Here is a 71,109-nt window from a genome sequence, read left to right on the forward strand (position 1 = left end):
TAATTTGATGTTTCCAAAAATGCCCTTGTTTAATGTTAAATTAGGAGATAAATTGCTTTTAGGTGGTGGTGTCGCCACAGAAGTCCTTAATTGGATCCGAAAATTAAGTTTATGTATTAAATTGGCCAGAAATAAAAGTTAGGGACTAAATCGACTATAGAAAAAAGCTTAGGGACGAAAATGGTCATTTTTCCTTTTAGTATTTAGTAATAATATATTTGGATATATAATTATACATAATATCAAAATATAAATATTATATATATAAGTAATTAAAGGGTCGGACCTATATCGAACTTAAACCTAATGCAGCCTAAACTTGGCTCATATTTAATTCAAATCTAATTTTTAAATTCAAACTCAGTTTGACTTATTAAAATATCGGACTTATCGAGCTTTTTATCGGGTCGAACGAGCCGAGCTCTGGCTGGCTCAATCCATTGACAGTCCTAAACGCAACCCCAACGGACCCTAAGCCATCTTCCCAATATCCAGTCCCGCGTGTCACAGTTTTACTGGCTGCTTCTCCATATGTTCGGTTCGACTCGTCTTTGTTATGTTCTCTAGATTGACTTGCGTGCTCAGCTTGACTTTACCAAGTAATTTTGCTAAAGGGATTTATCTGCCTGCAAATCGGCGATCCACAAGAACTTCTTCTGGACTCCGTGGCATTGTTAAGATCAAGATGGCAGATTCTTTTCTTTTCGATATTGCACATACAATTCTTGGGAAACTGGGCTCCCTTGCTCTGCAGCAATTTTCCATGGTTTTTTGTGTAAAAAATGATCTGGATAAGCTTCAAAAGACTCTACTTACCATCAAGGATGTTCTTCTTGATGCCGAAGAGCAACAAGCCAAAAACGATGAACTAGCCAATTGGGTTGAAGAGCTCAAGGAAGTACTATATGATGCAGATGACTTTCTTGACGAAATTGAGGTAAATGGTCTAAGGAGACAGCTACTTTTCAGAAACATTAAAGGGAAGGTCAGTGGCTTCTTTTCATCTTTCAATCCAGTTATTTCAAGGTTGAAAATGGCTTACAAGATCAAAGATATAAGAGCAAGATTAGACAGCATTGCAGCTGATAAGGCAAAGTTTCCCCTATCTGTCAAGGTTGTTAATGGCTCTGACTGGCAAAGAACTAGGGATCCCACTTGTTCTTGGATCCAACCTTCTGATGTTATAGGAAGAAATCATGAAAAAGATGTGATGGTCCGTCATCTTATGCAGAATAATAGTAACGAGGAGAATCTCTCTGTCATTTCAGTTGTTGGTATTGGCGGTTTGGGGAAAACTACACTTGCTAAATTGGTGTACAATGATGAGATGATAATTAAACATTTCCAATTGAGAATTTGGCTCTCTGTTTCCCAAGCTTTTGATCGTAGCAAATTAGCTGCTAGTATTGTCAGTTGTGCAACTAATAAACCTTGTAACGAGTCACTTACTTTTAACGAAGTGATAACTTGCCTTCAAGATTCTTTGAGGGGAAAACGGTTTCTACTCATCTTGGATGATGTGTGGAATGAAGATAGGCCTAAGTGGCTCGAATTCAGAAGCTGGTTATGTGGTGGTGGAGGGGGAAGTAAGGTCATTGTGACTACTCGGAATGAATATGTTGCTTTTGTCATGGAGTCTACCTACACTCACAAATTAAACAGTCTTCCAGATAATGATTGTCTGTCATTGTTTGTGAAATGGGCATTTAGAGATGGGCAAGAAAAACATCACCCTAACCTTGTAAAAATTGGGGAAGATATTGTAAAGAAATGCAAAGGAGTTCCCCTAGCGATAAGGACTTTAGGGTGCATGCTATTCATGAAAACAAATGAACGTGATTGGCTGTCAGTGAGAGATAATGAAATATGGCTATTAGAACAAAAGGAAGATGATATCTTGCCTGCATTAAGACTGAGTTACAACCAGCTGCCTTGTTACTTGAAACAGTGTTTTGCCTACTGCTCCATGTTCCCAAAAGGGCAAGACATTGCAAGCATCATGTTGATTCAGCTGTGGATGGCCCAAGGGCTAATACAGTCATGCAGTGAAAATGAAGAGCTGGAAGATATGGGCACTCGATATGTCAAAGAATTGTGCTCGAGATCATTGCTGGAAGAGGTTGAAGCATATGGATCATTCATAACGTTTAAAATGCATGACTTAGTGCATGATCTTGCAGTGTCAGTTGCTCAAAATGAGCGCTCAGTCCCAAACAAGAAGTTTGGAAATTCAACAGAAAAGATGCGTCACATATCACTCCATAATTATAGTTCAATAAAAAATAAACTTCCTGTGCTCAAACTGAAGAAAATACGAACTTTATTCCTTCCGCATGCAGGGTCAGAAAAGGAGAGTACAGTTGCAATTGGTGGTGTCATTTCAAGATTCAAGTACTTGAGGGTATTCGATTTGAGCCATTCACGTCTTGAGGAGGTACCATTGTCAATTGGTGACCTGAAACACTTAAGGTACCTTGATCTTAGTGGCAACGACAACATCAAATCACTGCCCACAACCATCTGTAGGCTGCAGAATTTGCAGACTCTACGCCTTGTTCTGTGCACGCAGCTTCTGAATATACCAAGGGGTATAAAGTATCTAATAAGCCTGAGACACCTCTACATAACTACTAGAGAAACAAGCTTTCTCCAGAAAGGCATCGGATGCTTGACCACTCTTCAGTCTCTATCGATTCTTAGATGCGAAAATCTCACATCACTGTTTGAAGGAGCTGAAAAGCTGATTAACCTCAGGACCTTGGTGATTGGAGATTGTCCAAGGTTGACCTCTTTACCAGGGGGTATGAAATTTTTGACAGCTTTGGAGAACCTCATGATCATCAACTGTGAAGAGCTTAACTTCTCAGATTGGCAAGATTTTCAAGGATTTACAAGTCTTCGATCATTGATGATTGGAGGATTGCCACGTTTGAGTGATCTACCCCAATTTGCTTGCACTAACAGTAACAAACTAGAATTTGTACGTATCTCAACCTGCCCTGGCATTGTGGATCTTCGTACTTGGCTGGAAAATGCCAGCTCGCTTAGGAAGCTTGAGATTATAGGATGCCCTAAATTGACATCTTTGCCAGATATCTTGAGTTGCCTCAGTGGATTGATGGTGTTGAAAATTGACAAATGCCCTGAATTGAGCAGAAGGTGTGAGAAAGAATTAGGAGAGGACTGGTCTAAGATATCTCATGTCCAAGAAATATATCTAAATGGTGTCAAACTGTGAAATGAGGTATTCTTTCCCCAAATATAAAAACCTGCAGATATTATTTTAATGCGGAAAAATAGTTAGCTAATGTGACTATGAATTGACATGTAATGCTACTAGTTAGTAGTTCTTGTAGTGCTCTAAATTATGTCATCTGCTGCTTTTGTAGGTGTATGAAGCTATTTAGCTCAAGTTGACCTGCCTGAAGGGGAGATCATTAGCACTGCACAAGTCGAATCAAATTCTTCATGGGTCTATGTGGAGCATAGATCCAACAACATTTGTGATTGATTTCCATTTGGATAGGATATTTATCTCCTAATTTACTTTGATTGTGTTAACTTCCATGCAAACCCTCTTTATGTTCATTGTTTTCTAGAATGTCTTATGGACAAATAACAGCATATGCCATAAAAGAAGCGAGATGCTTGAAACTGTGTAGGCTACATTTCCTCAAATTTGATGTCATAGATGATTATTGTCTGTCTAGAAGAACAAGTGCAAGTGGAAGTGCCAGCGATAGTTTACCGAATGGATATTCTTTTCTATCGCATGCATCTTGGAAGGCTACTGAGAAAAATGGCGCAAGAAGAGCTTATGATTTTGTGCTAGGTAACAGAAGTTTCAGTTGTCAGCGTTTTCAACTTTTTGAGTCCTAATTTTTGCTTGAGGGGTTGATGGTATTTAAGGGAATATAAGTGCCTGATCTTGTGGTAGTAAATTAAACAGAGCTACAATAAAGAAAAATGCAAGTATTTTTTGCAGTTTTTGCTCATCCTTCTGTGACTTTTTTGGCATTTCAGTGAAGATTATGGCTAAATTTTTTTTTTTTTCCTGACGGAGGGGGTATCCGGGCCATCGGGTAAACCGGACCCGACTAATTCCATACCGGTCCGAGAGGAGAGGTCCCATCCCCCCGAACACGTTAATCATGGGACTCGAACCCTTGCGGGAGACTGGACAACGGCTCTTAAGGAAAATGCCGTGACCAAACGAGCTGCCCACGAGGGGCGCCTAAAACTTTGTTTTGATCCTTGATATCCTGGTGGTAATGTACAAGGGATTATAATGCTTATAAAATGATAAGAGCATGTTTGTGTTTCTTAGGTTATTCTAGCTCTGATCCATCTCGTGTAGGTGGACCATTTCATACTTTAATTTGGCCTGATGGTGGTGGAGGAAAGAGGAAAGAGTTTGGCATTTGCTGCCCTTTCTAGAGAGTAAGAATGGCCCGGAGTAGCGAGATAATAATTTCCGTGTCAATATAGAGTTAGGAGCCGTTTGGTAAAAAGTCATCAATCACAATTATTATTACTATGATTAATCAGTTAATGGTAATGAATTTTCGTTGAAACCTATAGAGTATTCGGCAATTAAAATTTAGGTATGAATTTTATATATTTCTTTTTTTCCTCCTCCTTTTTCTTCTAATTTTTTCACCACTATCTCTATTTCTTCTAGTATTGTTTTAGTTTTTTTCTGTTTTTAATTAAAAATATGAGACACATGAGTAAGTAAATATTGATTCTCTACTAAAAAGTAATTAATTACAAAACTCATATAATGAACCTATCGTATCCACTAAGTCATCAACGTTAACCAATTTCTAAGGCAAATGTTATTAGCACTCCCAGAAAAACCTCTAACACTCCCTCCTTTGTTTCAAAAACATAAAAAGGGATGGAATGCTGGAGGATTTTTTTTTGGAGTGCTAATTATCCATTTTATAAGCATCTCTATGATTAGCTTTAAAAACCACCTACCAAACACCCCTACTAGTGTTTAACTTGTACATCAACATTTTCTTTTCTTTCTTCAGTTAATTGGTGCAATACAGTTTAGTAATTAGCCTATATCAAAAAAGAAAAAAAAAAGGTACAAAGGAGGAAGAGGGGTAAAAGATAAGAGATGAAGGGCTGTATGGACAAATTATGCATCCAAACATAGCCAGTATCATTCTCCTAAATTTGGACTTATTTACATGAGAAAATAGAGTTAAAAGGCGAACCAAGTGATTCGATATTCAAATCAAACTTGATTAGCTAATAGTTTGTTCTATTTTGATTTGTCCACTAATCAAGTCAAACTTAAATAATATTTTGTATTCAGTAAATTTTTAAAAGGATAATTTCAGGAACCTCCGTCAAGATTTCTGACAATTACACTTAAATAACCTTTAATATTAAAAATTATACTCCTCGCCCTTTTCAGATGGATGTGACCAAATGTCACCAACAATAGCTTCCAAATGACTAAATGCCTTGAAAAAATTGTACATTTTTTGCTATTTTTTTTATTGATATGATAGATTCTATACTACAGCTACTTCTACTCTATACTAGAGGGAGAGGGATCTAGAGAGATCAAGGGGAATTGGTGAACTACTACCGATTCAGACGGGTGCATAGACACCCGCTGACAAAATATTTCTAGAAAAATTTGAATATTAAAATGCAGGCCAAGAGATTTAATTCTTTGACCGACACCCAAGTAGAACTTTTAAAATTCTCTTTGTGGCTTACTACTCTTAGAAAAATGAGAAAATGAAATTGCATTAGTTAAAAATTTTTTTAATGCTTCTTGGCGTCATTTGCTGGTGGCATAAGAACTTGAGATGCCAATTGGTTATACAGTACCAAGAGAAACCAAACAACTTTTGAAAGGAGTGGACTCAAGAAACCAAAGTTTCCTCTAGTTGGTGATCCTTCATCCGATGAAGAATCTGGACAAAAAAGTGCATGATATATAGCTATTTCAGCTCCATCAACATCACTACAGGTAAAAGATCAAATTGTTTTAATTTAGTGAACTTATTTAGAAGTTTTTTTAGGTACCGTATCTTGTTGATCATCTTAATACTTGTCATATTATCATTGAAGCTCCTCTCAGTAGCATGTGGCCAAGATATAGGTGTTAGATTGCTTGTAAAAGTAGGCCAAAGGAATAATCCTCATTTGTGGGTGTTCATTGTCTAATGAAGATGAATCAGAGGTTATATCTATTGTGATTGATTTTGACATGCATGTGATGTGCTTGATGTTTTTGTGAGCAAGTGTTCTAGACATAGACTAATTATGAAGTTTACTCCTATGCTATTCTGTATTGATAGTTCATTGTTGATGATCTGAATGATTGTGCTGAGATTTTAGTAGAAATAAAGATGTTTGATCATTGATTAGGGCCTTAGTCAACTGGATCTTGCATGTTTAATTGAGCAGCTTTATTTTCTGTAAATGCACGAAAACTTCTCATTCTATGACTTTGTAATGGACAATGAGCATCATTAAGCTGGAATTAATTATTATATGCAATTCTAATGTTTGAAAGTGTGCAAAACAAGATGCCGCATGTAGGTGTCCATGACATTATTCTTCACTACAAAGGGAAGAAAATTAGGATTTTCAATGTGGATCCTGATGAGTATTCTTATATAGTGCTTCTTAATGATGTTCATGAAAGAGCATTTCATGAAGTTCTTGGGAATCTTAAGTATCTGTTACATTTGAGATGTGTTATTCCAAGAAGTGGTGAAACTATGGATGTGAACACTAAAGAAGCTGTTTTTGAAATGTTCAAGAGGCATGAAAATGAGCTGATTATCAATGTGTATGTAGATCAAATATATATAATTCCTCCTAATGATAATCTAGTGAACAACTCTACTGGTATTAAAGAAAATCTAGGAATTCAGGATAATGCTAGGCATGTTCAAACTAAAACTAGAGATGAGGATGGTACTTTCATTTTAAGTGATGATGAGTCATGGTTGTATGCTGAAAATAGTGACCAAGAGGATAGCCCAAGTGTTGACAATGAAACTGATAAGGAAGTTGACAGCAGTGACAATGCCTATTTAGATTATGATGAGAATGATGAAGGTGAGATTATTCCAGATTCAGAGTCTAATGAAATTGGCAATGAAGCAAGGATAGCTTTAAGAACAAAAATGTTCACTTGCAATTCTTGAGAGGATGTTGAATTTGAGAAGGGTATGTTATTCACCAATGTAGATGCTTTTAGAGCTGCTTTGAAAGACTATATCATCCAAAAAGATTTCTCACTAGAAAGATTGAAAAATAAGAAGACAAGGTGCACTGCAAAGTATGGTGTTGAAGGCTGTCCATAGAGAATCTATACAAATCCTATTAGGGAAACAACAACATACCAAATCAAGACATACAACCCTCAACACACTTGTGTCACGGACAACAAGAGTAAGGAAGCGACGTCTGATTGGATGGCTGCAAAACTAGTCCCACTTCTTAGGCTACATCCTCAAATGAGTAGTAAATGCGTGGAGACTGAGATGGTGACAAAATATGGTGTTCACCCCAGTAGCATGCAGATTTGGAGGGCCAAGAAAAAAGGCTAAGGAGGAGATTCAAGGAACACACTATGACTCCAATGCAAAGTTACCCAAATATGCTAAGCTTATAAGAAAAACTAATCCTCAAAGCATTTGTAAAATTCATTATGACAGACCAAATCTCTTGGTAGAGCAAAGATTTTTAAAAATTTTCATCATTTTCAAATCACAAAAGGATGGATTTTTAAGTGGATGCAAGCCATTTATTGGCTTTGACAATTGCTTTCTTAATGGACCCTATGGATGAACCTTACTCACTGCGGTTGCTTTGGATAGGAATAATAGTATATTCCCACTTGCTTTTGCTGCGTCTGAATGTGAAAATAAAGAGACTTGGACCTGGTTCTTTCATTTTTTTGAGGAATATTTTGGGCCATTTGATAACCAGTTGCCTCTGCCATTCATAAGCGACAGATAAAAGGTAAGATTTCAGTTTCTGCTGACTGTTGCAATTCTGTATTTTAATACTTTAGTACTCAGATTCTGTGATTGGTAATTAAACTATGAACATCCAGGGTTTGAATATGGCTCATGAAGAAGTGATACCAAATGCTGATGTCAGGTATTGCTGTAGGCATATCTACAATAATTTCAAGCAATTATTCCCAGGATTGCTCTTGAAAAGTTACTTTTGACAAGCAGCTAAGAGCTATCATGAATCTAGTCACAAAGAGGCAATGGAACGAATTAAGGATATAAATATTGAGGCTTGGAGATACTTGACAAAGATACCAATCACAGTTTGGGCAAGACATTCATTTTCTGTGACTGTTAAGAATGATCATGTGACAAATAACTTCAGCTGAATCATTTAATGCTTGGGTTGGTGGTCTCAAGCAGATGCCTACACTTACTATGCTTGAAGGGTTGAGAAGGAAAATCATGAAGAAATTGTACAAAAGATTTCAAAAGACTTGCACATCCACTACTAATGTGCTGCCTAATATTGTACAAAAATTGAAAGACATAGATGAAAAATCAAGAGAGTGTGAACTGTCGATGGCAAGTAAGACATTGTTTGAGGTTACAGATTTTGACAAGATATATATAGCCAACCTATCAGAAAGGAAGTGTGAAAGTGGGGCATTTTAAATTTCAGAATTACCATGTAAGCATGCTGCCTTGGGTATTGTATATAGAAGGGAGAAGCTTGAGCATTACTGTGATCTTGCCTTCACAATTGACGTGTGCCACAAGACTTACTCTGGAATAATAATGCCAATTCCAAATGAGAAAAACTAGCCTGATATGCCAGAGGTGATCCTACTTAGAGGTGGCAATTTGGATTGAAATCCATTTATCCATCCATATAAACCATAATTAAATGGATTTGGATTATCCATTTATAATATTGGTTTTAAATGGTTTATCAAAGTAAAACCATTAAATTAAATGGATTTATATGGATTATCCACAAAAACCACATATATCCATTTACTTGAAAACCAAATAAAAGAAACGGACAGCAAATGACTAAAAAATGAGCTATTCTAAAATAGAACGTTGGGGTGTGAAAATGCCGTCCCCGTGCTCCCTCGTTTTCACCGGTTTCGTTCCCTCCTTCACGGCCATCGCCTCCCATTCCCCTCTGTTCTAATCACTACTTAACTAAATCCATCCTCTCTGTCTGAATCCTCCTAAAATTTTACCCAACCCAGGATCCCAGATCGAGTGAGGATGAATTTTGCGGGCAAGTGATCGGAGGTAAATCTTCATCCTTTTCTTGCTGATATCTTCGTCTTTGTTTTCCGTTTGCGCTTAAATTGTTTGATAATTAGGAGGGAACGGGTCTGTCTCTGTTTCTGGTTCTAGGTTGTTGAGTTTCCAATCAATATTTGTTAAATCAAAGCTTTTGGGCTGGCTAATTAACTTGAATTATTGGGGTTATCGCATTTCATTTGCATGTGGCTAGCTGCTGTGACGACTAGGAGTTGTAAGTCTTTTGGTTGTAATGCTGAAACAAGTGAGATTCGGTTGGCTTTGAAGCAAACCCATTACTTTTTCCCAACGATTCCTTGTGGAGGATTAGAGTGCAAGCCTGGCACCACAGAATTTGTGGTTCAGAAATCCCAACTAAGTTGGGAAGGGACTTGTCAATTGGCACTACAAGATAAAATGGATACTTCAACGAGAGCTTCCCTGGAGTCACTGATACCTGGAATGAGATTCTGTACAATATTTTTCTCTAGAATGATTCATGTTATAGCAGACAACTAATTCCCAGGTCCTTATTCCTAGTTGAATTCATTACTGTGATGAGGACATTAGGAAATTTAGTTAGAGTTGTTATGTCTAACATTAATTAGAAGACATGACATATGATTGCATGCATCGAAATCTGGCAAACTGATCAAAATTTAGTTTTTAGAGTAAGTAATGCATGATAAATTGCAAGCTTGGGATTTCTGGACTTCTAAATGTTTAATGTTATCTTAATCCTTTCCTCTAACTAGTATTTTTTTGCTGTCATTTTGCACTTAATAAGATCTGAATTTTTTTTCTATTCTTTGGTGCAATGAATATTAGGTACTTGTTCAAATGGAAGGAGAAGAAGAGCACAATGTTGAGCGAGTTTCATCAACAGATTCTATACCTGAAAGTGGAGAGGCTACCGGAGAAAGTTCAGCCAAGCGAATTAGGAGGCAAACATCAATTGCTTGGGATGGTTTTGATACTGTAGCAGTGACTGCTGATGGAAGGAAAAAAATTAAGTGTAAATGGTGTGCACAAACATATTTATTAAAAGGTAATTCTGGAACATCTAATATGCTCAAGCATTTTGAATCTTGCAAGTGGAGAGAGTTGAAGAATACAAGCTTTGGGGCTCCTTTGGATCAACATATGTATCGTGAAAAAATTGCAGTTGCTATTATAAAACATAATTACCCTTTTGAATTTGTGGAACATGAGGGCATTCAAGATCTGCATAACTTCTTATGTGAAGAGGCAAAACCTGTATCAAGAAACACAATCAAAGCAGATGTTGTGAGAATGTACTCGAGAGAAAAAGAAACTCTTAAACATGCCTTAGAGAATGTGAAGAGTAGAATATGTTTGACATTCGATCTATGGAGTTCATCCACTACAGATGGTTACTTGGCACTTACGGCTCATTATATTGATGAAAATTGGGTGCTCCAAAAACGGATATTGAATTTCCGTCATATTCCTCCACCACATAATGGTGTCTCTTTGGCAACAGGGGTAATGGATTTACTTAGAGAATGGGGAATTGAAAAGAAAATTTTCTCATTGACTATGGATAATGCAGCCTACAATGATGTTTTGGTGAATGTTTTGAAGCGTCATTTGAAGATTGCTGGTCCGTTGGTGTGTGATGGAGAATTCTTTCATGTACGTTGTGGAGCACACATTCTAAACTTGATAGTAAAAGCAGGTTTAGAAATAGTTGAGCAACCTCTTTCAAAAATACGGGAATCTGTCAAGTATGTTCGGTCAAGTGAAGCAAGAAAAGTCAAATTTGCTGAATGCATTGCTAGAGTCTCTATCAATTGCAAAAAGAAAGTTCGACAAGATATTTCAATAAGATGGAATTCAACATATCTTATGTGTGAATCTGCTTTGGAGCATCGAGGAACATTTCAAGAATTGCAGTTAGTTGATCCAAATTATAAATGGTTTCCAACAGATGAAGAGTGGAAAAAGGTTCATCGCATATCTCTGTTTTTAAAACCGTTTTATGATATCACCACATTGTTTTCTGGATCTCATTATCCTACTGCTAATTTATATTTTCATGGGGTTTGGAAAATTCAGCAGTTGATTTGTGAAGAAATGCATAGTCAAGATGATGATTTTGTGCAAATGGCTATGAAAATGCATGATAAATTTAACAAATATTGGGAGTGTTACAGTTTTGTTTTGAGTTTTGCTGTGATATTGGATCCACGTTTTAAGTTGCAATGGGTAGAGTTTTGTTTGACAAAGATATACCCGAGAACTTTTTCTACACGTGTGAGGGAGATTCGTGAGAAACTGCATTTCATGTTTGATGATTATATGCAATTATATCCCTCCGTTATGGCAGATTCATCACAAGTAGCATCTTTTAGTGAGGGAGTTTCTTCTAATCTTGCTAATGAAATAGATGAGTTTACCATGTATGAAAGTGAACACTATAATTTGAACAGGAATACATCACAGTTGGATTTGTATTTAAATGAGAATAGGCTTCCAGCAAAAGAAGATTTGGATGTTCTTCAATTTTGGAAAGAAAATAGAAATCGATATCCAGCGATTTCATTGATGGCACAAGACATTTTGAGTATTCCTATTACTACAGTGGCTTCAGAGTCCGCTTTCAGCGTTGGCGGTCGGATTATCAACAAATATCGTAGTACCATCTTGCCAGAGAATGTAGAAGCTTTAATATGCACTAAAGATTGGTTATATGGTGAAAAATGTAAGTATTTTATATATTCTTTATTTTGTTAAAAATTTCTTTTACTGCACATAATATTTACGGTAGTTAAATTATTATTTTTCTTTATTTAGAAATGACGTATTTGCTGTTTTATGATATTAATATAGTTTCACAAGAAAATGCCGAGGAAGAAGCTGCATTAATTACAGATTTTGCTCCATTAGTTACAAAACTTCTTGGCTCCAATAGGGAGGTTTACGAAGAGGAAATCTAGTCATGTGACTTATTGGATTGCTCAAAGGTAATATGGTTACTGATTTATGAAGCAATTAAGTATTTTATTAAGTGCCTTCATGGATGATTGGATGGGATTGTAGACTCCTAGCTGTTGCTTATTTGGTATGGTTTCTAGTTTTGCAGCTTCTTGATGGGCCCTTTGTTCGTGTCTTCTTTCACTCCTTAGGGACTAGTATTCACTGCCCTTGCTGGACTAAAAGAGGAGCTGTGTTTTGGGAAGGTTATGATCTATAGCACTACAAACTTCTCAGTGGCAGCATCATATGCTTCCTAGGCCATGTTGTGTGTAATTTTTTAGCATGCATACTTTCTCTGCACTTTTGTTAAGACCATATCTCTACCAAGAAATTTTAATCATATTAGCATTTCTTTATAGCATCCTCTAATCACTTTTTCTGTTTGTTCTTATTTCTTGCAAACTTTTGTGTTTAAATCTAATTTTTGTGAACTTTTTTTTATGCCCAAGTTAAAGGAGTATTTAGCTCATATGCACTACAGCTGAAATCAAGTACTTGAGCTGTAATGCATTTCTGAATTATGACAAGTAGTTGGAATTGCATAAATAAATTGTAAAGCATTTAACTTCTGCATTCATATGCTTCCTTTGCCCGCTGCAGGTACCATGCCATTACCAGTGCTTACTACAGAGGAGCTGTTGGTGCTTTACTCGTGTAGGAAGGCAGTCGAGGCCATTGATGAAGGTGCTCCTTCATCTGTTCCTCCTAAAGGAGAGACGATCAATATCAAAGATGAGGGATCTTCTTGGAAGAGATTGGATGCTGTTCAAGCTAGAGCTTGCATGGAAATCTTCAAGGACAATGGCTCTTGCTGCATAAGTCTTGTACATTACATCGTTCAACCAGCAATATTGTTCATTTGATTGTCCTCTGTCTTGGATCATATAAGATGACAGTTACATGGAAATACTAATGTACATCGTTCAACCAGCAATATTGTTCATTTGATTGTCCTCTGTCTTGGATCATATAAGATGACAGTTACATGGAAATACTTTAGTATTTTCATGAAATTCTTACTTGGTAGGATCAGGAATGGGTATAGTTACTTGGTAATACAAAAAAAAAAAAAGTAACCAAAATATATAAATGGATTATAAATGGATAATTGGTTTTTATATAATCCATTTAGATCCATCCATTTAGATCCATTTATTAAATGGATCTAAATGGATTGGATAAATTTCATCCACCATCCATTAAGTCAAAACCAATTATGAACCATTTATCCATATTGCCACCTCTAATCCTACTACACTGTTACCACCTCCATTGAGAAGGGCACCAGAGGGACCAAAGAAGAATAAAAGAAGGGAAGCAGATGAAGGAACTCCATCAACTCAGACAGTCAGATCTGCATTTAGGTGCTCTTTTTGTAAATCTTATGGACACAACAAAATAACTTGTAAAAGAACTCCTGTTAAAGCAAAAAGTGGGGGTAACGAAGAAGGCAATAAGGTATTCATTTAGCCAGTATATATGCTATGATTCCATTTGAACTTTGTTAGTAACGTACTTGATATAAGGTGATATTGTTGACAAAATTTGAGTAAATTGACTGGAATCGGATCCCGTTCCTCTTCCTGGTCCTTTCTATTAAATAAGAATTCCTGTACAATCTATTTTTGGTAAACCCCTATATATACTTGATTGATTGACCTAATATACAGCTATGGTAACTGATTTTCTATTCTAGGTAAGAAATATATACAGATTTTAGCCATAATGTCTGTCATAATCTGCCATAATCTTTCCCATAACCTCTGCCATATAATCTGCCATAATCTTTCCCATAATATCTGCCACAATCTTTCCCATAACCTCTGCCACAATCTCTGCCATTGATACCATTGATATCCCCCCTCAAATTGATGCTGGCTGATCAACAAGCATCAATTTGTCAACAAGAAAGTGATGACGATTTTTGGAGAGAGCTTTAGTAAACACATCCGCAATCTGGAGATCAGTGGGGATATGCGGAAGAGAGATGACCTGAGCATCATATGATTCACGAATAGAGTGACAATCCACTTCAATGTGTTTGGTACGCTCGTGAAATACTGGATTAGCCGCAATTTGAATTGCACTAGTGTTGTCGGCATGAAGCGGTGTAGACCCTTTTTGAGGAAACCCGAGCTCACCTAACAATCCACGGAGCCAAACAATTTCAGAGCATGCAGAAGACATAGCACGATACTCAGACTCCGTAGAAGACTTAGACACCCTGTCTTGCTTCTTGCTTTTCCAGGAAACGAGAGAAGTACCAAGGAACATGCACCAACCAGTAACTGAACGTCTAGTATCAGAACAACCAGCCCAATCAGCATCACTATATGCAATCAGGCGAATAGGAGAGTTTGCTGGAAAGAAAAGACCACGAGAAGAAGTGCCTTTCAAATAGCGAACAATGCGGCGAACAGCTGCCAAATGAAGGTGCCGAGGTGCTTGCATAAACTGACTAACTTGTTGAACAGCAAAAGAGATATCAGGGCGAGTAATAGTCAGGTAGTTTAGACTACCCACCAGCTGTCGATATAAAGACGGATCAGAGATAAGATCACCTTCATCATGACGATACTTAACATTCACTTCCAAAGGGGTATCAACGGATCGACCATCTTGAAGACCAGCCAAAGCAATTAACTCCCGAATGTATTTGTGCTGGGTTAAGAAAATACCGGTGGAACTAGAATATACCTCAAGACCTAAAAAATACTGTAAAGAACCCAGGTCCTTCATATGGAAACAACGTTGAAGATGGTCTTGAAGTTGAGAAATCAATGCATAATCAGTCCCGTAATAACAATATCATCAACATATACAAGAAGTATGACAATGCCTTTAGATGTCTTGCAAAGAAACAAAGAGGAATCATACTGGCTTTGGACAAAGGAGAAACCAAGAAGTGTGGAACGAAATTTATCAAACCAAGCACGTGGAGCTTGTTTCAAACCATAGAGGGATCGTTTCAACTTACAAACATCACCTGAAGGTGTGGAGAATAACCCTGGTGGTGGAGTCATATAAATGTCTTCTTTCAGATCTCCATGTAAAAAGGCATTCTTAACGTCCATCTGTCGCAGTGACCATCCCTTAGAAGCAGCAATGGCAAGAACAAGTCGTACCGTAGTCATCTTTGCTACAGGAGCAAATGTCTCCTCATAATTGATTCCATATTCCTGTCGATTACCATGGGCCACCAATCTCGCTTTATGTCTATCAAGCGTTCCATCGGACCGTAGTTTAATGGAATAGACCCATTTACAGCCAATGGGTTTTACACCAGTAGGACAAGGTACGATGTCCCAAGTATGATTCTCCAAAAGAGCTTGAAGTTCTTCGTCCATAGCTTTTACCCAACATGCATGTTTAGTTGCTTGAGAATAAGAGGAATGTACTGCAGTGTCAACTAAAGCGGTAGAGAAACCATACCTATCAGGAGGTTTGCTGATACGGGAAGATCGTCGCAGAGTCACAGAATCATCAGAAGTGGTAGGCAGTGGAGCAGGATCGGGAAGGATTTCTACTGATGGAGGTCGTCGACGTTGATAGACAATGCCAGGTCTAAATCGTTGAATTGGTGGAGAGATATCATCAAAGCTAGGAAGAACAACATTGTTGGAAGGAAAAGTGTGCTGCGAAAAATAGTACTCATGCTCAAAGAAAATGACATGTCGAGAGACACGCAAACGATTAGCAACAGCATCATAACATAAGAATCCTTTTTGAGTGGTGCTATATCCCATAAAGGCACACCGAACTGACTGAGCTGCAAGCTTGTGGCGCTCATGAGGTGGTAGGTGAACAAAACAAACACAACCAAATGTGTGTAGCATGTGATAATTAGGATGTACACCAAAAAGACGATAATAAGGAGAATCAAAACCCAATTGTTGAGAAGGCAATCGATTAATCAAATACACAGCAGTTGACAAAGCTTCAACCCAAAATCTAGGGGGTACAGAAGATTGTAAGAGTAATGTTCGAACCATATCCAACAAATGACGGTTTTTACGTTCAGCCACCCCATTTTGTTGAGGGGTATAAGGACATGATCTCTGAGATACAATCCCTTTGCGTTGCAAGTAGGCTTGGAAGTCATGTGACACATATTCCCCACCATTATCAGACCGTAAGATCTTAATACAAGTGGAAAACTATGTCTCAATGTAAGCCACAAAGGTTTGAAAAACAGTAAACACCTCAGCTTTAGTGCGCAGGAAATATATCCATGTGAACCGACTATAGTCATCAATGAATGTCACAAAGTATTTATACTGCGCATGTGAAATGACAGGAGTAATACCCCAAACATCACTATGTATTATCTCAAAGCATGCACTAGCACAACCAACAGAAGTAGGAAAAGGTAACATCTTACTCTTCCCCAATTTACACACAGAACAATCAAGAGATGATGCATGAGCAAAACCTTGATCTTTAGCACCAAGAAAACCATGCTTTATTAAATCAAATAAAATGACATTATTTGGATGACCCAATCGTCTATGCCAAATTTCAGCCTTATTGTCAACAATCATAGAGGCTAAAGATAAAGTTCTAGGAACAGTAAATTGCAATGGAAATAATCTTCCCACTCTAGGCCCCTTCGCGATTACCTTCCCCGACATCTGGTCCTGCACAAGACAACCACCACGAGAGAAATGTACATCACAATGATTCTCCACTAGCTGTCCAACAGAGATTAAATTAGTAGACAACTTAGGAGCAACAAATACATGGCGAAAAGAATGTCCAATATCACCAATAGCTGTAATTGGAAGATTACTACCATTAGCAATCTGAATATTTTGGCAACCAGTATATGGCCGCAAATTTTGTAAAAAATCAGATGAACCAGTCATATGATTGGTCGCTCCTGAGTCGATAAGCCAAGTAGATGAAGCTGGCTTACCTTGACCTTGAAGTCCAAGGGCAGAAAATGCAGTAAGAATCATCTGCTGGACCATTTCTGGGGTCAGAACAGTCTGGCTGGTGGTAGATGTAGGACCAATAACAGGAGCATCTGGAACAGTAGCTTGAAAAGCTTGGGCTCGCCTGTTTTCCGGACGTGTAGGACATTCCTTGAGAATATGTCCACTTTGCTTACAGTAACTGCAGAATTTCTTACCACAATTGCGAGCAATATGGCCAAACTCCTTGCAGCTGTAGCACTGCATTTGTCCCTTTCCTCTATTCCTTCCTTGTGCAGCATAAGCAACATTGACAACCTCTGATGTCCCACCAGCTGCACTTAGAATTGACTGTGTAGCCAATCTTTGTTCTTCCCGTAACAATTCACCAACACACACATCCAAAGAAGGAACTGGATTTCGATTCAGCAATCCACCCCGAGCAGTCTCAAATTCTGGCCTCAGTTTCATCAAAAACTGATCACGCATGCTAACTTGATGAACTTTTTGAAAGCTTGCTAAGGCCTCCTTAGGTATCTCAAAGTAGATGATATCAGAATATTCACCCCACAGATTTAGAAATGCAGAATAATATTGCTCAATAGAGAGATTACCTTGACTGAACTTACTGATATCAAGTTCAAGCTGAAATCGTCTTGCAGTGTTGTGTTGATGATATATGCGTTTCAGAAAATTCCATATCTCCTTTGCAGTATTAAATGAACGTAAGCTGTTCACCATATGAGGTTCAATGGATGCTAAAATCATGAAATAATTCGTGAATCATTTGATTCCCATTGACTTATTTCTTTCTCAGTTCCAGAAGCAGTAGAAGACCCATCAATGTGACCCCAAAGCTCCTTCCCTTTCAGAAACATTCTGAACTGAAATTCCCATGTTGCATAATTCTTCCCTGTAAGTCTGATACCCAAAGTCTCTGCAGATTGTCTTCCAAAAGAATTCTCAGCAGCCATTCTTAACAAAACTCAAATGCAAATCCGAAATCACAGATTGATAAACTAAGAAATATCAAAACCAGAATGTTGATTAGAAATCAACCCAAAAAGCTATAGAAAAAAAAATACTCAAAATATCTTATAGATTCAAAAGGTAGGCTGTGATACCATGACAAAATTTGAGTAAATTGACTGGAATCGGATCCCGTTCCTCTTCCTGGTCCTTTCTATTAAATAAGAATTCCTGTACAATTTATTTTTGGTAAACCCCTATATATACTTGATTGATTGACCTAATATACAGCTATGGTAACTGATTTTCTATTCTAGGTAAGAAATATATACAGATTGTAGCCATAATGTCTGTCATAATCTGCCATAATCTTTCCCATAACCTCTGCCACAATCTCTGCCATTGATACCATTGATAATTGTAACTAATTTCATTTGTCCAGAATGCTCAAACAAGAGGCAAACCAGGTTGTGGTTTAGCTAATAGAGGTTTATCTAGTGCTATACTCTGGGTAAGACATTTAGATATGCATTTGACTTACATTTTTGTTTACAAGTCTCTGATTGCAAGGCTGATATTGTCACACTTCATTTGTTGTACTAAGGATCATGCTGAGGGAAATGTTCCTATTGTTTTCTCCAACCAAGGCAGTAATACTAGCATCCCAACTCAGGTATATCCTATCATGAGTGATATTTGTTAGATTACTTTTTAATGTCAAGAAATCCTAATTATCTGCATAAACTCGGGTAAATACAAGTGCTGTTTCTACTAAGGATCATATTGGTGTTCAAATTCAAGCCAGCGCTACCAATGTTCAACTTCAAATTCAAGCTACTTCAAGTAGTATTAAAAAGGTATTATTCTGATGATCTTCATCTGTTGTCTTCACACACAAATTGGTACTGGTTAACACAATTCTGTGGGATGTTAATACTATAATAGTATGGCTCTCTTTTGGCATATCTATAGAGAGGAAGACCAGAAAAATCCAGAGCACAGAGGAGAGTGGAACTTGCTTGGGAAGATACAGGTACTTCCTCCACTATGGCTCATACAGTTCCGGGACATGTGACCAAGAATAACAATGCAGTGTCTAACTCTTCTAGAAATGTTACGTCACTGCCAAAGCGACTACTGATGCACAGAATGTTAGTAGCAGGTTCAACATGAGGTTTTGATGAATCTGCAACATGCTTGATCTAATTAAATATAGGATAGTGTAGGAATATTTTGAATGGGCTGTTGCAATGTGTTGCTCTATGGCAATTCAGTTGCCTCCTCTGAATCTTTTGTCTATCAGAAATAGGTATAAACATTGTTAGTGTATGGTCCTATAGGCTAGCCAATCCTCACCATCCGGACAAGTAGTTTGAGATGGTGTTTTTGGGTTTTGTGGATTGCTTAGCATACATAGTAGTTCTTTTTTGCATTGAACACGCTACATGTGCAGAGTGTTTAGTCCTGACCATCTTTGAAATTGTTAAGATGGTTCTTTTGTGGCTTGAATTGCTTAGTATGCACTTGAATAGGTTATAACTGAACATATTGGCAAACATTGTTGCTTGTGCATTTTAAGGCTATTGTTGTACTTATTTTACAGTTTTTTTTCTTTTGTTAATTTCATTAAAAAAGTAGTACATGTTTTCTCCCACTTACAATGAGAGCAAATTTGGTACAAAATTATGCATTAACACTTTTTCTCAAATTTTAAGAAAGATTTTACTGGGACTGAAATAGTTGTCAAATATGTCATTCAAGGGAAGAAGAGTGTAATTTTTAATAGTAGAAAGTATTTAAGCATAATTGTCAAAAATCTTAAGGAAGGTTTTTGAAATGCAAACAGTTTAGACTACTTACCCCCGTCAGACTCTAGTTTGACTTGATGTTTTAAACACAATTTCAAGCCATTAAAAATAATTAAACAAAATTTAACTCTTTTTTAGGAAAACAAATTTAAACCTCTTTTACACCCCTTGCTAGGAAACAAATAAAAATGTGTATCTAATAGGGTACGTCGTTGACTCCACCATTTGCCTTCCCCTTTGTAAGAAAAAGTTCGTTTAAGTAAAATAAAAAAAAGGTAAAAAACAAAAAAATTTCATGTGGTAAGCCTAATATACAGAAAAAATCTCCTATGGTTTCAAAATATACAACACTACACCTCAGGTTTTGAACTAAATTATAAAGGTGACGGAATCCGTTAAACTTAACGAAAATAGGTAAAATGACCAAAATGCCCTGATATAATTAAGCAAAAGACAGCTCAAAAAAATCATTTGTTTTATTCTCTAAATAAAGAGAATTGAGGGTTAAGGGGTAGAATAATAAGTCATTTCCGTTAAGTTTAATGGATTCCGTCATATTTACAATTTAGTTCAAAACATAAAGTGTCGTGTTGTACATTTTAAAATCATGGGAGGTTTTTCTGTGTATTAGGTTTACCATAAGGGTTTTTTATTTTTTACCCTTAAAAAAATAACTTTTCAGTCAAATCTCCAAAAAGGGAAAAAAAAAAAAGGAAAATCACAGGTTTTTTACTCAAAGTCTTCTCAAGTCAACCCCTGAAACAATCATCTTCTTCTCCGCTTCTCCTTCCTGGCTTCCTCTTCCTAACCTTGCTATAATATCTCACCTTTTCGCCTTTCATAATTCATCTGCTTTTACTCGCAAAGTATATCTGTTCCAAGTCTCCAATCCTCTCCACCATCCAATAACATGGATATAGTTGCTCTTTCAGACATATTTCTGGACAAATTCTCATCATCTTCGGTTCGTGACATCGCACTGAAATGGAATTTGGATGATGAGCTGAAAAAGCTTCAAGAATCCGTCGTGGACATAAGGAGCAAATGCTTCGGAGAAAACAACGACAAAGCAGCAAAGATGCTGAGAGACCTTTTGTACGATGCAGAAGATATCTTTGATGAGTGCGGATTCTACACCTTGAAATCCCAGCAACAGCAAAATCATCATAGAAAACTTCTCCAGGTCAGGCATATCTTCTATAAGATACGTTCTTTCGCGTTTCGAGTTAAAATGGTATATGAAATGCAAAGGTTAGTAAATAGATTGCACAAAATTGAAATGTATGGCAAGCCCAGAAATGCTGGCGCCCTTGGATATGGTGGGTTCCGTCTTGGCTCTTTACCTCCTTCTCCTCCTCTTTCTTTTGATTCATTGGGGAGTTCAAGAAAATCGAAGAAAACTTCCTGTGCAAATGAATTATCGGCCGCACCAAGTTTCGACCGAGGTGAATTATTGGGTGCAGAAAGTGGAGATGCAATATCGGCCACAACAGCAGTGTTGAATGATTTTGCTGAAATTGATTTATGTATAGACTATGACTTATTGGAGGAAGAATATGTAGATATAGCCTATGACCAGGCAAATGATTTCATTGGTGTTCAAGTTTCATCGGTGGAATCATTGCGTTCAAGAGAATCGAAGAGAACTTCCAGTGCAGGCGAATCATCAGTTGCAACAGTAGGAGCAGCAGGAGTGTTATGTGATGATTTGGGATTCGCGGATGAATGTGTACAGGGAGAAAGTTCTGATGCAGCTTACTTGTTAGAAAGAGTAAAATTGCGTACATTGCTGAATAGGGGTGTTAGACAGAATGACAAAGACAGGATTGTGGAAGCTCTGATGGAACGGAGCAATGAAGGGATTCTTTCCGTTTTGCCAATTGTTGGAGTAGGTGGGATGGGAAAAAGTACTCTTGTGAAATTGGTGTATAACGATGAGAGGGTAGTAAAGCATTTTCAGCTGAGGATTTGGGTGAACGTTTCACCTTGTTTTAGCGTGAGGAAAGTGGTTGAGAGAATTATTCAATCTGCTCCAGCAAACAAAAGAATGCCATTTAGGAATTACGAGATGGATGAATTGCGGATTGTGGTTGGGGACATTCTGTGCAAAAAGGTTTATTTGCTTGTTCTGGATGGTGTGTGGAACGAGTATGAGGGGAAGTGGAATCAGTTGAAGGATTTTCTGGTGGCTGGTGCTAAGGGAAGTAAGATTGTTGTGACGACTCGTGATGAATCAGTTGCACTTGCATCAGCAATTGGGACAATGCCCATTTATTGTGTAGAAAGGTTGGCAAATGATGATTGTTTGTCATTGTTCTTGAAAAGGGCTTTTGAAGAAGGACAAGAGGAAAAGTATCCAAATCTTGTGAGGATTGGGGCTGATATAGTGCAGAAGTGTGAAGGAGTTCCCTTGGGTGTGATTCTTTTAGGGAGTTCATTGCGTGGGAGAACTAGAGAAATTGAGTGGACGGACATCAGAGATCATTCTGTATGGGACTCGCAAGAGAATGGCAAAATGTTCCCAGTATTGAAATTGAGCTATGAAAAGTTGCCATCCTATCTAAAAGCTTGTCTTGCCTATTGCTTAATATTTCCAAAGGGTTGTGAGATTGAGATAGATAAACTGATTCAGCTATGGATATCTCAAGGGCTTATTCACACGTCTACTCATTTTGAAGAGCCTGAAGAGATAGGTTTGGAGTATTTTAATCAGTTGTCCTTCAAATCTTTCTTTCAGGATATCGAGGAAAATGGCCTGTTTTTCGGGTCAATATGCAAAATGAATGACACTGTGCATGATTTTCTGCTGTCACTGGCAGGGTCTGAGTGTTCAACTGTTTATGCCCATACACAGAACATTTCAGAAGATGTGAAACATGTAGCATTCTCTGATTATGATGAGTCGGGGAAGCAGTTACCAACTTCCCTACTCCAAAATCATGGTCTGAGGACCATCTTTTTTCCGGTTGATGAACTGGGGCCAACTAGTACATCTTTTGTTGATAACTGTGTTTCAAGATTTATGCATCTGCGAACACTAGATTTAAGTCACTCATCTTTTGAGATGTTGCCTAGTTCCATTGGCGAGTTGAAGCGTTTGAAGTATTTTGATCTTAGTTCAAATTGCAGTATTCAAACTGTACCAAATTCCATTGGCAAGTTACATTGCTTGCTCATATTACGAGCAGCTCTTTGTACACAACTAACGGAGTTACCCAAAGATGCAGAAGACTTGATCAGCCTGAGGCATTTATATCTAACCACCAAACAAGAATCTTTTCCAGATAGAAGTGTTGGATGCTTGTCCTCTCTTCGTTCATTATCCCTATATAGCTGTAAGAATCTGGTTTCCTTATCTGATGAACTAAAACATCTTAGGAACCTTCGAACACTGACTATAGTCGATTGCCCAAAATTGACCTTCCTTCCAAGTAGCATGAAGTACCTCACTGCTCTGGAAAACCTTTACATTATTGATTGTGATGAGCTCACTTTGTTTGAATGGCAAGATATAGAAGGGATTAAGATGGTGCGATCACTTGTTATTGGAGGACTACCAGAATTGAGTTCGAAAGATGTTCAATGCTTTGAGAACCTCAAGTCATTTGTTATTGATGGACTAGCAAATTTGGTTGTCTTGCCTCGGTGGCTTGAGGGTAGTGCTCTTACCTTGAGAAACCTGAGGATTGCCAGATGTCCCAACTTTCTGGAGTTACCTGAGTGGCTGAAGAATCTTACAGCACTGGAAAGCATTCAAATTGCGGAATGTCCCAGGCTAAGGTCCCTGCCTGCAGGAATGCATCGCCTCACTGAATTAAAGGAACTGAAGATTGACAATTGCCCGCAGTTGAGTGTAGTGTGTGGAGAAGAGGACAGAGCCAAGATAGCTCATATAAAAGAAACTTACCTCGATGGCATACTGCAGGTTCAAAAGATTCAGAATAAGTGAGTATCCGTGTATTCATCTCATCTCAAATACTAGTGACACCCCTTTTGGTCCATTTCCAAATTTGAGTGTGGTTTGATCTTTTCAGTAGCTGTTAGTCCCTTGAATCTTTCTTTATTTACTGTTAAAATAAAATTTGTCTTTAGTCCTCCTGAATAATCTGTTTAAGTTTCCCTCACTCTCCGGTGCTTGACAAGTAACCTACCTGTTGTTAAGGTCTTAGAGAGGTGACAGGAAAAATAAAAATGAAAATAAAAAATGCAAAGATTACCATAAAGACAATAAGATCGCATGAATTCCTGCTTTATCTGCAGGTTAATGGCTTTTCTAGGAAAGAAAGCCTGCAAATTAATACTTGTTTGTTTTCTCATGTTTCTTGATGGATCTGTGCCATATAGGTTGCCTTCAGCTTATAACATTTCGATTGAATGGAACAATGTACAACTCTTGGTCGCATGTAAATGTTATATTTGGCCCCTGTCCTTACTTTCTGTCAATTTCTTCTGAAAAGTGACTGAAGCTTCAAATTTATGTACTTTAATTGAAGGGTCAAAAAGACTTGTTCTTCTATCAAAACAGATGATTTTATGATTCCTACAATTTGTGCAGAGAAAACGGGTGATTTGATGATTTGAGGGGAAAAGCTCCTGAGACAACGTGATAGAGTTTTTCTGAAATTTAAGAATTTCAATGTGTTTGGTCTTCAAGAAAATTCTTCGGAACCTTCTTGCATTTGGGTGACTTATAAGTCGAAAAGTCCATTGAGCTGGAGCTTTAGTAACAGATAGGCCTAGCTAGATAGTGCATCGTGAACTAATAAATCAATTAGTCCACTTACATTTACGTGAACATTATAAATTTAATTTAATTTAACAATCCATTTAACACTAGCCCAATTCATTAGTCCAAAACATAGACTTTCATAATTTAATTTAATTCAAACAAGACTAATTAAATTTATATCAAGCCCCCGGAAAGATTGGGTGCTACAGCTCGCTAGGGTAATGAGTGTGCGAGTGTCTAGGATTTAAGTTCCATAAGTGTAGCCAGAAGTCAGCAATTGCCTTTTGGTTGGACTTGTGGGATTAGCTTAGGTCTTAGGAATTGATATTCTGCCAAAAAAAAAAAAAAAGCTCGCTAGGGTAATGCATCCTTTAAGCTGTTAAATAACAAATCCAAGTCAAGTTCCAAGAAACCTTTAGGAATGGGACTTCAAAAGTATTGCCACTCAAATCAAAAGTATTGACTCTAGTCATCACTTGTGGGTTCTCATTAACATTTACTTTCCATTTTATCCACTTCGCACCAAGTCTAATGGATTCTTCAGTTCTGATCTTATTCATCAAACCCCATAAGCCGACCACAAACCCCCCACCGGTGGAAATATAAAGCCCGAAATCCACCACAGCTCCAGCACTTTCTTTATGAGTTCTATCGCTATTGGTATTGGTTTCCCACCCGAAATGGCTACATGCAGCTCGATCCGGCTTCAAGCCTTGAATCTTCCGTTCCGTCCTTTGGGATGCTTTCTTCTTCCCCGTTATGCCTTTTGAACCAACCCTTGGGAGAAAGAGATGATTCTTTTTGAGGATTGGCCTATAAATTGGCATTGGCCGGGCTCTTTTTTTTTTTTTTCTCCTTTATTTTCGGCGAGCAGACGATGATTTTTTCTCCTTTTTTTTTTATTTTCTCCTTGCTTATTGTAACACCATTTTTACTGCTGCTACTAGAGTTCTGGATCACCATTTGGTCCAGTGGTCATCACCATTAAAGGTGATGCTGGAGGTCAGGGGTTCAATCCCTGCCTCCCACAAATTTGTCACAAACAATTTGTGGCGGTCTTAATTGACCTTCATCGATGGAGTCTGTACTCACATCGAACCCCCTCCCCTTCCCCTTAGACTAGGCTAGATTAGATTATAGGACATTTATCGTTTCGACAAAAAAAAAAAAACTAGAGTTCTGGATCGGTGGTGGCTGCAAAGTTGGTTACCAGCAAAGCCAGAAGCACTGAAACTTTGCATTTTGGTGCTTGATGGAATTGCGCCTGACAAGTTATTGTAAGACAAATTCAAGAAACCCAAGGAGGATAGTTTAGAAAAATACTAGAAGGAATTGGCCCAAAAAGATGATTTCTTGATTCCACTTGCCCCATTTGGCCGATGTTGCTCGGAATCATTCTGCTCAATTGATTGCTGGATAAATTCAAAGGTTTCGATCCCAAAAGATCGGTCAAGAAACATTTTTATTACTGGAGAGGGTAATCAATCCGTAAATTGGGTATAAGAAAATATAATAGTTAAACAGAATAAAGTACGCAGGGCCGATTATCTTTTGCAGGTTAAACGATGACACGGCATTGCAAATGTGCATAATTTGTTCCCAACTAAAGAAATTTTTTTTTTAAAATAAAAATCCTGAGCTAGTTATGCAGAGTTAGAAATGGTATTAGTCCTTTCTGTTAGGGTGGTTATCTAAATTTAACCATTGGTGAAAGCCATCACCTATTAAACCCAAGATCTATATGGCGACTATTAAGAAATAATTAACTGTAAAATAGCGGAAGCGTACCTGAATCCATATTGATAAACTTGATGCTTTAATCCCTTGAGATTTGGGGTGGCCTTCCAGGTCAACAGGTATTCACCAATCCTTTTAGAGAGGCCTTTAGTTTCTCTCTGGTATCTTTCCTGACGATGGGATATCAGGGAAGAGGTATTTTGTGGTATTAGGAAATACGACAACTAAAACGATACCTGTGACCTGGGGACCATAACCCTATTTATAGGTAACATTCCTGTTACCTTTGGAGCCCTATTTCAGCCCATCATTGAAATAGGAGCCCATAAGTTTCTACACATAAAAGGGCCCACATCCTATTAGATACATTAAACCCAAACTATATTTGATCACTTTAATTGGGTTTAACCTTAATTGACAGTTTGCAATACATAATTATTCACATATAAGTCCAATGTTGGATTAAGGATCCAACAATCTCCCACTTGGACTATATGTGTAACCTTATAATTATATTTTGCAATTAACCGTATGAGCTCAACTTTACTGTCATTATCACAATGTATCTGCAACCAATTCGGTCCATCAATTACACCAATATAGGATCAAAGCGGCCTTTGTTACAATTTCGTAACTCGACCCATCAATGGTCACATATATCAATGCAATTGAATGACATGAATTATGATGTGGATGTGTAGCATGAAAATTTCATGTAATGTGACCAAAACATGCCTATTTCCAACTGGTCCACCTTAAATTTTATGAGATCAAACCATACCAAAATTAGAGTGCAAATAAATCCAAACTTTATTTATGCATAAAATATCCTTAAATCCTTAATAACTGAAAAATATCATAAGAGCATTTAAAATAACAAACTCCCACAAAAACTATACATCATTTAACACGACACCCATATGAGCAGTATGCTCATGAAACATTTTGGGTGGCAATCCCTTAGTAAGCGGATCCGCAACCATGGAGTTTGTCCCGATGTGCTCTATTGATAACTGTCCATTCTGCACTCTTTCTTTAACAGTCAGGAACTTGATATCTATATGTTTAGATTTGGTCGAGCTCCTATTGTTATTGGAATATAAGACTGCTGACTTATTGTCACAGAATAATTTGAGTGGTCTTTCAATGCCATCCACTACACGTAATCCTGTGACGAAATTTCGCAGCCAAATTCCCTGATTGGATGCCTCATAACAAGCTATAAACTCTGCAGCCATAGTGGAAGATGCTATGAGGGACTGTTTAGCACTCTTCCAGGATATGGCACCTCCAGCCAACAAGTAGACATAGCCTGACGTTGACTTCATAGTATCTTTGCATCCAGCATAATCGGAATCAGTATACCCAATGATCTCCAACTCATCTGACTTCCGATACGTGAGCATGTAGTCTTTTGTTTTCTGTAGATACCGTAAGACCCGTTTGGTTGCTTTCCAATGATCTAATCCAGGATTACTCAAATATCTACCCAACATTCCAGTAATGTATGCAATATCCGGACGCGTACATACTTGAGCATACATTAGACTCCCTACTGCTGAGGCATAAGGAATCTTTTGCATCTCTCTTTCCTCAAAAGCATTCTTGGGACACTGCTCAAGACTAAATTTGTCTCCTTTAGCCACAGGGGTGTCACCTGGTTTACAATTTTGCATGCCATATCTTTTAAGGACCTTTTCGATATAGCCCTTTTGTGATAGTCCTAAAATACCCCGAGAGCGATCACGGTGTATCTGTATGCCTAACACAAAAGATGCATCACCAAGATCTTTCATCTCAAAATTCTTAGTTAGAAATTTCTTGGTTTCATGCAATAGACCAATATCGTTGCTGGCAAGCAAAATGTCATCAACATACAATACCAGAAAAATATATTTGCTCCCACAGAACTTATGGTATATACAATCATCCACTAAATTCATCTCAAAACCAAATGAGATGATCACCTGATGAAATTTGAAATACCATTGTCGAGACGCTTGTTTGAGCCCATAGATGGATTTTTTAAGTTTGCAAACCATATTCTTTGGATCTCCTGATACAAAGTTTTCTGGTTGCACCATATAAATCGTCTCATCAATGTTACCATTGAGAAACGCTGTCTTTACATCCATCTGATGTAACTCAAGATCAAAATGTGCCACTAATGCCATAATAACTCTAAAGGAGTCCTTTGAAGAGACTGGAGAGAAGGTTTCTTTATAGTCGATACCTTCTTTTTGTGTAAATCCCTTAGCGACAAGACGAGCTTTGAATCTTTCCACATTGCCTTTCGAATCCCTTTTGATTTTAAATATCCATTTACAACCAATGGGTTTCGCACCTTCTGGCAATGGGACAAAATCCCAAACATCATTGTCCTTCATGGATTTAATCTCCTCATTCATGGCATCGATCCACTTTTGAGAATTTGAACTTTCCATGGCTTGACGGAAGTTGATTGGATCATCTTCCATCAATCCAGAGTCATCCTCATGTTCTTGGAGAAAAACAATGTAATCATCTGGCACTGCACTTCTCCTTTCTCTAGTGGATCTTCTTAATGGCACTGGTTCTTGAAGAGGAAGAGTTTGTTCTTCTATAACAGTTTGCTCTTCGACATTGTCTTGATTTGTTGTATCATGATCAAATTCAGGAATAGGGTCCTGAGCAAGAGTAATGACACCTGTGGGAATATTAATATATTCCTCTTTAAAGACAATGTCCCTTACTGTATGTTCTCCCCCAAACTCGACATCCTCAAAGAACCGGGCATTTCCTGTCTCAAAAATTGATTTGGCTGTGGGATCATAAAACTTGTAACCTCTGGATCTTTCAGAATATCCAATAAAATAACAACTAATCGTTCTTGAATCCAGTTTCTTTTCATTTGGCCTGTAAGGCCTTGCCTCAGCTGGACACCCCCAAACATGCAGATGCTTTAAACTGGGCTTTTTCCCTGTCCAAAGCTCATAAGGGGTTTTGATAGTTGCTTTAGTTGGAACTCTGTTAAGAATATATGCTGCAGTCTTAAGTGCTTCTCCCCAGAGTGACTCTGGTAAGGTGGAATGACATATCATACTCCTTACCATGTCTTTAAGCGTTCTATTTCGTCTTTCAGCTACACCATTCATAGTGGGTGAACCCGGCATAGTGTACTGTGGAACGATACCGCATTCCTCTAGGTATTTAGCAAATGGTCCTGGACGTTGTTCACCTGAACCGTCATATCTACCATAGTACTCACCACCACGGTCAGATCTGACGCTTTTAATTCTTTTGTTGAGTTGATTCTCAACTTCGGCCTTAAAATTTTTGAACACGTCCAGTGACTGTGACTTTTCAGAAATGAGATATATGTAGCCATATCTTGAAAAATCGTCTATGAACGTTATAAAATATTGTTGACCATTCCAAGCAGATGTAGGAAATGGTCCACAAATATCTGTATGTATAAGTTCTAAGACGTCTAAGGACCTATTGGCTTCAAATCTCCTTTTATTGGTTTGTTTCCCCTTTATACAGTTAATACAATCATTAAAATCTGTAAAATTCAAGGGGTCGAGAATTTCATTTGACACAAGTCTTTCCATTCTCCGTTTGGAGATATGTCCTAATCTCTTGTGCCATAATGCAGCTGAATTCTCATTGGCTAATTTTCTTTTAACTCCTCTAGTACTCAAATGCAGAGATTCATTAAATGAGACAATTGTGTCAATTAAGTATAGATTATCGTAGTGCATTAAAGAACCAGAGCCAACCAATTTTGAATCATGAAACAATTCAAATTTTTCATTTCCAAATGAACAGAAATAACCAAATTTGTCCAAAGCAGAAATAGAAATTAAATTCCGTCTAAATGACGGTACAACAAATGTCTCATTGAGATCCAAATAAAATCCGGTCTTTAACAATAATCTAAAAACTCCAATTGCCTCAACTTGAACTGTTTTGCCATCGCCCACGTAGATATATCTTTCACTATCATTGGGCTTTCGGCAATTCAGGCAACCCTGCATAGACACACTGATGTGAGTTGTTGCACCGGAATCTAACCACCATGTGTGTCTAGGTACCGAAGTTAAATTAACCTCAGAACAAACCAAATTAAGAAGCATACCTTTCTTAGCACGCCAAGCGTGATAGTTGGTGCAATGCTTCTTTTGATGCCCTTCAGCCCCACAGAAGAAACAACTATTCTTTCCCTGATCATTTGATTTCTTTTGTTGTTTCTTTTGTGGCGCTGTACCTGCAGCTCCTTTTTCCTTCTTTCTTTTAAGTCCCTTACTTTTATTATTAGTGGTTGACACCAGATGAGCACTTTCTGTCTGCTCTTGCTTCAACCTTTCCTCTTCCTCTACACAGTGTGAGATGAGTTCATTTAGAGACCAAGTCTCCTTTTGACAATTGTAACTCACCTTAAATTGGCTAAATTGTGTAGGAAGAGATATTAAAATCAAATGCACTAGTAACTCTTCGGAGAGTTTCAACTTAAGTGCATTTAATTTCGAAGCAAGATGAGACATCTCCATGATATACTCTCTGATATTGCCTTTACCACTATATTTCATTGAAACCAGGCGTGTCAAGAGCGTACTAACTTCAGCCTTTTCGTTCTTGACAAACCTTTTTTCAATGTTCTGAAGGAACTCTTTAGCGGTTACAGTCGTTTCTGACATTGTTCCCCTGAATGCTTCTGGAACGGCCTTTTTAATGATCATCAGACACAAGCGATTTGATCTCTCCCACCTCTCATTATTTCTCTTTTCATCAGAGGTACTTTGATCTGTAAGAGGTGGGGGAGAATCATCCCTTAACGCAAGGTCGAGATCCATTACTCCAAGTACTATCAAGAGATTTTCTTTCCAGGACTTGAAGTTTGTGCCATTCAGCATAGGAATATTATTGATGTTGGAAGTAATATTTGTAAGATCATTCGCAACTGAACAGAAAACATAACATAATTAAAACAAGCTCACATAAATCAAAACAATAATAAATTTAAATAATGGTAGTCCCATCTCAAGATACCGATATTCCATTAATATTTCGTCTTTGGACAAAAATATTAACTAGTGAGTGATATCTTGGTGCAGTAATAAATGCTGATAATAATAACATGTCGAAAATAAATTTTCCTTTGGGCCAATTTATAAATCACATGTAAAATCCAAATAATTATCACGCATTTATTACCACAAGTACACATGTAATTTCATTAAATATTGACCTTCCTTTGGGCCGATCAATATTCATAAAATTACTAGTGCCCAACTAATTATATTTTAAAATAAATTAATTTCCATAATAGAGGTCACTTTGGTGGCATATTATTTCAATTAATTTATTCCAAAATATATATAATCATACCAATATTCAAATTTAAAATTATCCAAATAAAACAAAAATTTTGATCAAAGTCAACTTTGGTCAACTTTGGTCAAAACGTGGTCAAACATGGTCAAATCAATTAAATTAAATCATGACTTATTGGACCAAAGGTCCATATCCATAATTTGACCCAAAATTAACATTTAAACCCAAAAATTTTCTTGAAATGTACTTTATAAAAAAAACATATTTAATGGGCCACACATATGAATTTTATAGGGCTTAAATGTCCTATTTAACTTTATTAGGGTTTACTTAAATTAAAGAAACCCTAATATCTTTAACATAAATATAAGCATATTTGTTCTTAAAAAAAAAAACAAATCAAAGAAAATTCAAGTATTAACCAAATCAACCTATAAAGATTCAAATTAAAGTCCGGATCTTTATACAAGGTTTTATATCCAATTTGGTTATAAAAAAAAATTGACTATTAGTACAATCAATTATAGGTTTTACTCGGTGGAACCCGCATGACTACTACAATAGCAATAATGGCCGAAACATGAAACTAGCAATAATGATGGCAGGACATGAAACAATGAATCAGCAGCCATAGCAAAGCAATATATTAATGCCTAACAATTCGTGGAACCCACTAATTGAAAAGTTGACCGAAGACCAAAAGCATCAATCCAGATTTTATTGTTAAAGACCGGATTTTATTTGGATCTCAATGAGACATTTGTTGTACCGTCATTTAGACGGAATTTAATTTCTATTTCTGCTTTGGACAAATTTGGTTATTTCTGTTCATTTGGAAATGAAAAATTTGAATTGTTTCATGATTCAAAATTGGTTGGCTCTGGTTCTTTAATGCACTACGATAATCTATACTTAATTGACACAATTGTCTCATTTAATGAATCTCTGCATTTGAGTACTAGAGGAGTTAAAAGAAAATTAGCCAATGAGAATTCAGCTGCATTATGGCACAAGAGATTAGGACATATCTCCAAACGGAGAATGGAAAGACTTGTGTCAAATGAAATTCTCGACCCCTTGAATTTTACAGATTTTATTGCATATGAGTCAGAGTGGCACCGTACAAACAGAAACATAATTTACCATAATTCTGAATTCATGTAGTGCGGCGGAAGCAACCAAAATCATGTCATATATATAGCGAAAACAGTGACTGGCGATCGAAAATTCAAACACACAACAGTCATGTATTTTATAGCATCAGTTCCGCAGCCAGTAGTCATGAAAACAAAATCAATAGTAATAAAACCATAAATTACCAAAACAAAATTACTTCCTAATAATCAACCATATGGGCTCTGATACCACTTGTTAGGGTGGTTATCTAAATTTAACCATTGGTGAAAGCCATCACCTATTAAACCCAAGATCTATATGGCGACTATTAAGAAATAATTAACTGTAAAATAGCGGAAGCGTACCTGAATCCATATTGATAAACTTGATGCTTTAATCCCTTGAGATTTGGGGTGGCCTTCCAGGTCAACAGGTATTCACCAATCCTTTTAGAGAGGCCTTTAGTTTCTCTCTGGTATCTTTCCTGACGATGGGATATCAGGGAAGAGGTATTTTGTGGTATTAGGAAATACGACAACTAAAACGATACCTGTGACCTGGGGACCATAACCCTATTTATAGGTAACATTCCTGTTACCTTTGGAGCCCTATTTCAGCCCATCATTGAAATAGGAGCCCATAAGTTTCTACACATAAAAGGGCCCACATCCTATTAGATACATTAAACCCAAACTATATTTGATCACTTTAATTGGGTTTAACCTTAATTGACAGTTTGCAATACATAATTATTCACATATAAGTCCAATGTTGGATTAAGGATCCAACACTTTCCTGATCCATGTTAAATATAAGTTTCGTGGGAGAAGAGAGAACGCATTAAAATCACAAGAACATTAACCATGAAGAAATCTTATGAAACCAACTCGTTTACATCATGATGCAGGTGACAAGACAGTTGTTTGCTATTTTAACATGAATCTAATAGAGAGAAAGTGTTCCTGTAACCTGTACCAAGCTTCATCCACAAAGCGGCAGTAGGCGTATCTCCATGACTTCTTCAGTATTAGAGTAAAAGAAACAGCCCAAAAGCCGATCACAAACCCCACACCCATGCAGATATAAAGCCAATAATCCACAGCAGGTTCTACACTTTCTTCTTTTGATTACAGTCACACCATCAGTACTGCTGCTGCCACAATTCTCTGTCAGGGGGCGGCCGCAAAGATGGTTACCAGCAAAGGAAGAAGCATCAAAACTTAGCATTTGCGTGCTTGACTGAAATTTGAAAATATCCAAGATTATCAGTTAATTGGCCGGAGAGCTGATTATTGTCCAGATATAAGAATTTGAGAGCATAAGAAGAGCAGACCCGACATACCATCAATCAAATCTGATATTCGTCCCTCGAGTTTGTTTTTTGACATACTTATGAAACTTATGTTGCACGGGTTTCCAATCTTCTTAGGTATTGTTCCGGTAAGTTGATTGGCAGTCAAGTCCAGCTCGACTATGGAGCTCAGGTTTGCTATGTCTTCCAAGATTACGCCTTGCAGCCAGTTGCGCGCAAGATTCAGTAAATTTATCTGTCTGGACTCGTACAACCAGCTAGGTATGCTGGAAATTATTACCAAAAAAAAAAGTTGGAGGTTTGTCAAAAATGTTGTCCGACGTGTCAAAATGTTGGAATTCAGCTTGTTGTCCCACATGTCGAAATGTTGGAGGTTTGTCAGGTTGCTGCTACTGGCAGTTGGAACTAGATCGTTGATCTCGTTATTTAGATCTAATATCTCTTGGGGTAATGACCCGTTTATGATGTTTTGAGGTAAATGCAAGATACCACATGAAGAAGATTTTCTGCATCAGAAATGCAAGATATTCAAACTAATTAATAAGAAATTAACCAAAAATTTGACTTAAAAAAACTGCTAATTTAATATGCTAACTATGGAGAGTCGGACATAGCAATACTCGTTATTCAAATGAGTTTCGTGAGGGAAGGGATAACATATTAAAATCACAAGAACGCTAGACATGATGAATAACTTTTAAAGAAATAGAATCAAAGACACCCCTTTAGCATGAATTTAGCGGACAAATGGCATGCCTGTAGCTGTAGCCAGTCCCAAGCTTCATCCACAAACTGAAAATATGCGTATCTCCATGACCTCTTCAGTATTAAAGTAAAACAAACACCCCAAAATCCGACCACAAACCCCAAGCCAATGAAAACATAAAGCCAATAGTCCGCCGCAGCTTCAGCACTTTCTTCAGTGATTGCAGTAACACCATCAGTACTGCTGCTACTACAATTCACTGTCAGGGGGCGCCCGCAAAGTTGGTTTCCAGCAAAGCTAGAAGCACCGAAAGTTTGCATTTGGGTGCTTGATGGAATTTCCCCTGACAAGTTATTGTTGGACAAATTCAAGAAACCCAAGGAGGATAGTTTTGAAATGCTAGAAGGAATTGGCCCAGAAAGATTATTTCTTGATAGATCAAGAGATTCCAGTTGTCCCATTTGGCCGATGTTCCGTGGAATCATTCCGTTCAGTTGGTTGCCGGACAAATTCAAAGATATCAACCCCAAAAGATTGATTAGCTCATCAGGGATCTTTCCAGAAAAATTGTTGTTTGCGAGGTCAATGCTGCAGATAAGATAAAGTACCGTGCCATGATCATGGTTCAAAGTCGTGGTCGCGGTCACGGTCGCGGCCCGGAACGTTCCACATCGGTTTCGGCATATCGGTCGCGGTCTCGGTGAGACGCAAATTTTAAAGTATTTAATATTCTAAAAATTATTAATAATATAAAAAAAGTATGCTAAACAAAAATAATAAAAAATAGCAAAAGAAATGGCCAAGTCAATCCGTCACGGTGTAACTCGGCCGATTTCTCGTCTTGACTCGGGATAACTCGGAGTGACTCGGTGTGACTCGGCCGAGTCAATCCGTCGCGGTGACGTCTCGGCCGATTTCTCGGCGAGTCAAGTATCTCGGTATCGTTTCGTCACGGTATCGTATCGGTAGGGGCCGAGACGGTGACGACTCGGCCGAGTTGTCTCGATCTCGGCCGAGACTTCGAACCATGGCCATGATAATCGTATTCATTTCGTTTGGTTGCCAACTGTGCTCTCTCGGGGTAGCCGTCATAGTAGTAAGTTATCTCATTATAGCGCAAGGAAACATTCCCTTCGGTTGCCATCGAGGTAAAGTTGTTGAAACAACTGGGAATCACACCCACAAAATCGTTGTTGGAGACGTCTAAGACTCGCAGAGAAGACAGGTGGCAGAGTCCTGGAGCAAGTTCACCGTGAAACTTGTTAGAGCGTAGGATGAGAATCCTCAATTTGGAAAGACTTGGACCCAGCCAAGTTGGTAACTTCCCCCCTAATTTGTTTCCTGCAACGTCAATTGTAATTAGTTCTGTACAATTCTCCAGGGAAGAAGGTATACCACCAGAGAGACTGTTGTTGCGCAAGTGCAAAGAGAGCAGAGAAGTCAAATATCCGATGGACATTGGGATACTTCCACTTAGATTATTGTTTGACAAACTAATGAAGACTAGCATTGGCAAATTCATCCAACAATCAGGAATTTCTCCTGAAAGAAGATTTTCTCCAAGATCAAGAACCTGTATGCCTCGTTCTTTATTCACTCCGGCTCCATGACACAAGAAATGAGAAAGACCTCCAGAAAATGAATTATTGGAAAGGTCTAGAGTAAACACACGATATGCAGTTGTACGAGGTAATTGGCCACTGAATTGGTTTGAGCTCAAATGCACTTCGTTTATGCAGCAAATATGTGAAATACTGCCACTTAACTGGTTATGGGAAAGATCCAAGTAGTCAAATTCTGCACTCAAGTTCCAAAGCCACGAAGGAATATCACCTGAGATTCCGGTAAAGGATAAATCCAGATGATATATCTTCTTTTGTAAACGGAGCCAATTGGGAAACTGAGGACCTAATTTCCATGAACTCAAATCAAGATACTGAAATTGGGCCGGAGAAACCCAACGGGAATCTACTTCTAAAGTCAAGGAATTTCCAGGTGCCTTCATAGACCTTATGTTGGTTAGATTCTCAAGTTGACTCTGAGTCACAATGCCTTCCATCATATTGCGAGAAATGTCGAGCTCTTTTAACTTGGAAAGTTTCCGAGAGAAGCAGGGAGGGTTCCATTTAGTTTGTTATCTCCCAAAAGCAATGTTTCAAAGGAGGACAACAACCCTATGTTGGAAGGGATTGGACCAGATAAGGAGTTGGAACCAAGGTTAAGCTGCTCAAGATTTTGAAATTGTCCTAGATTATCAGTTAACTGGCCAGAGAGCTGATTATTTTCTAGATACAAGATCTTGAGAGCATAAGAAAAACATCCCGACATACCATCAATCAAATCTGATACTCGTCCCTCGAGTTTGTTATCTGACATACTTATGAATCTTATGTCGCAAGGGTTTCCTATTTGCTTGGGTATTGTTCCGGTAAGTTGATTGGCAGTCAAGTCCAACTCGACTATGGAGCTCAGGTTTGCTATGTCTTCCAAGATTACACCTTGCAGCCAGTTGCGCGCAAGATTCAGTAATTTGATGTGTTTGGACTTGTACAACCAGTTAGGTATGCTGGAATTCAGCTGGTTGTCTGAAAGGTCAAGATGTAGAAGGTTTGTCAGGTTGCTACTAGCAGTTGGCATTAGATCATTGATCTCGTTCTTGGATAGATCAAGGGAAACAAGCTTATTCAGATATAAAAGCTCTCGCGGTAATGAACCACCTAGTTGGTTCTGATTCAAATTCAAAACTTGGAGGGAAGTCAAGTTCCAGGGACCTTCTGGCCATGGAACTTGAAAATTATTCTGACCCAAATCAAGGGAGACTAGCGTACCAAGACTAAATATCCATCTGGGCATGAAGGATATTTCATTGAGTGAAAGATCAAGGACAGTAAGCGAAGAAAGATTGGTTTCCATCAGGGGAGAAATACGGTCAAGTTGACAGTGAGACAAGTGTACCTCTACCAATGAAGGAATCGTATTAATCACCTGTGCCCAATTAGACGCTCTGCTGAGATTCACAGAAGCCATAACTAGGTGCTCAAGATTGGAAAGACCAGCCAGCCACTGCAGATTGTCATCCTGAATATATTCTCCTTCCACGCTCAGAGTGCGTAAATTTGACAGATTTCCCACCTGAGGTGGTATGATTCCAGAGAATCCTGTATATGATAAATTGAGATACTCAAGACTTTTGAGGGATCCTATAAAACTGGGGATTGGGACTCCTTCGAAGTCATTTAGGCTCAAATCGAGGAAACGGAGTTGTTTCAGATTGAGCAAAGAAGGATTTAGTCTGCCTCTGAGGGCAAACATCTCAAAGTAATTATAACCATACTGATCCCAAAGAGAGGTTCCATTGGGATGTTGAAGGTGAAGTTCCGTAACATGGTTGGTGATGTTATCACAGGCAATTGCTTCCCATTTGCAGCAATCAGCATCAGCAGCAGTCCATGACGAAAGTCGATTCGAGGGATCTATCAAGTCTTTCTTGAAGGTCAAAAGAGCTTGTTTCTCGTACTCTATACAAGCACCAGCTCCATTTCCACCACAACAGTTGAGTAAAGCTACTGTTATGATTACAAGAAACATGGAAAGCTGGGCACCTGCTGCATATATTGGCCCGTCCGATCTATAATTCATTGTATTACAGATACTTTGAACTGTTACAAAGGAGATTTATTTTGTAGAAATGTGAAATCCCAGCCGTACGTAAAAGTTAAATCTGCTTGAACCATGGTGTTTATATAGCAGTTCATTAGGATGCACAAAGGTTTCTGCCAGTACTCCGCACTTTCCAGGACAAGGACCAGGTCTGCGCATGACTTCGAAGCTGCTGGTGGAAATTAGCATTTCTTCGAAGCTGCCGGTGGAAATTAGTATGTCTTAAATTCTCGAGTGGGTAGAATTGAATTTGGAAAACTATCTGTGAGAAGTGGAGGAAAGAGACATATTCGTTTGTTGGGAAGAAAGTTGAGTGGAAATTTTCCAGCTTGAATTAATGCCATTGACTAAGGATGACTGAATTTGTCCATCAATCAAAATTTTGCTTTAATTAGCAGCTAATAGTAGTACTTTCTCTATCGCTTGCCAAAAAATTTAATTACCATGCATGGCAATATTCTTCTTTCTTCACCCACTTGCTTTTCTTTCAGATATTCTATGATTTCCTACATTTCTTTCCTTTTTGTAAAACACTGATAAACACTTGAAAAGATGCATTGATTCTTGGCTTATAATTATGGAGAACTTGTATCCTTTTTCCAAGTCTTCTTGTTTTACTTGGAAGTTTGAGGTCTTTTGGTCTTCGAAAGTCTTGATTAGAATGGGCCGAGTCAAATTGAAAATTTTTAAAATTTAAGAAGTTCGCAATTAGGTTGTTGTATACAAGTCATGGACTCAGAGCCATTGGGTTTTGTCCATTTTGATCCGGTTGATGAATTTGTTATAACACTAAATGTACATTTATACATATATTATTATTATATCGAATATATACGAAAAGTTTTATTCATTTATATTAAAATTTTTCACGAATACAACAAAATTGTGTGCATGATCGGTAGACTGATAGTCCATAACATTGATCTAAACATTGATCTATTGGGAAATCTGTACAATGTTATGAAACTGCTGTGTTATGATCGGGAATCGAAAACATATAGAACACTTTATGCGTAATTCTCAAATTATTAGTTGTTCACTTTACAATTTTTCTTGTGGCATTAAAAGCGAAGTAGACTTGACTTAAACGAAGACTAAGGTGGCGTTTGGTTCGCACATCGAAATCGGATTCGGATTCGGAATCGGATATCCTGGGTTTGGAATGAGGTCATTCATTCCAATATATTTGTTTGGTTCAAGTACCTAAAATGTGTATCATTATTATAGTTGATGTTTGGTTCGTCGACTTTTTCGGAATGGAATATAATAGATATATTATAAATTCAATCGTAAATAATAGTTATTGGCTCTTTGTAAATGTGATATAAGAAATTTTCACTAATTAAATATATTAGTATAAATGTATTAGTAAATTTAGATAATAATATTATCATTATAAATTTGTAACTAATTAAATTAAATATTATATATATAATTAAATATAATTATATAATTATATAATATATACAAATATTAATTATACAAATATTTTATATAAATATAATATATATTACATATTAAATATAGTTATTATTATATATTATTATATTTAAAATAATAAGTATTATAATTATATAACTTATTAATATTACATACATGTATATATTATAATTATATGCAAATATAATATACATTTATAAATATACATATATATATTATAAATATAATATTATATAATATTAATAAATTTATAATATATATTATATAAGTATAATTATATTTAACTAAATAATTATAATATATAATTATATAATACAATAACATCATTATTATAAGTTTGTAACTAATTAAATTAAATTAAATATTATATATAATTAATTATAATTATACAAAGGCTATAAAATAAATACATAATTATAATTATATAATATACAAATATTAATTGTACTCATATTTTATATAAGTATAATGCATATTAATATTAGATATAGTAATTATTATATATTATTGTATTTAAAATAATAAATATAAATATAAATATAAATATAATTTATTAATATTATATACATGTGTATATTATAATCATATGCACATATAATATGCATTTATAAATATACATATATATTATAAATATATTATTATATAATATTAATAAATTTATAATATATATTATATAAATATAATTATATTTAACTAAATAATTATAATATATATATATATGTATATATTATAATATATAATATATATAATATATATAAATATTAATTATATCATTGTATAATTATAATATGTAATTGGATTTGTTTCTTGGAATCAAACTTGGGAATCGGACAAAACCCACCAAATACTTGGGAATGGAGAAACACCAAATTTTTAGAAATCATTCCAAGATTTCAATTCCCATTCCAGTGAACCAAACACCATTTATGGGGTTCATTCCATTCCCTGAATCCGATACCCTCTTACCAAACGCCCCCTAAAGACTTCAGATTCCTGAAATTGACAGCATCACCTTGCCTACATTTTTTTGGCAAATTATATTTTATCCACCTGCGATTTAGTGTTTGTTTACATAACCCCCTTTGATTTCAAAAGCTATACATAACCCCCTCATCATTTGGATTAAAGTATCAAAATGACAGAAATAGTCATTCGTAACGGAATTTCAAAAAATGTCGAAATTACCCTTATAAATACATGACACGCTAATCCCGTATGATTTTTATGTTTTACCATATAATCCCTTTATTATTTAATACTTTATCATATAACCCCCTTGTGGTTTTCAAAATATACACATAACCTCCTTTGGTTAATAAAAAATTTCCAACTTTACATAAGGGTATTTTTGATATTTTAAGTGACTCCGTTATGAATAATCATTTCCGTCACTTTGATACTTTAATCCAAACCATGAGAAAGTTATGTATAGCTTTTGAAACTATAGGGAGATTATATGTAAAAAATGCTAAATCACAGGGGGTAAAGTGAAATTTGCCCACATTTTTTTGGTAAATAGATGATTGCATAAATAAACCAGAAGTACAAAGTTGTCACTAAGCTATTATTACAATTCAACCAAAAGCTAGCGGGGAAAGCAGACCCCTCTGTTGTCCTCATCAAAAACAAAAGAAATTTCAGGAGGACATGATTCAAAAATCACAGAAGGCTTATCCAGATTGCAACCTAACTTTGCTAGTGCATCTGTCCATCTGTTGGCTTTGCGATATACATGCTCGAGCTTAACTTGCAAGAGCAGGAATTTGCAATCCGTGATAATGGGATGCCAGCGGTGAAAATTAGAACAAGAAGGACGGCAGTCAAAATTAAATGGCTCGACGTAGCTAGGAATTATGATGATACTTTATGTGTACAGAAGCACTAGCGGAACCAGGGCTTGGGATTTGAGGGGCAAGATGTATGCTTGAGAGGCATTCTCATATTTTTTGATAAAACTTTGGAGGACGAAGTATAATATTTACAAGAATATAAGTGAAACTTTTAATATTTAAAGAGGATATAAAAGGACTTTTAAAATTTTGGAGGGGCAAAAACCTAATTTCTAAAAAGATATATGTAGAAGATTCACGAATTTCTTGTCAAAGATTTGCACATTTTTATAGGATATAGAAGAATTTCCAAAATCTTGCTTGCCCATCCCTCACTCCTAGTCCCCTTGCATTTGCCGGTGCACACATGAACATCTTCTCCCAAGATAATCATCACAACATCTAGAGATCTCATTGCACTCTGCTCTTTCTTTGTTGGCTTATGAGATTTTAATGGTTTTGATTGATTCAAGGACGTGTAATAACACAATTTGTATATGGAGACTAACATAATTTGCATTGGGGATAGTTTTCAAAAATTTAATGGGGGTAAAACTAAAAGTTTATCAATAATATATGGAGACTAACATAATTTGCATGGATGGTGGCCCTAATTTCTTGTTTTACTTCTTCCTCCGTAGACACAAAAAATGTCAAAAATCCATTGTCTGAAATTTCATAATTTTATGTCTCAATTTTTTTCCTACTTAGTCAAACCTTATTCTTGGAATCTGTCAACAAGCCAATATCATGAATGTGATGGAATAAAACTTTTGAAAATGAGAAAAGGGATGTATAAATGTCACAAACTGGAAGAGTGGCCTCTTATTGCATGACATGGTTAAGAAACATTTTTATTACTGCAGAGGGGTAATCACTCTGTAAATTGGGTATGAGAAAATATATAAATAGCGGAACAACTCGTTTACATCATGATGCAGGTGACAAGACAGTTGTTTGCTATTTTAACATGAATCTAATAGAGAAAAAGTGTTCCTGTAACCTGTACCAAGCTTCATCCACAAAGCGGAAATAGGCGTATCTCCATGACTTCTTCAGTATTAGAGTAAAAGAAACAGCCCAAAAGCCGATCACAAACCCCACACCAATGCAGATATAAAGCCAATAATCCACAGCAGTTTCGACACTTTCTTCTTTGATTACAGTCACACCATCAGTGCTGCTGCTGCCACAATGCACTGTCAGGGGGCGGCCGCAAAGTTGGTTACCAGCAAAGGAAGAAGCATCAAAACTTAGCATTTGTGTACTTGACGGAATTTTCCCTGACAAGTTATTGAAAGACAAATTCAAGAAACCCAAGGAGGATAGTTTTGAAATGCTAGAAGGAATTGTCCCAGAGAGATGATTTCTTGATAGATCAAGAGATTCCAGTCGTCCCATTTGGCCGATGTTGCTTGGAATCATTCCTCCAGTTGATTGCCGGACAGATTCAAAGATTTCAACCCCAAAAGATTGGTTAGTTCAAGAGGGATCTTGCCAGAAAAATTGTTGTTTGAGAGGTCAATGCTGCAGAAAAGTCCAAGAATCCAGTTATATTCGTATACATTTCCTTTAATTGCCAATTGTGCACTCTCTGGGTAACCAGAATAGAAGTAAGTTGTCTCATTATTGCGCAAGTAAACACTCTCTTCTGTTGCCATGGAGGTAAAGTTCTTGAAACAACTCGGGATCACACCGACAAAATCGTTGTTGGAAACATCTAAGGCTCGCAGGGAAGACAGGTGGCATAGTTCGGGAGGAATTTCACCATGAAACTTGTTAGAGCGCAGGATGAGAATCCTCAATTTGGAAAGACTAGGACCAAGCCAAGTTGGTAACTTCCCACCTAATTTGTTTCCTGCAACGTCAATTGTAATTAGTTCTGTACAATTATCCAGGGAAGAAGGAATACCACCAGAGAGATTGTTGTTGCCCAAGTGCAAAGAGAGCAGAGTACTCAAATATCCGATGGACATTGGGATACTTCCACTTAGATTATTGTTTGACAAACTAATGAAGCCTAGAACTGTCCAATTCATCCAACAATCAGGAATTTTACCCGAAAGAAGATTTTCTCCAAGATCAAGAACCTCTATCGTACTTTTTCCATTTGGGCGAACTCCATGACACTGGAAGTGAGAGAGACCTCCAGAAATGGAATTATTGGAGAGGTCTAAAGTAAACATGCGATCAGGAGTTGTAGAAGGTAATGGGCCAGTGAATTGGTTTGAGCTCAGGTGCACTTTATTTATACAGCAAATATTTGAAATACCACCACTTAGCTGGTTATGGGAAAGGTCCAAGTAATCAAATGCTGTACTCATGTTCCAAAGCCACGGAGGAATAGCACCTGAGATTCCAGTAGAGGATAAATCCAGATAATTTATCTTCTTTTGTAAACGGAGCCAATTGGGAAACTGAGGACCTAATTTCCAAGAACTCAAATCAAGACATAAAAACTGGGCCAGAGAAACCCAACTGGGATCTACTTCTAAAGTCAAGGAATTTCCAGGCGCCTTCAAGTACCTTAAGTTGGTGAGATTCTCAAATTGACTCTGAGTCACAATGCCTTCCATCATATTTCGAGAAATGTCTAGCTCTTTTAACCTGAAAAGTTTTCCAAGACTAGGAGGGAGAGTTCCATTTATTTGGTTATCTCCCTAAAGCATTGTTTCCAAGAAGGACAAGAACCCTATGTTGGAAGGAATTGGACCAGATATGGAGTTGGAACCAAGGTTAAGCTGCTCAAGATTTTGAAAATATCCAAGATTATCAGTTAATTGGCCAGAGAGCTGATTATTGTCCAGATATAAGAATTTGAGAGCATAAGAAGAGCAGACCGACATACCATCAATCAAATCTGATATTCGTCCCTCGAGTTTGTTTTTTGACATACTTATGAAACTTATGTTACACGGGTTTCCTATCTTCTTAGGGATTGTTCCGGTAAGTTGATTGGCAGTCAAGTCCAGCTCGACTATGGAGCTCAGGTTTGCTATGTCTTCCAAGATTACGCCTTGCAGCCAGTTGCGCGCAAGATTCAGAAAATTTATCTGTCTGGACTCGTACAACCAGCTAGGTATGCTGGAATTCAGCTTGTCGTCCGACATGTCAAAATGTTGGAGGTTTGTCAGGTTGCTACTAGCAGTTGGAACTAGATCGTTGATCTCGTTCTTGGATAAATCAAGTAAAACGAGATTACTTAGATCTAAAATCTCCAGGGGTAATGACCCATTTAGGATGTTTTGAGGCAAATGCAAGAAATGGAGAGAAGTCAAGTTCCAGGGACCTTCTGGCCATGGCGCCTGAAATTGATTGTATCTCAAATCAAGGGAGACTAGCGCACCAAGACTAAATATCCATCTGGGCATGAAGGATATTTCATTGTGTGAAAGATCAAGGACAGTAAGAGAAGAAAGATTGGTTTCCATCAGGGGAGAAATGCGGTCAAGTTGACAGTAAGACAAGTGTACCTCTACCAATGAACGAATCGTATTAATCACCTGTGCCCAATTAGATGCTCCGCGGAGATTAACAGAAGTCATATCCAGGTGAAACTGCCAATGTGAGGCAGGATAAAAGCAAATGAGAATGCACGCACTCTGCAATTCCATTTCCAAAGGGGGCTGAAGTCTTCATAGGTTGGCGTGATTTGTACTATGTACTTTGAATCCCTGGATATCCCACATGACGAAGCATCATTTCCTTAATCCCACTTTATATGTCTCGAACAACTGACCCTATATATTCATTTATCTGTTCTTATTTCAGTTCTTGATACTCAAATACCTTCAAAGTACTTTCAAGGTCTTGCTTGGCACTTGAGATTGGATCTGGAGTTTCTTTATTCTAACGGCATCCTCTAATGAACTATATAAGCATGTGTAGATCATTTGCTTCACTTATCTGAATTTGAGTGAGACATTAATTGAATGTCAAATTAATAAACATGGGATGTCTCATGAGAATGGATGCATGGCAGTGTAAAGGAACCGACGTATTGATCCCAATTGATAACTAATCTCATAATTGATATGAAAGCATTTTACTGGTTATGGTTAGAAGTTTTTGGCAATGTTGAAGATCGGGTAAAAACATCATCCTTAAAATACCAACTCCAAGAATAGCGAGCACGTGGCCGTACCTGGGTACGGTGATGAGAATAAATTTCGGAAGCAGATCCCTCAATCAAATCTCCATTAGTAGATTTAATAGGTGCCTCCCCTAGTAGTTTTGTTAAAATCTTGATTAAAATACATATCAAGCTTAATTTTTTTTGGGTTATTATCACTTTATCCCTTTAAACTATATTACTACTATCAATTTTACCCCTAACATTATCTTTTAGTCATTTCACCCCATAAGTAATTCAATTCAACATGTTAAGAAATTTTAGACAAAAATATTCCGTTATTTTATAGCATTATCACATTATTATTATTATCACTTTATCCCTTAAAATTATAGTGATACAATCGTTTTAATTTCTAACATTATTTTTTAGGCATTTTATCTCATCGTTAATCTAACTAGAATGGTCAAAAATTTTTTAATATATTTACTCTTTTTTGTATATAATTAAAAATAAAAAAATTGAAATGGTAATTCTTCCTTTTTTTTAACTTTATGAGATCCAAAAACATAAAAATAAAATGGTTTTCTCATATTTTTTTTCACACTTATTAATATTTGGAAAAGAAAGAAGATAGGAAAGAATGAGACAGAAAATTGGATTTTGCAAAGAAAGAAAATAAAGAAGAGTCTAGCATTATCATATTACTTTAAGGTTGTCGGAATTAGGATTGGAATTTGGTCGTAAACAGAAAAGTGAAATAATTTTTATATAATAAAAGTATTTAATTCTTTCTTATTTGTATTTAAAAAAAAAGAATTGAGCTCTCTCTCTCTCTCTCTCTATCTCCCTCTCCCCTTCCCCTCCCTATCTTTCTATTTTTTTCAATATTAATAAAATTGCCAAGAAGAAAGAGATTAACACTTTGATTTTTTTTTCTTGATCTAAAAAGGAGAATAGTCACTCTAAATTTTTTATTATTTTTATTATACAGAGAGGATGGTACTTTCTTCTAAAATTCTTTAACTTACTAAGTTAATTTAATGGTGAGATAAATTGTCTAAAAAATAACTCTATGGGGTAAATTGATAATAAGGTTATAGTTTAAGGGGATAAAGTGATAATAATTTTAAGGGCTAAACATGTCTTTTAACTTTAATTAACATACTCCATTAAATTTGATTGTTAGTTTTGGAGGCAAAATGACTATAAAATTTGATCCTTTTTTTTTTTGTTTTAAGCACTAAAACCCCCAGCCATTTGCACTTTTCTCACTAACTTTATTTTTTATTGTAGTTTCACCCTTGACTAGCAATCACCACTAACGGTTCAATAAAAAGATATTAATTACCTCAACCAATAAAAAAATTCACATGCCCGTATAATCTATTGTGTAATTTAAATTAAATTCATTTCATGTACAAAAGAATCCTCAAATAATTACCACAACAGATTACCATGTTATTTTAACAACAAAATCATTTTTTGTTGAAAATTTCAAAAATCCATGACATGTGTATGAGAGATATTTTACCACATTTATATCTCACATCTACTCATTGATGTTAATTCGAGGAGGAATATTTTTTATAATAGCAACATTTTGAATTTAATTAACAGGTTGAGATTTTTTAAAACATAAAAGTGAAATACTTGGGAAAGTAGTTATTGATTTTCCCAAAAGAAAAAAAAATTGTTTTAGTTTAACAATTGTTGTCATTGACACTTCATTTTCTTGACCAACTTTTATAAAGGTAAACTTAGTGTTTTAACAATAATTGAAGTGTCATTAGCATTACTCTATCTGGATGTAAATATTTAAACTTTGTAATGAAATAAATAATAGGTACTTAAAAAACTAAAAAGCAATAGGTACTCAATTGCTAGGATTCAAACTACAAATTCCTTCAATGCATAAGTGGTATATGCTACAATATATTTCCATTTATAGAAAACTACTATTGATCTTCTTTAAAAAGAATCACATTTTCATTTTCATGTTGCAAGTGAAATCCCCTAACCTGTCATATGCATCGCATGTCAACCAATTATTAGATTAGTTATTATTTATACAAATCATGCCTAAACTCATAATGTGACATGTATGGCAGTTGCACACCATTATACTCATGGTGTCGTCATTTTTTCTATTTGTTTTGTCAAGGTATAAAATTCTTTTGATTATATTGGTGAAAAAGCATAGAATCTGTGTAATGTAAGCAAGATTTACTAATTTTCTAGTAAAAATAACCGCTATATTAGAAAGGCCACAAAATTTGATTTTATTGTGCTTTAAATTGGAGCATTTTTACCAATAATAATAATAGGAATAGTGAAGTTAGTGCAAATTTCAAAACAAGAAGCAATATACACTGGATTATGGTATGTAAATTTAAGATTATTATAAAATTATAGTTTTAGCCATTTACATACTATTTGTCCATAAAAACTTAAAATTATTTTCATGAATATTATGGGTAAGCTTCACAAGTGTGATGTTAAGTTTCAACAATATAGTGATAAGCATAGTTAGTAAAATATGGGATGGATATAATACGGGTATGGACCTATATGGGATGGATGTAATACAGACATGGACCCATATGATTAAAGTTTAACATAAAAACCATAAGTTAGACAAAAAAAATATGTATAAATCTAGAGTTAATCTTATATACACTAACAATGTGTACATTATCACGGTTGAATACATGACACATATATAAAATTTGGGTTAATTTAAATTTAAATTGTGTATCACGCATCCAATAGTGAAAGTGCCAATATATAGTAGATTAATTCATAAATCTATACGTGGACTAACAATATTTAAAAGTTACGGAACGAAAAATATGGATTAAATTACTATAATTTTCAAACATTATGCTACATTAAGACAACTTTGACTCTTATTCTTTTGTCTTAGATTATAAATTTATTAAAACTTTATTACCTTAGGTATTAAATTATAAAAATTATGATATATAGACAAGCGGCATGGAAGAATGTTCTTATTGTTATCCAAAATTTCAAAATAATTGAGTATAATTCGGGTAGAAATAGAAGAAGAAGTAGAATTGTACTGGAACTGGAGCAAGTTTACGTAACTAAGTCTATACCCGACCCACTTGTACGGATGTACCGGACATTTAGTGCCAGGTTGGCACACCAACGACAAAAAAATATATATACCTTATTTGGCGCTTATTTTAGGTAATTGCGTCCCGGCAAAAGAAGCCTCTTCAACATTCAACAAGCATGGATAATCACCAGCAGCAGAGGGAGGAGCAGCCATACCTCCTCCATGATCACCTCCTCCACCACCACTGGCCGCCCTTGCAGGGCCAACAGCAGCAGCCACTGCAACATCAACACCCGCTGTATCTCCTCAATGATCAGCATAATTCTCCACGAAAATTCACAGAATTTTCTGGATTCTATGCCTCGCGGTTACAGGTTTTGCCCCACTGATGAAGAGCTAATTGTACACTACTTGAGGAAAAGGATCGCCAAGGCTCCATTACCACTTAACAGAATTCATGAAGCCAATGTCTACGGCCACAATCCTCAAGAACTTACAAGTTAGTATCTATACAATTGAAAAAACTTTATGTTATTCTCGCTCGTGACTTCTTAACAGTTGTTTTTCTAGTTTTCGGATGTAGAACTCGGAAAACATCTTTTAGGCGTTTTCTAGCTTGTAACCGGGAACTTTACTCCATGCGAAGGAAAGTGTTTGACATGGTCTGATGTTCTTCTAACAATATGCTATGTACAAGTGTTAATTTGCTGTTTAACGATAGAGCATAATTGAACCCCTTTCAATTCCAAAATCCCCAATTAATTAGGCTAAATCTTTGAAATTTAAACCATCTTTAGGCTTCACGATTTCAAGTTTTTTGATTGGTTTCTTCTGATTATGAATTTTATTGTGAATTGTGCTCTAAGAAAAATAGTTGGTCGACCAAAAAGATGCCCTAAAATACTACCTACCTTTGAAATACAGTAGTAACTCTTTTTGCGCCACCTTTTATCCTTTCTAAAAGAACAACTCCAATTTTTATAGGATTTAGTTCAAACTATTTTCTCTCCTTTTTTCAGTGGATTGTCTTTAGAGGTGTCAGTGCATTAAATTGGTTTCCACACAACTAAATTTAAACAACAATCTAGTAGATAACAATGGTCAATCTATAAATTTTTTGAACATTAATTTCAGTGACGAGAACACCATCATCGTAGAGATGAGATTTGGGGTTAGAGGGTTTCTCATTGATGCACGTACGTAAAAGTGATTAGTTTAGGGTATGGGCTATGTGTCTAATTTAATAACTAACATTCTTGTCTGTCTAAAAAATGGGTATTTGTCCCTAACAAAATTTGAATAAAAGCAGCCTTGATAAATAAATTATGATCCCCTTTTTCTTTATTTTGTTGTAATATTGCATAACTATGCTATATATTTGATTCTTTCTTTTTCGGTTATATATGCGCAGATAGATACAGATCGGATAGCCTTCATAACGTGAACGGATGGTACTTCTTCACCTATTTGACGAACAAATACCCCAAAGGCAGCCGTCCCTCTCGATCATGTGGAGATGGTGGATTTTGGAAACCCACCGGCAAAGACAAGAAGATTTATTACAATGGCAATACCGTCGGATACAGGAAGTCACTAGATTTCTTACTTGGGCCTGGTGAAAAAACGGCTTGGAAGATGCATGAATATAGAATTCATGCAAATAACCCCAAGGTACAAGTCAGTACTTATTTTCTGATTAACTTGCTTTATATATTATTATGCTTCAAGGTATTCTTATAATCTTTTCAATGGACAGTAATAAGAATAACAATTCATGCTATGCTTATTCTCACTTCTTCTCTTCTCCTTCTCATCTGATTATTTCATGAAACATTTTAATGTCTTTTATGTGTTATCTATGCATGTCTTAGTTTGGATATATAGACACATTTTTGGATGTTTATACACATAGTGTGCATAGGTAGCTAGACATATATGTAGCCCAACCAACGACAGGATAAAAAAATTTTTTTTTTTTTTATTTGAAGATGTAACATGCATGCACATGTAAATTTCAGAACCAACATAAAATTATTTAGAAATATATGTAGCCCAACCAACATAAGAATAAGTTTTCAAGAGGAAACAAGTTTTTTTTTTATAATTTTCGGGAAGTGGTGATTAAAACTCTTTGACAACCGAGCTCTAGCCACCTAAGTCAAGAACAATTTACTTCTTGATTTCTGTCAGTATGGTACATACATACACTATTATGTAAAAGAGTGGTGTCCACTTCTTAATCTACAAGTCTTTACAACAATATTATACTAAGTGCTCAGTAACCACTTCTCAAATAATATAGGATGTCCATTTGCATGGCTTTTTTCATTTACAAACTCCATTATACATTACTAACATGTTGTTCATTTTTGACAGTCGGATCCAGTTTTATGTAGATTGTATATGAACATAAGACGCAAAAACAAAGATGAAAGTGAAGGTGACACAGTAGAATTGATGAGGGAAAATCTTGACCAGTGTTTTACAGTGAATGAAGCTCCCATGCAGAATGAGGACAATGATTTGGCGGTTGGCAATATTTCCTCTGCTGGTTCTACAAACAATCAATGTATGGAGTATATTACCAGCACTCTAGACACAGGAGGTGATGCCATTTCAAACCAGGTTATCTATGATCTTTCTAGTTTCCAATTTCCTGATCATCCATTTCAAGATTTCCAAGGATACACTAATTCTCATGGTGGGCTCGAAGCAATTACTCAAGAGTTCACTGAACCGTTCCATTTATCAAGGGGTACCATGATCCCCTCTGATTTGAATATGGAGGATGTTTCGAAGTATGCTATTGGTGGTACTGATTTGTCCGACTTAGCATGGCAAATTATGTCAATATGACCTCTCTCCAAATTGATGGTGAGAATTCAGGCAATAAGTTGAAGTATCATACATATTTTGATTACAGTAGTGGTGTTGTTGTATGCAAAGTATAAACAAGGACAAGGATTTTAGCAGGTTTTAATTGCTAATTTCGTCTTGATTGATATTCACTTATGTATATGTTGAGTTTTTTTCTTATGGTCTATGTGTAGTGTATATTTGCGATTTTTCTTCTTCCTTTCAAACATGAATACTTCCACATAGTATGGTTAGCTATATTACAAGCCTTCAAAACAACTTACCTATAAATTATTTTCACATACGCTAGTCTTTAGTTAAAAATAAATACATTGTAATTAGTTAAAAAAATTTTCATAACCATGAGCAGTCAAAAGAATTGGTAGGTCATCAGGACAGATTGCGCTTTTAAAACAAAACTCTATGACGGAAAGACTGAATGCATTATCAATTAATGGTTTGGTGGTTACATTAAGTCAGTATGTTCTCCCTTCCAATGAAAAAAGAAAATGACTATATAGCAACCCAAATACTAAATTCAAGTTTTCAAAATCAGGATCCAATGAATAAATCGTTTAAAATCACACATACATAACACACATGCATACATCAAATCATAGCTCAGACTATATAATCCTAATAACAGATACATCAAATCATAGCTCAAATTATATAATGGGATAATTTCAGAAACCTTCCTTGAGGTTTTTCTTAATCACACCTAGCACCCCTAAAGTTTTTGAAATCACACTTAGCACCCTTAGAATGACAACTTTTGTAGCATATCAACCCCTTTAGGTAAAAATAGTATTAAAAATGTATTTAAGAGAGAGACTATAATATTCTTCCACATTTGCCCTTTTGCAAGTTGATTTTTGAAAACTAGAAGATGAAAATAAAAACAAGTTGATTCCTTTTTGCCTTTTCATATTTCTTATGCAGGAAAAGGCAAGAAAAATGGAAAAACATTTATGTTAGATTATGTAAAAATAAAGTAACAAAAATGCCATAAAATTTGGGCACTATTTTTTTTGCATATGCAACCAAAAGATAGGTTTTGAGGTACTCTGACAATCTAAACATAGAAAATTTATCTTTTTTTAACTACGATTTTATCTTGCCATCTAGTTTAATCAGTAAGAGGTGAGGGAAAAATATGTTCAAATCATTCATTTGGTGAAAAAAATGCTGGGATGCAATTGAAATCATGAAAAAAAATGCATATTAAATATACCTATAATGGTTTTCAATTATCAAAAACAAAATTTTTGAAAAAATTGGTTAACAAACAGTATTCAAAAAATTTTTTTCCTTTCTATCAAAAACTTTGGCACAGATCTTATAATGGTCATATGAATCAACAAAAATGATACAATTCAGCAGTCATTGTACTTACACTCCTTCAATTTCTATGTAAATATTGTAGTTCTATTTGTTTTTATTTTCATCTTCTAAAATTTAAAAATCAACTGACAAAAGGGCAAAATTGGAAGAATACTATAGTCCCTCTACTAAACATATTTTTTAATATTATTTTTACATAAAAGGGCTATTATGTTACAAAGGTTGTCATTCTAAGGGTGTTAAGTGTGATTTTAGAAACTTGAGGGGTGTTAGGTGTGATTAGAAAAAACCTCAAGGGAGGTTTTTGAAATTATCTCTTATATAATCCTAATAACAGTACAGCAATGATAGATGTCAAGATATTTAAAAAATGCAATGTTAGCCAAAAAAACACTTCTTAAATCCAAGGTTACAGACTTGTAGCAATGTCAAGATATTTGAAGCCTAAACTTTAGAAACTAGAAAGATTTTTTTAATAGTATAGAGATATAAATTACACTATTTATATCTCATGCCCGCTTCCCCTCCCTCATACCGTGGATCGATGTTTATGGGTTTGGGTTGTCTTGTTCATGAACTAACAAAAAAGAAAAGAAAAGCTTCCAAAACTATATTGCTTTTTGATCACTCTCTTTGATCTTCACCCTAACAGTGACTATTTGAGAGGAAACACTTTAACATCATCCAAAACAGGACCACATATGTGACCATAGTCATGAAGCTTTGTGTGATAATTTGGGCTATAAAAGATTATTCTTGTTCTGTTTGAAAGTGCTTGGAACTTGAGGATGGCAGTCTTGGATCCACCAATTCCAGTTGATGTAAATGAAACTTTTATGGTTTTCCTAGCTGCAAAAGCTTCAATCGTCATTGATCCATGACAACCATTCCTAGCATCCCCCAAAGCGAAGGAAAGAAGGTAGAACTTGTTAGGTACTGTTCTTATGATTTGTGCAATAGCTGTTTCTCTCCCTCCAACCAATTCAATAGCTGCAAGTCCCTGGGGAACAGAGAAATGCTTCGAGTCAACATACTTAACTGGTTTGAGGGATTCAACAATCCATCCAGGGAGCGATGAGTAGATGTCCGTCCTCTTAGGGAGGAGCAGCACCCCAGTTGAGAAATTCTTGAACACATGAGGGCCGGTTTCAAAATCACCATTTTTGACCAAGTTACCTGCATAGTTTGAGGGCAAATTAGGAGCTTTCTATGAATTATAAAATATACATTGCATTGGTTAACATTTACTATATATTTAGAAGAAACTACAAATTTATATTTTAAAGATAGTGTGTTCGTGAACGAATATCAACAGTCAATAATAAAAAGAACAAAAAGGCAGATGGGTTGTGATCAACTTACGACCATTGCCCAACAATTCAGACAATTATTTTGGGATAAATGTTAATGGCACTCCTTTCTCTGTGAACGTCACCTTTTTTTTTAACCTTTTTCCATGTAAATCAGATAAAAATTGCCATGTTTTTTTTTTTGAATTTACAACTGCCATTAGAAAAGTCAAGAGGAGTATCATTAACAGATAAGTGTGTGCCATTAATATTTTCCTTATACTAGCCAATATCGAGCTTTCTCATACCTGCTTAAAGATATGGGAGGCAGATAATATTGGAAAAAAAATTCCTAATTTGCAAGAGGACTTACCCTTAGAGTATCTGAGAGGAAGTATCTCCTTGATTGCAATTGCATCCAGAAGAGGTCCACAGGTAGGATCCTCTTGAATTCCAGGATTATGAAATGTATCCTTGACAACATCAGAAGTTGCCTTAACAGCCCATGCATAAGTATCACCACCATCGCTGCTAAACAGTGTTTGAATTGGGAGTTCAGTCGAAAAACAAGGGACAGAAACCCTTAGCTTCTCATCTTGGGCACAAGTCCTGGTGACTGCAAAGGTCAATGAGTATATTGCTCCAGGTTTCACCTTAACATATTGAGATATGGAAGCCTCATTTCCAAGCCTCGCTGCCTGAGCCCCACGAGGGATTGCGACGTAAAAACCACCAGGTTGCCGTCCACTTGAAACATATTCAACTATGCCATGAATTTCCCATTTGGGCAAGGAGTATTTTCCTATGATCTGTCTTTTCTTAAGGTTTGATACCTTTGGCCCTTCCTCACAGTTACCATTTTCTAGTAGACCTGCAAAATGTAAACAGGAATATGGTTAGAAAAACATACTACTGCTAGTTATGAGTAAATTTTTCTCCCTGTTCTTGTATCCTGCCATTGTTCGAATTTTTCAGAAAAAATAATAATAAAGAGGAAGAGTACATAGAAGGTCGGCTCATATCAATGATTAAAAAGAAGTCCAGAGCGAAAAACCTTTTCCAAGTATCGGAAAGACAAGTCAAACACCATAAGATTCAAAATAAAAAATTCAAACGGGTTCATGTTGCTCTTGATGCTGAACATGTTAAAGAAAATTAACGCTGCGCATTTGATTTTTCTACAATTTACGTGGATCATGTTTGCATGTCAAGGGAAATTAGGAGGTGAGATTTGATATTCCATCCGTCATGTACTGAGTACTGACATAAAAATGATATGGTAAAGTGAGTTTATTTGGCATAAACCCAAAAAAAAAAATTGTACCAGGGTTAGCTCGTACCTAAGAAAAGTTAATTTAGCAATTTTATATGAAAAAAATTGAAGACTATTTAAAGCATACCATCAAGAAATGGCGCAACAGCCGCGAAAGAAAGGCTTTGGTAAATACACATTATGAATAAAATGCAGAGGGAGAGAATGGAAGCCATTTTTAGCAGTGAAACTGCCAATGTGATGCAGGATAAAAGCAAATGAGGATAAAACTTAAGTTTGAAGGTCTAAGAATAGATAAGAGGGACGTGTTATCATGCCATAAAATCAGGCTTGAGATGTGTCGGATTGTCTCAATTTCTCGTTCCCAATACCAAAAACAAATATTAGGCCCATCTTGGACATTAATCTAGACGTTGAAATCAGTGATAAAGTCTGCAATTCCATTTCCAAAGGGGACTGAAGTCTTCATAGGTTGGCGTGATTTGTACTATGTACTTTGAATCCCAATTGATAACTAATCTCGTAATTGATATGAAAGCATTTTACTAGTTATGGTTAGAAGTTTTTGGCGATGTTGAAGATCGGGTAAAAACATCATCCTTAAAATACCAACTGCAAGAATTGCGAGCACGTGGCCGTACTTGGGTACGGTGATGAGAATAAATTTCTTAAGCAGATCCCTCAATCAAGTCTCCATTAGTAGATTTAATAGGTGCCTCCCCTAGTAGTTTAGTTAAAATCTTGATTAAAATACATATCAAGTTTAATTTTTTTGGGTTATTATCACTTTATCCCTTTAAACTATATTACTATTATCAATTTAACCCCTAATATTATTTTTTAGTCATTTCACGCCAAAAGTAATTCAATTCAACATGTTAAGAAATTTTAGACAAAAATATTCCGTTATTTTATATCATTTTCACATTATTATTATTATCACTTTATCCCTTAAAATTATAGTGATACAGTCGTTTTAATTCCTAACATTATTTTTCTAAGCATTTTATCTCATCGTTTTTTTAACATAAGTATTTTATTTATTTTAAGAAAATTTTGACAGAGTTTCCCCTTATAAATGGACGAAACTCCCTGTCAACAAACCCAAATTCAAGAAAAATATAACATGCTATCAAGCAACTGATACGAGTGCACCATCTCCTGTCCATGCAAATTTCCCCTCGCGTTTGTCTTGGAATTGCCCTTCCCTGACTAGGCCAGTTACGTTGATGATTTTTTAAGAAATCGAAGAAAGGGAAGACCTAATTTATCCAACCTGACCGCCCCTCTTGCCAGTTTTGGGAGGCGACTTGGTTGGTCATAAACCCTAATCGGGTCAAATGGGTGCAAGAGACCTTCATTAGCTAGTATGTCTGCTACCGTGTTTGCTTCTCTAAAGCAGTGAGAGAATTGCCATGGACCCTCAGCCAGCTGCGATATTTGGAATATCTCTCAACGAATCTGCCACGGACATTGAAATCTGCATTGCAATATGCCTATTAACACCAACGAGTCAGACTGTACTTGAACCTGTGTAAAGCCTTTTTGACCACAAAGTCGGAGACCCGCTAACAGAGCCAATACCTCAGCACACAAACTCGTACCGACCCCCAGGAAAACTGAATATCCTACCAAAAATCAACCATCTGAGGCCCGGAATACACCACCCCCACCACTCGTTCCTGGGTTACCCTTAGAGCACCCGTCTGTATTAAGTGTGACTATCCCCATACCTGCTGTCCACCATTGGACAAGCTTGCACTGGAGTGGGGATGAGGGTTGGGAAAGACTTTCAAAAAACTGAGCAAAAGTCGGTGGGAAACTGCCCTTGTTGAACTTGTCCGCATCCGCCATTGCTACGTCATGGAAAATGCCATGACAAATAACTCCAGATGACAATCTGATACCCTCCCAAAGCGCTTTATTTCTCGCCTCCCATATGTGCCAACAGATGAAACTCGGGAGAATGGAGACCATAAGCCGTTTTTGGACTTCCGACTGTTTGGACAACTACCAAGCCATCGCTTTGTCACGCAACTGATCCCTAGGCAAACCTATTCCACAAACGGCTCCAAAAAAACCCCAAATCTGCCTCGTAAGATGTCCCGATGCAAAAATATGCTCAATAGATTCCCCCATTGCCATACTGCAGCAGAAGCATTTTGATGGCGATTGGACCCCAAATTTACCCAAGATATCATTGAGCGGGAGTCTCTGCAGCAGTAGGCGGAGCATAAAGAAAGATACTTTTAATGGGATTTGGGGATGCCAAATATGAGAGAAGAGCCATGAGGCGTTCCGAGATTGTCTGACCTTCTGGAAGGCCGAAGATAAAGAGAACTGCCCAGATGTCGACGGCATCCACACCACCTCATCCGGCCGCTCAGCCTCTGGGGGTGGTTGCTGTAATATAAGATCTGTGATGTCCCTTGGGAAGTAATGGGCAAGGAACATTGAATTCCACCTTCCATGTACAAGGAAATTCTTGAATGTCAAGGTCCCGTGAACCTGAACTTTGTGAAAAAGAGCCCCATTATCCAACCCGTTGTCATACCAAAAATCACAAGTCCCCGCATTCACCAACCACCGCATGGAGAGCTCCGCTTGACGGCTCACATTAAGTAGTCGTTTCCAGGTAGCCAATGCCCCCACACTGTACTCCACCTGACATGGGTGACAGGAACGACAATATTTTGCTAACAGAAATTTGGCCCAGAGAGAAGTCCCAGTGCGAAACTGCCACCATAACTTCAAGAAGAAGGCCGTATACATGTCCCGAAGGAGATGAAAGCCTACTCCTCTCTCCTCCGTCGGGAACCATAACTGATCCCATCGAATCCAATGATATCGGGGCCCCCTCTCGTTCGATCCCCACAAGAAGTTAGAACAAACCTTCTCAATAACGGTGAAGATTGCAGCTGGTAGGACCGCGACCGATAATAAGTGCAAGGGGATAGATGATAGGACGTGCTTTATGAGAATGAGCTTACGCCCCTGAGATAAGAATTTGGACTTCCACGAAAGGATTCTCCCAAGTATAGCCTGGCTTACCTCCCCATAATCTGAAGCCTTACCTCTTCCAAGATGAAGTGGGAACCCTAAGTACCGGATAGGCGGTTGCTGCCGAGGAAAGCCCGTGATTCGCTGGATTACTCTCCGCCTCGCTATGGAGGTGGTAGGATGAACCAAATAGCCACTCTTTTGCCTATTCACCAGCTGACCCGAAGATTTTTGGTACAAATCCAGCACCCAAATAATATTATGTAAGGCTCGAGCAGATCCATTAGCAAAGATCAGCACATCATCGGCGAAGGCCAGGTGCGTAACTGGAGGGCACCCAAGCGGCACTTTGAATCCCTAAAAACCCGCTTGTGAAGCAAGGATGTTTAATGCCCTAGAAAGAACCTCTGCCCCAAGCACAAACAGCGCGGGTGATAACGGATCCCCCTGTCGTAACCCTCTCCTCGATTTAAAGTAACCATAGGAGGCTCCATTGATAATGACCGAAAACAACACATTAGAAATCAGCCTCCACACTATATCGATAAATCTTTCCCCGAACCCGAAACGCCGCTGGACATTTATCAAAAATAGCCAAGAGACTCTATCATAGGCTTTGGTCATATCCAACTTTAAAGCAACATTTCCTCCCCTCGATGACTTGCGTATCCCAGACATTATTTCTTGCGCCAAAAGATAGTTCTCAGTAGTGTTCCGTCCCTTAACAAAATCAGTTTGTTGAGGTGACAGGCTCGGCAAGAAGGAGGCCAATCTATCCGCTAAGATCTTGGACAACACTTTATTAAAGAAAGTGCACTGGCTAATCGGTCTAAATTTTGAGAAATCGCAAGGGTTCGGACCCTTTGGGATCAATATAATAGAAGTAGAAGTAAGGAATCGAGGAATCTTAGACCTGCAAAAGAAGGTCAAAACTGCATTATAGCTATCTGGACCAATTACTTCCCATGCAAAAGAAAAGAACTTACCAGTGAAACCATCCGGTCCCGCTGCACTCTCGCCATCCATTGCAAAAATGACCCTTTTCACCTCTTCCATAGATGGGTCGGCCTCCAAGCGAGCATTCTCCTGTACTGGGACACAGGTTGGGATCACACGTAACAAGTTTGTCGCATTGCCCCTGGGCTCAGAGAATAACTCCGAAAAATACCGTACTACTTCATTAGATATACCCTCATCGGATTCCACCCAAGCTCCATTTATATCTTTAATCCGATGAATAACCTCTTGTATCCTCCTCTGCCTCAGGATAGCATGAAAATACCTGGAATTGCAATCGCCTTGACGCATCCATTTCACCCTGGCCTTCTGCTTCCAGAATTGTTCTTCGACTGACAAAGCGCGATTGAGCTGGGCTTGAGCCATACGAAGCTTCACCTGAGCATCGTCTGAGCCCTCACTCTCCAATCTTGCCTCTGCCCGATGCACTGCCATCTCTACCTCCCGCGATGCGTCAAAGATGTTCCCAAACGTATGCTTATTCCACTCCTGGATGGCTCTTTTGGTATGAAGCAGTTTATCACATAAGATCTTCATGGGTGAGCCCTGGCGCTCCGCTGCCAAGCAGTTCGAATGACATCGAGTAACGAGACCTTGGAAGTCCAAAGATTGAGAAATCGGAAGACGTGCGGCTTGTTATCCAGACGCGACGCAAAAGAGATTCTCAGCGGGGCATGATCGGAAGGATGTCTAGCTAAATGAGTCACCGAGACTGATGCAGGTAAATCCGAGCACTCCCCATTAATCATCAATCTGTCCAATCGCTTCCACATTCTAGCCCTACCTTGACGATTGTTGCACCAAGTGAAGGTGGCTCCAGAAAACCCCACATCAAACACTTCCGCCTCTTCCATGAAAGACATAAGCTCCAAACCCTCTGTGTTACCGAAAGGATGGCCACATTTCTTTTCATTAGGAGCAATAATCACATTAACGTCTCCACAAATACACCAAGGCTGGGAGCTTGGTTTGTCCAGCAACAAGGCTTGCCATAGGTCCCGATGCTCCTCTAATGTGCATTTGGTGTGAACAAAAGAGAATCGCAATGCTTGTGGTAGCCACAGATGTTGCAGTATGAAGGAAATGTGTTGATCAGAATTACCAGCGATAGCACAAATGAAAGGCAATTTATAAAACACCCAAATGTCAGCCGATAAGTTTACCACTACAGCATCAAAAGATAACTACGCATTTTATCTCATCGTTAATCTAACTAGTATGGTCAAAATTTTTTTAATATATTTACTCTTTTTTGTAAATAATTAAAAATAAAAAAATTGAAATGGTTATTCATTTTTTTTTTACTTTAAGAGATCCAAAAACATAAAAATAAAATGATTTTCTCAAATTTTTTTTCACACTTATTAATATTTGGAAAAGAAAAGAAGATAGGAAAGAAGGAGACAGAATATTAGATTTTGCAAAGAAAGAAAATAAAGAAGAGTCTAACATTATCATATTACTTTAAGGTTATCGGAATTAGGATTGGAATATGGTCGTGAACAGAAAAGTGAATTAATTTTTAAATAACAAAAGTATTTAATTCTTTCTTATTTGTATTTAAAAAAAAAATGAATTGAACTCTCTCTCTCTCCCTCCCCTTCCCCTCCCTATCTTTCTATTTTTTTCAATATTAATGAAATTGTCAAGAAGAAAGAGATTAGCACTTTGACTTTTTTTCTTGATACTAAAAAGGAGAAGAGTCACTCTAAATTTTTTATTATTTTTATTATATAGAGAGGAGGGTACTTTCTTCTAAAATTCTTTAACTTACTAAGTTAATTTAATGGTTAGATAAATTGTCTAAAAAATAACTCTATGGGGTAAATTGATAATGAGGTTATAGTTTAAGAGGATAAAGTGATAATAATTTTAAGGGCTAAACATGACTTTTTACTTTAATTAATATACTCCATTAAATTTGATCGTTAGTTTTGGAGGCAAAATGACTATAAAATAACGTTAAGGAAAAAATTGATAGTGGCACTTAACGTTAAGAGGGTAAAGTGATAATAACCCTCCTTTTTTTATAGTTGTCACTGTGGGTCTGGAGCCTCCCATAGGTAAGTTTATTAAGAAAATTGGTAAGTACATCCCCTAAAACAGTAAGTTTTAGTCAAATAGGAAATTTACAATTTCAGTAAATTTGCTGGTTGATAAAATTTATTTTTCTTTAAGTTAAACTTACTATTAAAAAGTAAAAATTTTGCGAATTCTTAACCGTTTCAAATTTTAATAGAGAGTTCTATTACATGCAGGACACTTTATAATTCAAAAAGAAAAATTTTACATTTTTTTTTGTTTTAAGCACTAAAACCCCTAGCCATTTGCACTTTTCTCACTAAATTTATTTTTTATTGTAGTTTCACCCTTGACTAGCAATCACCACTAACTGTTTAATAAAAAGATATTAATTACCTCAACCAATAAAAAAATTTACATGCCCATATAATCTATTGTGTAATTTAAATTAAATTCATTTCATGTACAAAAGAATCCTAAAATAATTACCACAACAGATTACCATGCTATTCTAACAACAAAATCATTTTTTTTTTGAAAATTTCAAAAATCTATGACTTGTGTATGAGAGATATTTTGCCACAGTTATATCTCACATCTACTTATTGATGTTAATTCGAGGAGGAATATTTTTTATAATAGCAACATTTGAATTTAATTAATAGGTTGAGATTTTTTAAAACATAAAAGTGAAATACTTGGGAAAGTAGTTATTGATTTTCCCAAAAGAAAAAAAATTGTTTTAGTTTAACAATTGTTGTCATTGACACTTCATTTTCTTGACCAACTTTTATAAAGGTAAACTTAGTGTTGTTAACAATAATTGAAGTGTCATTAGCATTACTCTATCTGGATGTAAATATTTAAACTTTGTAATGAAATAAATAATAGGTACTTAAAAAACTAAAAAGCAATAGGTACTCAATTGCTAGGATCCAAACTACAAATTCCTTCAATGCATAAGTGGTATATGCTACAATATATTTCCATTTATAGAAAACTACTATTGATCTTCTTTAAAAAGAATCACATTTTCATTTTCATGTTGCAAGTGAAATCCCCTAACCTGTCATATGCATCGCATGTCAACCAATTATTAGATTAGTTATTATTTATACAAATCATGCCTAAACTCATAATGTGACATGTATGGCAGTTGCACACCATTATACTCATGGTGTCGTCATTTTTTCTATTTGTTTTGTCAAGGTATAAAATTCTTTTGATTATATTGGTGAAAAAGCATAGAATCTGTGTAATGTAAGCAAGATTTACTAATTTTCTAGTAAAAATAACCGCTATATTAGAAAGGCCACAAAATTTGATTTTATTGTGCTTTAAATTGGAGCATTTTTACCAATAATAATAATAGGAATAGTGAAGTTAGTGCAAATTTCAAAACAAGAAGCAATATACACTGGATTATGGTATGTAAATTTAAGATTATTATAAAATTATAGTTTTAGCCATTTACATACTATTTGTCCATAAAAACTTAAAATTATTTTCATGAATATTATGGGTAAGCTTCACAAGTGTGATGTTAAGTTTCAACAATATAGTGATAAGCATAGTTAGTAAAATATGGGATGGATATAATACGGGTATGGACCTATATGGGATGGATGTAATACAGACATGGACCCATATGATTAAAGTTTAACATAAAAACCATAAGTTAGACAAAAAAAATATGTATAAATCTAGAGTTAATCTTATATACACTAACAATGTGTACATTATCACGGTTGAATACATGACACATATATAAAATTTGGGTTAATTTAAATTTAAATTGTGTATCACGCATCCAATAGTGAAAGTGCCAATATATAGTAGATTAATTCATAAATCTATACGTGGACTAACAATATTTAAAAGTTACGGAACGAAAAATATGGATTAAATTACTATAATTTTCAAACATTATGCTACATTAAGACAACTTTGACTCTTATTCTTTTGTCTTAGATTATAAATTTATTAAAACTTTATTACCTTAGGTATTAAATTATAAAAATTATGATATATAGACAAGCGGCATGGAAGAATGTTCTTATTGTTATCCAAAATTTCAAAATAATTGAGTATAATTCGGGTAGAAATAGAAGAAGAAGTAGAATTGTACTGGAACTGGAGCAAGTTTACGTAACTAAGTCTATACCCGACCCACTTGTACGGATGTACCGGACATTTAGTGCCAGGTTGGCACACCAACGACAAAAAAATATATATACCTTATTTGGCGCTTATTTTAGGTAATTGCGTCCCGGCAAAAGAAGCCTCTTCAACATTCAACAAGCATGGATAATCACCAGCAGCAGAGGGAGGAGCAGCCATACCTCCTCCATGATCACCTCCTCCACCACCACTGGCCGCCCTTGCAGGGCCAACAGCAGCAGCCACTGCAACATCAACACCCGCTGTATCTCCTCAATGATCAGCATAATTCTCCACGAAAATTCACAGAATTTTCTGGATTCTATGCCTCGCGGTTACAGGTTTTGCCCCACTGATGAAGAGCTAATTGTACACTACTTGAGGAAAAGGATCGCCAAGGCTCCATTACCACTTAACAGAATTCATGAAGCCAATGTCTACGGCCACAATCCTCAAGAACTTACAAGTTAGTATCTATACAATTGAAAAAACTTTATGTTATTCTCGCTCGTGACTTCTTAACAGTTGTTTTTCTAGTTTTCGGATGTAGAACTCGGAAAACATCTTTTAGGCGTTTTCTAGCTTGTAACCGGGAACTTTACTCCATGCGAAGGAAAGTGTTTGACATGGTCTGATGTTCTTCTAACAATATGCTATGTACAAGTGTTAATTTGCTGTTTAACGATAGAGCATAATTGAACCCCTTTCAATTCCAAAATCCCCAATTAATTAGGCTAAATCTTTGAAATTTAAACCATCTTTAGGCTTCACGATTTCAAGTTTTTTGATTGGTTTCTTCTGATTATGAATTTTATTGTGAATTGTGCTCTAAGAAAAATAGTTGGTCGACCAAAAAGATGCCCTAAAATACTACCTACCTTTGAAATACAGTAGTAACTCTTTTTGCGCCACCTTTTATCCTTTCTAAAAGAACAACTCCAATTTTTATAGGATTTAGTTCAAACTATTTTCTCTCCTTTTTTCAGTGGATTGTCTTTAGAGGTGTCAGTGCATTAAATTGGTTTCCACACAACTAAATTTAAACAACAATCTAGTAGATAACAATGGTCAATCTATAAATTTTTTGAACATTAATTTCAGTGACGAGAACACCATCATCGTAGAGATGAGATTTGGGGTTAGAGGGTTTCTCATTGATGCACGTACGTAAAAGTGATTAGTTTAGGGTATGGGCTATGTGTCTAATTTAATAACTAACATTCTTGTCTGTCTAAAAAATGGGTATTTGTCCCTAACAAAATTTGAATAAAAGCAGCCTTGATAAATAAATTATGATCCCCTTTTTCTTTATTTTGTTGTAATATTGCATAACTATGCTATATATTTGATTCTTTCTTTTTCGGTTATATATGCGCAGATAGATACAGATCGGATAGCCTTCATAACGTGAACGGATGGTACTTCTTCACCTATTTGACGAACAAATACCCCAAAGGCAGCCGTCCCTCTCGATCATGTGGAGATGGTGGATTTTGGAAACCCACCGGCAAAGACAAGAAGATTTATTACAATGGCAATACCGTCGGATACAGGAAGTCACTAGATTTCTTACTTGGGCCTGGTGAAAAAACGGCTTGGAAGATGCATGAATATAGAATTCATGCAAATAACCCCAAGGTACAAGTCAGTACTTATTTTCTGATTAACTTGCTTTATATATTATTATGCTTCAAGGTATTCTTATAATCTTTTCAATGGACAGTAATAAGAATAACAATTCATGCTATGCTTATTCTCACTTCTTCTCTTCTCCTTCTCATCTGATTATTTCATGAAACATTTTAATGTCTTTTATGTGTTATCTATGCATGTCTTAGTTTGGATATATAGACACATTTTTGGATGTTTATACACATAGTGTGCATAGGTAGCTAGACATATATGTAGCCCAACCAACGACAGGATAAAAAAATTTTTTTTTTTTTTATTTGAAGATGTAACATGCATGCACATGTAAATTTCAGAACCAACATAAAATTATTTAGAAATATATGTAGCCCAACCAACATAAGAATAAGTTTTCAAGAGGAAACAAGTTTTTTTTTTATAATTTTCGGGAAGTGGTGATTAAAACTCTTTGACAACCGAGCTCTAGCCACCTAAGTCAAGAACAATTTACTTCTTGATTTCTGTCAGTATGGTACATACATACACTATTATGTAAAAGAGTGGTGTCCACTTCTTAATCTACAAGTCTTTACAACAATATTATACTAAGTGCTCAGTAACCACTTCTCAAATAATATAGGATGTCCATTTGCATGGCTTTTTTCATTTACAAACTCCATTATACATTACTAACATGTTGTTCATTTTTGACAGTCGGATCCAGTTTTATGTAGATTGTATATGAACATAAGACGCAAAAACAAAGATGAAAGTGAAGGTGACACAGTAGAATTGATGAGGGAAAATCTTGACCAGTGTTTTACAGTGAATGAAGCTCCCATGCAGAATGAGGACAATGATTTGGCGGTTGGCAATATTTCCTCTGCTGGTTCTACAAACAATCAATGTATGGAGTATATTACCAGCACTCTAGACACAGGAGGTGATGCCATTTCAAACCAGGTTATCTATGATCTTTCTAGTTTCCAATTTCCTGATCATCCATTTCAAGATTTCCAAGGATACACTAATTCTCATGGTGGGCTCGAAGCAATTACTCAAGAGTTCACTGAACCGTTCCATTTATCAAGGGGTACCATGATCCCCTCTGATTTGAATATGGAGGATGTTTCGAAGTATGCTATTGGTGGTACTGATTTGTCCGACTTAGCATGGCAAATTATGTCAATATGACCTCTCTCCAAATTGATGGTGAGAATTCAGGCAATAAGTTGAAGTATCATACATATTTTGATTACAGTAGTGGTGTTGTTGTATGCAAAGTATAAACAAGGACAAGGATTTTAGCAGGTTTTAATTGCTAATTTCGTCTTGATTGATATTCACTTATGTATATGTTGAGTTTTTTTCTTATGGTCTATGTGTAGTGTATATTTGCGATTTTTCTTCTTCCTTTCAAACATGAATACTTCCACATAGTATGGTTAGCTATATTACAAGCCTTCAAAACAACTTACCTATAAATTATTTTCACATACGCTAGTCTTTAGTTAAAAATAAATACATTGTAATTAGTTAAAAAAATTTTCATAACCATGAGCAGTCAAAAGAATTGGTAGGTCATCAGGACAGATTGCGCTTTTAAAACAAAACTCTATGACGGAAAGACTGAATGCATTATCAATTAATGGTTTGGTGGTTACATTAAGTCAGTATGTTCTCCCTTCCAATGAAAAAAGAAAATGACTATATAGCAACCCAAATACTAAATTCAAGTTTTCAAAATCAGGATCCAATGAATAAATCGTTTAAAATCACACATACATAACACACATGCATACATCAAATCATAGCTCAGACTATATAATCCTAATAACAGATACATCAAATCATAGCTCAAATTATATAATGGGATAATTTCAGAAACCTTCCTTGAGGTTTTTCTTAATCACACCTAGCACCCCTAAAGTTTTTGAAATCACACTTAGCACCCTTAGAATGACAACTTTTGTAGCATATCAACCCCTTTAGGTAAAAATAGTATTAAAAATGTATTTAAGAGAGAGACTATAATATTCTTCCACATTTGCCCTTTTGCAAGTTGATTTTTGAAAACTAGAAGATGAAAATAAAAACAAGTTGATTCCTTTTTGCCTTTTCATATTTCTTATGCAGGAAAAGGCAAGAAAAATGGAAAAACATTTATGTTAGATTATGTAAAAATAAAGTAACAAAAATGCCATAAAATTTGGGCACTATTTTTTTTGCATATGCAACCAAAAGATAGGTTTTGAGGTACTCTGACAATCTAAACATAGAAAATTTATCTTTTTTTAACTACGATTTTATCTTGCCATCTAGTTTAATCAGTAAGAGGTGAGGGAAAAATATGTTCAAATCATTCATTTGGTGAAAAAAATGCTGGGATGCAATTGAAATCATGAAAAAAAATGCATATTAAATATACCTATAATGGTTTTCAATTATCAAAAACAAAATTTTTGAAAAAATTGGTTAACAAACAGTATTCAAAAAATTTTTTTCCTTTCTATCAAAAACTTTGGCACAGATCTTATAATGGTCATATGAATCAACAAAAATGATACAATTCAGCAGTCATTGTACTTACACTCCTTCAATTTCTATGTAAATATTGTAGTTCTATTTGTTTTTATTTTCATCTTCTAAAATTTAAAAATCAACTGACAAAAGGGCAAAATTGGAAGAATACTATAGTCCCTCTACTAAACATATTTTTTAATATTATTTTTACATAAAAGGGCTATTATGTTACAAAGGTTGTCATTCTAAGGGTGTTAAGTGTGATTTTAGAAACTTGAGGGGTGTTAGGTGTGATTAGAAAAAACCTCAAGGGAGGTTTTTGAAATTATCTCTTATATAATCCTAATAACAGTACAGCAATGATAGATGTCAAGATATTTAAAAAATGCAATGTTAGCCAAAAAAACACTTCTTAAATCCAAGGTTACAGACTTGTAGCAATGTCAAGATATTTGAAGCCTAAACTTTAGAAACTAGAAAGATTTTTTTAATAGTATAGAGATATAAATTACACTATTTATATCTCATGCCCGCTTCCCCTCCCTCATACCGTGGATCGATGTTTATGGGTTTGGGTTGTCTTGTTCATGAACTAACAAAAAAGAAAAGAAAAGCTTCCAAAACTATATTGCTTTTTGATCACTCTCTTTGATCTTCACCCTAACAGTGACTATTTGAGAGGAAACACTTTAACATCATCCAAAACAGGACCACATATGTGACCATAGTCATGAAGCTTTGTGTGATAATTTGGGCTATAAAAGATTATTCTTGTTCTGTTTGAAAGTGCTTGGAACTTGAGGATGGCAGTCTTGGATCCACCAATTCCAGTTGATGTAAATGAAACTTTTATGGTTTTCCTAGCTGCAAAAGCTTCAATCGTCATTGATCCATGACAACCATTCCTAGCATCCCCCAAAGCGAAGGAAAGAAGGTAGAACTTGTTAGGTACTGTTCTTATGATTTGTGCAATAGCTGTTTCTCTCCCTCCAACCAATTCAATAGCTGCAAGTCCCTGGGGAACAGAGAAATGCTTCGAGTCAACATACTTAACTGGTTTGAGGGATTCAACAATCCATCCAGGGAGCGATGAGTAGATGTCCGTCCTCTTAGGGAGGAGCAGCACCCCAGTTGAGAAATTCTTGAACACATGAGGGCCGGTTTCAAAATCACCATTTTTGACCAAGTTACCTGCATAGTTTGAGGGCAAATTAGGAGCTTTCTATGAATTATAAAATATACATTGCATTGGTTAACATTTACTATATATTTAGAAGAAACTACAAATTTATATTTTAAAGATAGTGTGTTCGTGAACGAATATCAACAGTCAATAATAAAAAGAACAAAAAGGCAGATGGGTTGTGATCAACTTACGACCATTGCCCAACAATTCAGACAATTATTTTGGGATAAATGTTAATGGCACTCCTTTCTCTGTGAACGTCACCTTTTTTTTTAACCTTTTTCCATGTAAATCAGATAAAAATTGCCATGTTTTTTTTTTTGAATTTACAACTGCCATTAGAAAAGTCAAGAGGAGTATCATTAACAGATAAGTGTGTGCCATTAATATTTTCCTTATACTAGCCAATATCGAGCTTTCTCATACCTGCTTAAAGATATGGGAGGCAGATAATATTGGAAAAAAAATTCCTAATTTGCAAGAGGACTTACCCTTAGAGTATCTGAGAGGAAGTATCTCCTTGATTGCAATTGCATCCAGAAGAGGTCCACAGGTAGGATCCTCTTGAATTCCAGGATTATGAAATGTATCCTTGACAACATCAGAAGTTGCCTTAACAGCCCATGCATAAGTATCACCACCATCGCTGCTAAACAGTGTTTGAATTGGGAGTTCAGTCGAAAAACAAGGGACAGAAACCCTTAGCTTCTCATCTTGGGCACAAGTCCTGGTGACTGCAAAGGTCAATGAGTATATTGCTCCAGGTTTCACCTTAACATATTGAGATATGGAAGCCTCATTTCCAAGCCTCGCTGCCTGAGCCCCACGAGGGATTGCGACGTAAAAACCACCAGGTTGCCGTCCACTTGAAACATATTCAACTATGCCATGAATTTCCCATTTGGGCAAGGAGTATTTTCCTATGATCTGTCTTTTCTTAAGGTTTGATACCTTTGGCCCTTCCTCACAGTTACCATTTTCTAGTAGACCTGCAAAATGTAAACAGGAATATGGTTAGAAAAACATACTACTGCTAGTTATGAGTAAATTTTTCTCCCTGTTCTTGTATCCTGCCATTGTTCGAATTTTTCAGAAAAAATAATAATAAAGAGGAAGAGTACATAGAAGGTCGGCTCATATCAATGATTAAAAAGAAGTCCAGAGCGAAAAACCTTTTCCAAGTATCGGAAAGACAAGTCAAACACCATAAGATTCAAAATAAAAAATTCAAACGGGTTCATGTTGCTCTTGATGCTGAACATGTTAAAGAAAATTAACGCTGCGCATTTGATTTTTCTACAATTTACGTGGATCATGTTTGCATGTCAAGGGAAATTAGGAGGTGAGATTTGATATTCCATCCGTCATGTACTGAGTACTGACATAAAAATGATATGGTAAAGTGAGTTTATTTGGCATAAACCCAAAAAAAAAAATTGTACCAGGGTTAGCTCGTACCTAAGAAAAGTTAATTTAGCAATTTTATATGAAAAAAATTGAAGACTATTTAAAGCATACCATCAAGAAATGGCGCAACAGCCGCGAAAGAAAGGCTTTGGTAAATACACATTATGAATAAAATGCAGAGGGAGAGAATGGAAGCCATTTTTAGCAGTGAAACTGCCAATGTGATGCAGGATAAAAGCAAATGAGGATAAAACTTAAGTTTGAAGGTCTAAGAATAGATAAGAGGGACATGTTATCATGCCATAAAACCAGGCTTGAGATGTGTCGGATTGTCTCAATTTCTCGTTTCCAAAACAAAAAACAAATATTAGGCCCATCTTGGACATTAATTTAGCCGTTGAGTGATAGGTCGCAATTTTATTATTTATTT

General features: G+C 36.3%; 10 protein-coding genes across 10 annotated transcripts; 4 read left to right on the top strand and 6 right to left on the bottom strand.

Moving 5' to 3' along the window:
* Positions 1–568: 568 nt before the first annotated feature.
* LOC113772928 (disease resistance protein RGA2-like) lies at positions 569–3,903 on the top strand. The gene is made up of 2 exons (XM_027317423.1): positions 569–3,244; positions 3,390–3,903. Exon 1 carries the CDS (start codon positions 686–688, stop codon positions 3,236–3,238), a length of 2,553 nt encoding a protein of 850 aa, XP_027173224.1. The 5' UTR covers positions 569–685; the 3' UTR covers positions 3,239–3,244; positions 3,390–3,903.
* Positions 3,904–20,884: 16,981 nt separating this feature from the next.
* On the top strand, positions 20,885–24,098 carry LOC113773755 (putative disease resistance protein RGA1). Its single transcript, XM_027318372.1, has one exon. The coding sequence runs from the start codon at positions 20,885–20,887 to the stop codon at positions 23,921–23,923; it is 3,039 nt and encodes a 1,012-aa protein (XP_027174173.1). The 3' UTR covers positions 23,924–24,098.
* Positions 24,099–33,853: 9,755 nt separating this feature from the next.
* On the bottom strand, positions 33,854–36,952 carry LOC113773756 (receptor-like protein EIX2). Its single transcript, XM_027318373.1, has 3 exons — positions 35,958–36,952; positions 34,941–35,478; positions 33,854–34,111 (listed from the first exon to the last, which is right to left on the bottom strand). The coding sequence occupies exons 1-3, from the start codon at positions 36,950–36,952 to the stop codon at positions 33,854–33,856; spliced, it is 1,791 nt and encodes a 596-aa protein (XP_027174174.1).
* A 23-nt stretch (positions 36,953–36,975) lies between these two features.
* Positions 36,976–38,529, bottom strand: LOC113773757 (receptor-like protein EIX1). Its single transcript, XM_027318374.1, has one exon. The coding sequence runs from the start codon at positions 38,527–38,529 to the stop codon at positions 36,976–36,978; it is 1,554 nt and encodes a 517-aa protein (XP_027174175.1).
* A 4,250-nt stretch (positions 38,530–42,779) lies between these two features.
* Positions 42,780–43,220, bottom strand: LOC113773758 (receptor-like protein EIX2). The gene has a single exon (XM_027318375.1). The coding sequence runs from the start codon at positions 43,218–43,220 to the stop codon at positions 42,780–42,782; it is 441 nt and encodes a 146-aa protein (XP_027174176.1).
* Positions 43,221–43,240: 20 nt separating this feature from the next.
* Positions 43,241–44,398, bottom strand: LOC113773759 (receptor-like protein EIX1). The gene has a single exon (XM_027318376.1). It carries the CDS (start codon positions 44,396–44,398, stop codon positions 43,241–43,243), a length of 1,158 nt encoding a protein of 385 aa, XP_027174177.1.
* A 5,734-nt stretch (positions 44,399–50,132) lies between these two features.
* LOC113773760 (NAC domain-containing protein 2-like) lies at positions 50,133–51,829 on the top strand. The gene is made up of 3 exons (XM_027318377.1): positions 50,133–50,169; positions 50,385–50,644; positions 51,350–51,829. Exons 1-3 carry the CDS (start codon positions 50,133–50,135, stop codon positions 51,827–51,829), a joined length of 777 nt encoding a protein of 258 aa, XP_027174178.1.
* A 1,999-nt stretch (positions 51,830–53,828) lies between these two features.
* Positions 53,829–55,950, bottom strand: LOC113773763. Its single transcript, XM_027318379.1, has 3 exons — positions 55,863–55,950; positions 54,836–55,333; positions 53,829–54,349 (listed from the first exon to the last, which is right to left on the bottom strand). The coding sequence occupies exons 1-3, from the start codon at positions 55,948–55,950 to the stop codon at positions 53,829–53,831; spliced, it is 1,107 nt and encodes a 368-aa protein (XP_027174180.1).
* A 9,110-nt stretch (positions 55,951–65,060) lies between these two features.
* Positions 65,061–66,757, top strand: LOC113773764 (NAC domain-containing protein 2-like). Its single transcript, XM_027318380.1, has 3 exons — positions 65,061–65,097; positions 65,313–65,572; positions 66,278–66,757. The coding sequence occupies exons 1-3, from the start codon at positions 65,061–65,063 to the stop codon at positions 66,755–66,757; spliced, it is 777 nt and encodes a 258-aa protein (XP_027174181.1).
* A 1,999-nt stretch (positions 66,758–68,756) lies between these two features.
* LOC113773765 lies at positions 68,757–70,878 on the bottom strand. The gene is made up of 3 exons (XM_027318382.1): positions 70,791–70,878; positions 69,764–70,261; positions 68,757–69,277 (listed from the first exon to the last, which is right to left on the bottom strand). Exons 1-3 carry the CDS (start codon positions 70,876–70,878, stop codon positions 68,757–68,759), a joined length of 1,107 nt encoding a protein of 368 aa, XP_027174183.1.
* Positions 70,879–71,109: the final 231 nt, after the last annotated feature.

Source organism: Coffea eugenioides, chromosome 6 (genome assembly GCF_003713205.1).
Source record: "Coffea eugenioides isolate CCC68of chromosome 6, Ceug_1.0, whole genome shotgun sequence".
In the NCBI taxonomy this organism is placed as follows: Eukaryota; Viridiplantae; Streptophyta; class Magnoliopsida; order Gentianales; family Rubiaceae; genus Coffea; species Coffea eugenioides.

Bases quoted from the DNA above. Each gene is read 5' to 3' on its own strand.
- LOC113772928 (XM_027317423.1), top strand. From the start codon at position 686: ATGGCAGATTCTTTTCTTTTCGATATTGCACATACAATTCTTGGGAAA.
- LOC113773755 (XM_027318372.1), top strand. From the start codon at position 20,885: ATGGATATAGTTGCTCTTTCAGACATATTTCTGGACAAATTCTCATCA.
- LOC113773756 (XM_027318373.1), bottom strand. From the start codon at position 36,952: ATGATGGAAGGCATTGTGACTCAGAGTCAACTTGAGAATCTAACCAAC. The intron at 35,479-35,957 runs GTTGGCAACCAA...TCTTATCTGCAG, and splicing joins GGCTACCCCGAGAGAGCACA to CATTGACCTCGCAAACAACA. The intron at 34,112-34,940 runs GCATGCCATTTG...TTCAAATTTCAG, and splicing joins GGGACTGGCTACAGCTACAG to TCAAGCACGCAAATGCTAAG.
- LOC113773757 (XM_027318374.1), bottom strand. From the start codon at position 38,529: ATGAATTATAGATCGGACGGGCCAATATATGCAGCAGGTGCCCAGCTT.
- LOC113773758 (XM_027318375.1), bottom strand. From the start codon at position 43,220: ATGGGACGACTGGAATCTCTTGATCTATCAAGAAATCATCTCTCTGGG.
- LOC113773759 (XM_027318376.1), bottom strand. From the start codon at position 44,398: ATGATGGAAGGCATTGTGACTCAGAGTCAATTTGAGAATCTCACCAAC.
- LOC113773760 (XM_027318377.1), top strand. From the start codon at position 50,133: ATGAGATTTGGGGTTAGAGGGTTTCTCATTGATGCAC. The intron at 50,170-50,384 runs GTACGTAAAAGT...ATATATGCGCAG, and splicing joins AGGGTTTCTCATTGATGCAC to ATAGATACAGATCGGATAGC. The intron at 50,645-51,349 runs GTACAAGTCAGT...CATTTTTGACAG, and splicing joins TTCATGCAAATAACCCCAAG to TCGGATCCAGTTTTATGTAG.
- LOC113773763 (XM_027318379.1), bottom strand. From the start codon at position 55,950: ATGGCTTCCATTCTCTCCCTCTGCATTTTATTCATAATGTGTATTTAC. The intron at 55,334-55,862 runs GTATGCTTTAAA...TACATTTTGCAG, and splicing joins TGTTGCGCCATTTCTTGATG to GTCTACTAGAAAATGGTAAC. The intron at 54,350-54,835 runs GTAAGTCCTCTT...CAAACTATGCAG, and splicing joins TCCTCTCAGATACTCTAAGG to GTAACTTGGTCAAAAATGGT.
- LOC113773764 (XM_027318380.1), top strand. From the start codon at position 65,061: ATGAGATTTGGGGTTAGAGGGTTTCTCATTGATGCAC. The intron at 65,098-65,312 runs GTACGTAAAAGT...ATATATGCGCAG, and splicing joins AGGGTTTCTCATTGATGCAC to ATAGATACAGATCGGATAGC. The intron at 65,573-66,277 runs GTACAAGTCAGT...CATTTTTGACAG, and splicing joins TTCATGCAAATAACCCCAAG to TCGGATCCAGTTTTATGTAG.
- LOC113773765 (XM_027318382.1), bottom strand. From the start codon at position 70,878: ATGGCTTCCATTCTCTCCCTCTGCATTTTATTCATAATGTGTATTTAC. The intron at 70,262-70,790 runs GTATGCTTTAAA...TACATTTTGCAG, and splicing joins TGTTGCGCCATTTCTTGATG to GTCTACTAGAAAATGGTAAC. The intron at 69,278-69,763 runs GTAAGTCCTCTT...CAAACTATGCAG, and splicing joins TCCTCTCAGATACTCTAAGG to GTAACTTGGTCAAAAATGGT.